Source organism: Crinia signifera, chromosome 5 (assembly GCF_055691185.1).
Source record: "Crinia signifera chromosome 5, ASM5569118v1, whole genome shotgun sequence".
NCBI classification, from domain to species: domain Eukaryota; kingdom Metazoa; phylum Chordata; class Amphibia; order Anura; family Myobatrachidae; genus Crinia; species Crinia signifera.
This window is the reverse complement of record NC_139221.1, coordinates 284,058,150-284,130,238: the sequence shown is the minus strand read 5'-3', so window position 1 is coordinate 284,130,238 and position 72,089 is coordinate 284,058,150. Positions and strand designations below refer to the sequence as shown.

Here is a 72,089-nt window from a genome sequence, read left to right as displayed (position 1 = left end):
TTTCATACCCCTACTATTCACTAGGGCGTGGAGTGAGAATAGAATAGTGTGGCGAGCGCAGCGAGCCACCGAGTCCGAAGCGTGGCGAGCGCAGCGAGCCCCGAGAGGGGACGCGGATACCTGTGAAGGTATTTTTTTGTTACTGTGCAGGATAAATACTGGCTGCTTTATTTTTACACTGCAATTTAGATTTCAGTTTCAACACACCCCACCCAAATCTAACTCTCTCTGCACATTACATCAGCCCCATCTACAGTGCAGCATGGTTTTGTCCATTTTGAGAACAAAATTGCGGTGTGATCAAGTCTGAATTAGACCCATAGTATTCACAAGGTGCAGCATATTATCAATCACAAACTCTATCTTTATACAGTATACTATAGAAATTTTTCATCTGGAAAAAAAAAAACCTTCCAAACTCGCACTGTACAGCTTTCCTGAATCATGGCCATCGGTAGAATATTTCTATATTATAGTACTAGGAATGAGCCTTTGATAAATGACCTCTATTGAAAGCTTTAGAAATAATAGCCAGGCATTATGTTCCTTTATAACAGGTACGTTATGCTGTGAATTTATTGACTGCTCTGTAAACTAACAAAGACGGACTTTACTCCTTTACAAAGCTCAGATGATGTGTTAGAAATGTGAAACAAATGTGTATATCGCATGGAACGCTCGCTCACTGCGTTTGTGGCACAAATCTTTCACTTCTCTTTAGTTTGAGTTTGTAAAAAGCGGGTAAAAAAATAAAAAAAACCTGAATAATAATAGAAACATCCATTAATTAATAACAGCAAGTTGAATAGAAAGGTGTCCCATTTCCAAAGTGCTTACAGCCAAAGGTGCCTGTGACATGGTCAAGATGGGGGGAATGTTCTAATGCAGATTAAAACGGAGGTGCAGCCTCTATTGTATGTGCCAGAGCTTGGGTGGTGGTTGTGCTTAGTAAATCTCCTCTATGTTTTTCCAAACAGCTGCCGAGACGGCCGCTTACTGAGAAATGCTCAATTAATGCCACGCAGTTCTGTCCGTGCTAAGCCCTTCGCACCACTTGGGTAGAACTTCTTTTATGAGAGATTTCTTAATACTTAAACATTTTGTAACTAACTGGGGCTTTAAGGGGATTCTGGAGGGAAAACGCTGCAGCCAAAGATTTTTTAAAGAGAGTTATGGGCTTTTTATATTAAGAGAAAAACTTTGTCAGGGCAAAAAAAAGTTAAGACAAATGAGGAGATTAATTAGTTAGACAACGTATACATTAGTCCTGGTGACGTAACCTAGACTTTTGGCATCAGATGCAGGAACTACAGCACATCAGTAGAGTGCTGAATGTGCCAGAGGGAACTCCTCAGAAAAGACTGGGGATATATGAAGAGCAGAGGTCTCTGAGAATGGGACACATTACAGACTCGAAATAACAAAATCACAGTTTGTGTGCACAGCTGATCTATAGGATTGAGTGAAGAGACCATCAACGGGGTGACATTTCATGACAGCATACCTAGATGGGTATAGGTCATTGGGGTGACAACTGAAGGTCGACATGCTTTAGCTTGATACAGGCAAAAGGTCGACAGGGTCAAAAGGTCAACACCAGCATTAGGTCAACATAGAGAAGGTCGACAGACAAAAGTTCGACATGGGTTCTTCATTTTTTTGTCCCAGATGTCGAAATGGACACTGTATCATGCTTCGGCAACTATTCTATTCTCCCTTCATACCCTAATGGATGGTAGGGCATGTAATACCACCTGTCGACAAATGTCGGCTAAAAAAAATTGGGGAAAAATATGTCGACATTTTGACTGTCGACTTTCCCAATGTCGACCTAATGATTGTGCCAACGGTTTGACCCTAATGACCTTAGGCATGTCGACATTTTGTCTGTGTTGACCTAAGGCCTGTCGTCCTTCAGTGGTGGACACAATGTATGTCAACAGTAATAGTGTCACCCTAATGACCGTGTACACATACTACTGCATGGTGGTTTTTCACCTAGAAAGTCTTTGATCACAAAGTCATGCTGCATATTTTACTACATACTGTACATGCATTTATTAATATAGTGTGAGGTGTCACAGTGTCATAGGGCGGTATTCAATGTGAATACCGGCGACGTGCAGCGAATCCTGTTTAGGATTCGCTGCACATTCGCCACTGGTCGCCGCGTTCCGGAGCCTCGCCGGCTCCGGTATTCAACGACCGGCGCCCCTGACCGGCGAATATGAGCTCCTGCGGCGAACACCGCAGGGAGCCTGAGGACGGTGGCAGGCAGGGAGATGGAAGTCTCCCTGCCTGCCCCAGAACGTTTGTGGGGGGGAAGTGGGCTCCCCGGGTGCCAGGCAGCACAGGCTGCCCCCCGGGGGTGCCAGCAGGGGACCGCGTATATTCACTACACCCGATCATGAATATGTAATGATCGGGTGAAGTGAATATACGAATATCTAATGAGCGGCTCGGCTTGCTCCGGCCCCCTGCTGGCTGCTCTGTGTAAAAAAAAATATATATATTTTTTTTAAATTAAATATATATTCATGTGCAAATAAAAATAGCATGCCCCTCCTCAGAATAAAATTACAGATTTTTTGACACCATTTGTAAAAAATAAAACACTTTATTTTAAAAGTTCACATTCCACTTCACCATAAAAAGATAGCGATTGCTACTTGGTGAATCATGGCGAAAAAAACCTTGAAATGTATTCGCCATCTGGTCATTGAATGGGGTGATTCACCGTTTTAGTCAGAAATTTGCCTTACAGCACAAAATCGCCATAAAAACCTGGCGAATCAGCCTCATTGAATACCGCCCATAGTGTGAGGTGTCACAGTGACTTTCATAGCTCCTGGGCAAATAGGATTAGTAGAAATAAGGCTCTATAGCAGTTCCCACTGGAAAAAAACACATTGGCTCCCACAGGAAAAACAAAAAAACACCAACCAGTTGGCTCCTATATGAAAAAGAATTACACTGGTCCCCACAGGTACCAAAAATAAAATACATTGACCCTCTCATGTAAACAAATATATTTTGTCATCACATAAAAAAATGGCATTGTCCCCCATAGAATTTATTTATTTAGTAATAGTTTCTTGTACAGTGCAGAAAATTCTGAAACAGTAATACAGCAAACTGGTTAACACACAGTCAAAAACAGTAGGAGGGCCCTGCTTGCAAGCTTACAATCTATACAACACATAAAGAAAACAAAACAAACTCACCCCAAATGAATAGAGTAGTAGTTTGTTTATTTATAAGGCGCCACAAAGTGTCCGCAGCGCTGTACATAGCAAAAAAAAAAAAAAGACAAGGGCCCTTATTCCGATCTAAGCGGTAACGGCCGCTTGCGGGCGTTCCGCCGATGTTTTCGCTCTGCGCATGTGCAGAGGGCACTCTGCGCATGTGCAGGCGAAATCGCCGCACAATTTTTTTTACCGCCGCAAAGGGGGTGGATAGGGGCGTGAGGGGCTACTTAGCCTCATTTCCCTATGCATACGCCCCGCGTTTCATGGGCGTTCCCATGCAAACGCGGGGCGTACGCATGGTAATGAGGCTGTGACGCATGTGTTGGGGGCGGGCATCTGACATCGCCGGATGTCAGCTGCCCGCCCCCATACATGCTTTCACACGGACAAGTGTCCGTGAGGTCTATGGTTGCAGGAGCTGGTGGAGCGTGCGGCCCTGCCTTCGATGGTCGGCGACCATCGAATGCAGGGGGCTGCTCCAAGATGGTGGAGGCGTATCCCCCGCCATTTTCATGCGGACCGCCACATGTCCGCGTACGGACGGCCGTGGCGATCCGTATGGAAGGCGGGGATTCGCCTGCACGGTCGGAGCCGCATATGCGGCTCCGGCCGCACCAAGCAGAATAAGGGCCAAGGTAACGTACAGGGTGTGTTGATAAAATACAGCATAAATAGGGGTATAGCTGGTAGAACTAAAATCAGCATCAGTTCTGAAGTAAGTGTCGAAAGAGACTGAAGATGAAGTAGAGGAAGGGAAGAACAGGGCAGGAGCACTGGTGAGGTAAAGAGGTAAGGTGAGTACGTGAGAAAGGAGGGTCCTACTCATAAGAGTTAACATACTAAAAGGAGGTGGGTGAACGAAAAACAATCGGATAAGTAGGAACGGATGGAGGGGTAGGGTAGGCAGGCTAGGAGGAGCAAAGAGGTTAGGAGGAGGAGGGATAGGCTAAACGGAAGTGGTGGGTTTTGAGGGAGCGCTTGAAGGAGTACAGTCTGTGCCAGGCTCATCTGCTTGTAGGACACAGGAGAGACCTTATGTCAATGCCAATTGTATTAAGGGGTGATTTTGATTGGTTTGCAAAAGCAAACTCCTTCTCTAATGCTGCACTGCAGGTGGGGCAGATGTAACATGTGCAGGGAGAGTTACATTTGGGTGAGTTATTTTGTTTCTGTGCAGAGTAAACACTGACTGCTTTATTTTTACACTGCAATTTAGATGTCAGTTGGAACACACTCCACCGAAATGTAACTTTCTCTGCCCCACCTGCAGTGCACATGATTTTGCCCATTAGAGAGAGATTACGCTTTTGTGAGCCAACCTGAATTAGGCCCTTAGTGTGAGGTATTAAATGTCAGTATTTTGACCATGTTGGTCAACATGTCGATATAATGAATGCTGGTATTTTGACTGTTGGTCAATGGGTGTCGGTATAATGACCGTTGTTCAAACGTCTGTCGGTAAATCATACCGAACCCTGTATGTATTTTAGTATCCTGCAATAATAAAAGGTTTGGCTTACTATATCTAATTTAAAACAAATATTACTCACCAATTATATCATTAACGGGAAAACTAAACAAAACAGCTAGCAAAATAATTAATCTTGGTAGAATTTGGGGTTTTCAATAAAATGTATTTTTCTATTAAATAATGAATCACTCAGTATATATATTGATAGCCCAACAGCGCCATCATGTGGTTATAGTACAATTGAAACGTAACAGATGAATTATGCTACGATTAGGAAACAGGGAATAAAAACAATCTATGCCATTCATATAATGTCATATAAACCTATAAAATATACTGATTGGTTCTATAATTATAGTCCTTGACCTGCTATGTATAGCACAAAGCTGGGCATTACACTAACTTATGGACAGTGTTCTAGGATTCCATCTTTTGTATTTTAAACATTTTAAGCCCCATACACACTAGAGGTGATTGCAAAAGACATCGCTCAGCAGGCTCTTTCTGAGCGATAGCTTTTAAAATCCGCTACGGTGTACACTCAATAACCTTACCGATGCGTGCTCCCGATATATCGCCAACAACCCGCATGTTCAGCAGGTCCTAGTGATCACAGAACAATATTGTTTACTGATATTGTTCATTGTGTACACTCAATACCGGCCACCTGTGACTATATAGAATCGCCTAGTGTGTATGGGCCTTAGTCATCTTGTAACTAAATCAGTACTTGTGTATTAGCACGGCACCCACTAAGCAATTTGCTTAGTGGGCTATTCTGCATAGGAATATCGCATCGCATCAGTGCCATGCGATGTGCGGTGCGATGCAATGCGATTTTTCTATGTAATTTATTCACTCCTCTCTTAGCCCCAGGCCATCGCATCTCCCACAAAATCGCATGTGATTTTAAATTGCATGCGATTGTATAGGGTGTGCGATGCCATGACATGAGGTATACTATCATATGATTGTATGTCCCAAAAATAGGTTTAATGCACCCCCCCACTATCCATGCCACCCCGAAGCGTGGCGAGCGCAGCGGAATGCGCCCCTCCGACGTTTTCATTACCCCCCTATCCACGTCGGCGTGGAGTTGATATTATATAGTGTTGCGAGGGCGCAGCGAGCCACTGAGCCCGAAGCATTGCAAGCGCAGAGAGCCCTGCGAGGGGATGCGGAATACATGTGAAGTAATCCGCTTCCGCTCGCCATGCTTCGGGCTCGGTGGCTCGCCACACTATATAAAATCAATTCCACGCCAACGTGGATAGTGGGGGTATGAAAAGGTCAGAGGACGCTTTCCGCCACCCCTCGCCACGCTTCGGGGTGGGGTGGATAGTGGGTGGGTGCGTTAAAGCTATTTTTGGGACATGCAATCATATGATTGTATAGCTCATGTAATGGCATCGCACACCCTATAAAATCGCATGCGATGCGATGGCCCGGGGCTGACAGAACAGTGAATAAATTACACTTAAAAATCGCATCGCTTGACCCTTAAATGACCCATGCGATGCGATTTCCCTACGTTGCCGTATGCATGCAAATATGGCGCCGTGATAAAACACAAGTACCAATAAATCATATCATTATGATCTTGTTAACATTGTACCAACTCAATTACATTACATAAAATATATTGTGGAATTGATAAAAAAAAAAAAAAAAAAGTCTGCTACTGTACGTTGTATTACAGCAGTGACATTTTGGTAGCTTTTTCACTGACAAAAAGTGTCATAGTGTAGGTCAGGCTTTCCCAAACACAGTCCTCAAGGCACACCAACAGTGCAGGTTTTGTAGACATCCAGGCTTGAGCACAGGTGACTTAATTAGTATCTGAGGGATTCTGATTAAACCATCTGTGCTGAAGCCTGGATATCACTAAAACCTGCACTGTTGGTGTGCCGTGAGGACCGTGGTTGGGAAAGCCTGCTGTAGGTGCTAACTTTTCAGAATCATTACAAATATCCCCTTATAATACCCAACCTGTTTAGCATAAGAAGTTTTGAACATTACAAGTAGGAGATGGATCAAGCATTGGAAAGAGATATAGGACCTTATTCAGGTCCGTCCGTCCGTTCGGACCATTCGTTCGCAAGGGGTCTGATTAGATGCATTTCTGCGCATGTGCAGACGCAGGGTGCGGGCAGCGACAGCAAACAGGTTCACCGGGTACACGCACCACACATTGCGGGAGGTGGTGGCGTGGGGTGACAGGCTGGGGTACTCGCCCCTGGGAACACCCAGCGTTTCATGAGCATTCCCATAGAAGACATCGGGTGACTTGGGCACCAGGGACAGCCAGCTGACATCACCGGACGCCAGCTGGCCGCCCAGTTCCTCCCAAATGTGAACACACATTGAGAGTGAACTGAGAGTCACTTTATATATGTGTGCACGCACACCACATCTTTCGATGGTCGGCAACCATCAAAAGATGTGGGAGGTTCCCCCTGGCCTGTGAATGGATGTTTATGTAAAACCCCATTTGCATGCTTTGCGTGCGGGCCCGAGGTGAGAGGTGGCAGGCGGCCCTGCATTTGCAGGGCGGGCTCTGGTGGACTTGCAAGGCTGTGAATATAAAAGCCTTGCGAAGCAACCAGAATAACCCCCACAGTGGAGAAGTTGCCCATAGCAACCAAAAAAAGCTTGAACTGTATATAGCAGTCTACAAGGCTTGATACAACTCCATCAAATGTATTCGGTCTTCGAATAATATATTGGCATTAGCATCTTTTGACATAAGGGGGAGCAAGGTTGAAAAAATAAGAACCGAGCCCACGGTTTTAAAATTAAATTATCATCAATTAAATACTCCCAAGTTGGCTGCCTCACCAGTACGCTCTTCTGTAGAATACAACATGGTTTTCATGATTTCGTAGTGATCTCATGTTGAGGGAGATTTATTAGATCTTGGAGATAAAGTACCAACCAATCAGTTTGAACTTGTTATTTTACAGGTTGTGTTGTCCTTCTCTGACATGTGACATTTTCAAGATATATTCAGCAGGGAGATCTGCTGCCAGGTAAACTCCATTATTAACATTTTGGGGGGTATTCAATACTTGCCAAATTTAGAATTGGTTGGAATTTTTTTTTAAAACTGTTAAAAAGATCTGCAATTTTCTCCCGGTTTTAGGGCCACCAATCCACATTTTTGGTAAATTTATTGGGGCCGTCGTCGCTCATGCAGATTCGACATAAAAAAAAAAGAAGGGAAATGGCATGGGCGAAAACTAACTAAAAAATGTGCGTAAAAGCCCCATGATTGAATGTCGATAGGCGGATCATTGCTATCTTTTTCACCTGGCGAAAAGATAGCAATCATTTAATACTCCCTTAATATTTGTAATATGAAGAAAACAAGTTCTCCTTGCAAAACACAGGTATAGATAAGTATAAAACAGACAATTTGGTTAAATCCATTTGAATTAACGGATTTGTCAAATCATTTTTGTTCATTTTCCAGCATTTGAGAGGAAGTGGTTAATTTTCATATACTTTCATTTATTACCAGATTTTTGTTCCCACCAGACAGATACATCTGTAGCTGTATATAAAGCGGTATACACACTCTTCGATTTTGACAGGTTTTCAATTCGATTTTGCGAAATCGAATGGTTTCTAAGATGCTTTCGATTTGCATTCGATTTGATGTGCGATCCCATTTTCTCTATATCGAAAAGAATAATAGACTATGCAGGCAAGTAAATATCAAATTTGATCCAGTAAATCAAATGTGTACACTGTACCTTGAATCCAAATCGAATTCTATATCAAAATCGATATCTAATGCAAAAGTACAGATCTAATGCCAAATTGAATGCAATGATCTGATGCCAAATCTAATGGAAAATCGAATCAGACATCGAATCTAAAGTGAAGCGTGTGTACACACCTTTTTTTTCTCCCAGAATTCGATTAGATTGTGCTTATAGAAGCGAAATCAAATCGAATCCTAAACAAAATCTAATGGTTTGTAGTACACTTTCGACTGGCATTCGATTCGATGCGCGCTCCCGCTTTCTCTAGATCGAAAAGAAAAATAGACTGTGCAGTCAAGGAAATATCAAATTAGATCCAGTAAAATCGAATGAGTACTTTGTGCCTACACTGTGAAATCGAATCGAATGCAAAAGTACAGATCTAATGCCAAATTGAATGGGAAGCTCTAATGCCAAATCTAATGGAAAATCTAATCTAATCGAGCATTGAATCTAAAGCAAATCGAAGCGTGTATACACACCGTTACACATATAATAATTTTCCTGTTGCCATCTGGCATCAGTGCACATGAATGGAGTTTGATAATTAACACCTATTTCCTATTCACTATAATCAGACTTTTATGGAGTTGCCACTGTAAATGATCATCAATTGGAGCTTATGTATTAGCACATTAGAGATTGCTGAACTGAGCAGAGTACAGGGTTAAAGTGTGATAGTTGCAATGGGACAGAGATGGGAAATTAAATTGACATAGCAGCCAAATGCTAGTATTGCACTGGTACAGTCCCGATTCATGGACCTTGCAATATATAAAGTATATGCACATATATAATAGCCAGCCCATCTTAAATGCAGTAATGTCCCTGTGTTCAGGTGTGGTTCATCCACATCAGAGCACAGGGTCACCACTAATTCCTTCAGTACATGAGCTTGTTGCTGAAGTCTGTCTATGGACGTGGTCGGATTTTGACTGCTTTATAAAAGTATCGGTACTTGTTTCCTAGCACGGCACCCGTCGGGTCCATCGCATACCATTAAGTTAAGGTATGCGATGGGACCCGATCAGAGCAGATATGAGGGTTTTTAAAGGTTTCTGTACAATTTTAACATCGCAATGCATGCCATTACAATGGCATGCGATGCGACAAGACCCGATTTTTAATTGTAAAGGCATCCTAATGGGTGATTAATATGTGAAATGCACCCCCATTGTTAACGCCACCCCCACTATGAACGCCAACCCGAAGCGTGACGAGCGCAGCGAGCCCACGAGGGGCGGCGGTACACGTCCTCCTACCTTTTCATACCCCCACTATCCACGTCGGCGTGGAGCTGATTTTATATGGTGTGGCGAGCACAATATTAAATAAATTCCACGACGACGTGGATAGTGGGGGTATGAAAAGGTCGGAGGACGCGTACCGCTGCGCTCGCCACGCTTCGGGTTGGCGTTGATAGTGGGTGTGGCGTTAACAATGGGGGGTATTTCACAGACTAATCACCCATCAGGGTGGGTGTACAATTTAAAATCGGGTATGATCGCATTGCATGCGATGCGTCCTGATCAGATAGACCCGATGCCATAAGATAATTATTGTGAGCGCCGTGCTAGGAAACAAGTACCAAAATATCTTATTAGGTTTAGATAAGTTTTGAAACAAAATAATTTTGACTACTTTGCTACGAGTAGAGGGTAGCATCTACTGGAAGGCCAGAGGAAGCTTGGGGGAGTAGCAGTCTATACATTGTAAGCATGCGAGCAGGGCCTTCCTACCTCTATGATTGTCTGTTATTACTATTTTGTTTTGCAACTATAGCTTCTAATTGTAAACTGCAATGGAATTTGCTGCGCTATATAAAAATAGTTAATAAACTGGAGCAGTAAAACCATCTAGGGCAGGCATGTCCAACCTGCGGCCCTCCAGCTGTTGTGAAACTACACATCCGAGAATGCCTTGCCACACTTTTGATATTAGGGAATGCTAAAACTATGGCAAGGCATGCTGGGATGTGTAGTTTCACAACAGCTGGAGGGCTGCAGGTTGGACATGCCTGATCTAGAGCATGTTACTCTTTGTGTGGCACATAAATGGTAGTTAGGCAGTATCTGCACATGTGTCACTCCATAGGGGTGTACAGAAAAATTGCAAAATTTTGTCTACTGTAATAGATAGTAATATGTGCGTCCAGACATTGAGTTATCTTCTGATGGAACATCACATTTAATTGAGTTTCCTATTAACACAATTATCTACATAACTTTAATTGAAGGATGGGTGTATGTTTGTGTGTGTGTATATGGATGTTCCACGATAACTATCGAACACTTTAACTAATCACCTTCAAACTTTGCACACTACCTTATCATCTGTCATAAGGGTCCATGGTATTTCTGTTTTCATGGAAACACGAACATCTCAGTGCGGCTGAGCCCCCCCGAGTGGCCTCGATCCTCCAAGAGTGCCGACGGGCAGGATCGGCAATGGGAGGGGGGTTGGGTCAGCAATAGGGGGATGGTGGTGTGCTGGTGTTTCACCACTGGCACACCACTTTCTTTAACATGGCATGCACAGAAATTTCTCAGGAGATCCTGCTCCTGCAGCGCAGCTCAACTCAAGAATGTTCCGGCCATACCACCAAAGGGTTTAAATGCCTATAAGAGTCCATTAAAGGAAAACATTTTTACTTTACAAAACTTTTGAGAATTGCATAAGCATAAACTAAAGGTGCATACACACGGGGCAATATGATCGCTGGCAATATATTGCTCAGCAATCATATTGCCCCGTGTCCCGTTTTCATCTGCGACCAGAGATGGTCGCAGATGAAAATTTAAACACTGCTGGGTGAAGAGGCAGGGGATGTCACTGGTCGGAGGAGCATGCTCCTCCGACCAGCGACCATTCAGGGGCTGAAAACGGGAGCGCGCAACCAGCGATTTATCGCTGGTGCACACTCCAATCACTGGCAATATGGTTGCTCAGCGACCATATTCCAGGCGACTTCAGCCCCTATCGCCCCCGTGTGTACACAGCACTAGTCTAGTTAAATAACAAATCAAAATGATTGCTTTAACTCATGTTATTGATCACCAAGAAAGGATTTGTGTATATTGTCTATGGGTAATGCTAACTACAATATAACGTGTACCTTTTCAGAGGAGTCTGATCAGATGATGACAGCTGTGGAGGGGCTACGATCTGAAATTAAAAGTCCGGCTATAGAAGGGAGGAGGCTCAGGACTCGGAGGAGAGACACTCGGAGCAGCGGTCTAACACTGTGGAGTTACCAAGACCACATTTCATCAGGGGTCCAACTCCGCCTCTCCCTCAGCAACCAGCTGTGAATAGGCAGCAAGTAATGGCACATCTGGAGACAAATGAGATCGACAGACTGCAGTGTCAGAAACACCAGACTCCTGTCCTGTGCCATATGCATTGTGGAATACAATATGGGGATCTAGTCTCTGTGCTGCCCTGCACCCACATATTCCATGAATCGTGCAGAGTGGATAGAAATGCTCAGCAATATATTGCCCAGTGTCTCCTTTTCATCAGCGACCAGAGATAGTCGCTGATGAAAGGGAACCTCTGCCGGGGGAGCCGCAGAGGGAATCAGCTGGTAGCAGGAGCAGCGATCATAAAGGGGCTAAAAACAGGAGCACGCATCCGGTCGCACACTCCAATTGCTGGCAATATGGTCGCTCAGCGACCATATTGCCAGCGATAAATGCTTGTGTGTACGCACCTTAACTCTTACACTGGTTTCATAAAATCACATACACATTTATAACCAGTTTGACATAAACAATATCAAAATGTAATTTTATTGAAGCAGGGGTAAATGCAGCATGAACAGAATGGTTACATGTGCTCATAGCCCAACTGTATATGGTCGTTACGCTGACAGCTGTAAGGTAGACATGCATTGTGTCAACCACTCAAGGTCGACATGAGTCAAGGTTGACACATGTGCTTAGGTCGACATGGGTTTTTCACTTTTTTTGCTGGCGGTATTTCCTGCCCTACCATTAGGGATGCCAATCGGGGCATTTTTTTCAATCCCAGAATTTGGGATTGAACAATGGCCAATCCTAACATTCCCAGGAATTGGCTTCCCTAATAACAACATTTACTTACAAGTGTGGTGAGGACGGGAGAGTGGGCGGTGGAGCCAGGAGATGGAGCCGGGTAAGCCCAGGATGATGCGGGCTGTGCAGCCTGCGCAGCGTGACCTCTAACCTAGTCACGCTGTGCAGCGCCCCACTGCCGGGGAAGGGAAAAGCGGCTGAACACCCACTCGGACACTGCCCGGCATTAGACTGCCTAATCCCGGCGTTTTGGGGGCCAAATCCCAGGATCACGTCAATCCCGGGATTGGCCACCCTACCTACTATCCACTAGGGGATGGTGGGAGAATAAAATAGTGTGCCGAGCGTAGTTTGGCACCGTGCCCAAAGCAAGGCGGGCACAGCGAGCCATGCGGTACACTTTTTTTAGTATCCATGTCAACTGTGTCTACATTCAGGATAAAAAAGTGTCGACCTTTTGACTGTAGACCTAATTCATGTGTCGACCTAATGACATGTCAACCTAAGCCCGTGTCAACCTTGCCATGTGTCAACCTTGGCTCGCCTTCAGTGGTCAACCAAATGCATGCAGTGGTCAACCACTGGTACACTTAGATGGTGTCCATGTCAACTGTGTGAACATTCGGGACAAAACCATGAAAAACTCATGTTGACCTTCCCAGGGTCGACCTAATACTTGTGTCGACCTTCCAAACCCTATTGACTTTATCTATGTCGACATTCAGTGGTAGACCCAATGCATGTCAACATACATTGAGTAAAGCCAATGACCCATACATGGTCACACAGAACAATGCATAGGTGGGACCAAGCCTCATACTAGGAATCTCTGACCTCACTTTGAAAAAACACCTACCGTAGACTCCTAATATCCCCCTATAGATCAATCCTCAGTGTCAATCCTCACCTTTGCCTGCCCACCGCTTTCTCCATCTTCATTCACTGTTAATGACATTACTACTTATTTCATAGTCAAAATGGAAACAGTAACATGCGTCCTGCCTAATCCTTCATTCTTACACTCACCTACCCACACTCACAAGGAGGAAGTGGAACTACTTTTATTTTTGGTAATTGCACACGGCTTGTTAGGTTAACAGTCCAAAGGTCAACCACTATTGTCAACAGTCAAAAAGTTGGCATATCAAAAAGTCTACACAAGCAAAAGGTAGACATGAATTTTCACTCTGGTCTATGCTTAAATGGACACTGTATAAGTGTACCGGAGCGCACGCCATGATTCGGGCACTTGGCACACTTATTCTCCCTCTATGCCCAAAGGGATAATAAAGTTTGAAAAAGTCAGTTTTGAAAGAGAAACATGAAAAACCATTTTCCATGTCGACCTTTTGACTATCAACCTATTAACCACATCCTATTGCACATATCATGTGCTGCCATTACAACGGTAAGCGGTCATCTATTAGAATGAACTTAGGTCTACAGTCATTAGGTCGACCCCACTAGGTCGACTGTCAGGAAGGTCGACCAGACTTAAGGTCGACATGGGCCAAGGTCGACATGACTTAAGGTCGAATTTGCATAAAGGTCGACATGAGGAAGGTCGACTGGACATAAGGTCGACATGGGTTTTTCACTGTTTTTTGAGCCGACATGTGCCGACAGGCGGTATTTCATGCCCTACCATCCACTAGGGCGTGGTGGGAGAATAAAATAGTGTGCCGAGCGCAGCGAGGCACCGTGCCCGAAGCATTGCGAGCGAAGCGAGCGATGCGAGGGTCCGATTCTCATTGCCAACTGTGTCCATGTCGACTGTGTCGACATTCGGATAAAAAAACTGTGAAAAACCCATGTCGACCTTATGACCAGTCGACCTTCCTCATGTCGACCTTTATGCGAATTCAACCTTAAGTCATGTCGACCTTAAGTCAGGTCGACCTTCCTGCCAGTCGACCTAGTGGGGTCGACCTAATGACTGTAGACCTAAGTTCATTCTGACAGATGTACCGATTCCATTATAACTCCCTGCATGTAATAATGCTAGGAAATGATCAGAATTACAGAGGAGCCATGCAGCCTTGTAATTACAGGCACCACTATACCGATATAGAGATCCCAAATGATGTGGAAAGTTATGAACTGCAGCCATCAATTTAGATTCTACACTCACACCACAATGCCCTTTGCTGTGTGTCTGTTCAGATCTCTAAACATGCCCTCACCTCAAATCTCTTAATCCTACTGTATCTCTCTAGAAAGTTGCTAGAGATACAGCACAATACAGTTTATTTTCCGTCTTCGCATCAAAACAAATTAAGCTGCTCTTGTACGACTTTCTCCCTGTTACTCTCCATGGAGATTACAATACAGTGAACAATGATCTACTGATACTAAATACTACTCCTCATTCCTCATTTCAATAGTCTGTAGCCTACTCAACAGAATTAATTCCTGAATGATAAATGAATAAGGGACACTACCATGCTGTGGAATGTGAATAAGGTGCACTACAGCGTGGTGCAAGCCCACATCCATTTTTGGGTTGTGCACCGAAGGCACACATAAATAGAGGAGGTGAGGTGCAGAAGTGGGTATCAATAAATGTCTAGTTATGGCTCTGGCTTAAACTAATGAAGAAAAAGAATTCTGGGGAAATTTGAGGTCTTGGTTCTTTTTACTACAATAATAACATGCAATTACTGGCCCAATTAAGCAAATGCCTACTTAGTCAGTGGGGGGAGGCGGATGTGGTTTATTTCACAAGGCCAATCTGAACCACATCTATTTCCAAGCACGTTCTACTGCCATGGCTAACTTGTGTGGAACTGAAATCAGGGCCAGTATGGTATCCTCATTTGCACTGCCAGCATGAAAAGGTGCTGCTAAAGTAAAGTGTTACTTTTTGTTGGCCAAAAAGAGTTTTTTTTTCTGGAATAGAGACAGATGTAGCAGCAAGTGACTGGGATGCAATGCAGCACGCTAATTATGATACATTCTCATCCACTGACTTTAGTAACATTAAGTCGTTAGGGTCACATTTTGACAGTTATAATAAGTATAATGTATTTGTTCACATCTATTACAGTCCCACAGTAAGATACCTAAATAACTTATGTGTAACAATAAAGCCGTAGTGTTATGTACCAACCAGTTGTGATAACATTGCAGATATTTCCAGATAAATCAAGAGTACGGCATTAACATTTAAAATGCAGAACAAGAAAAAAAAAACAATAATACAGGAACATTTTACCAATTATAATAGCACTACGCATTTAATAACAATGGGAGCATTAAGCAGGCCGGACATCGGCACCAAGATTTCCCTTTCTGCAGACATTTAGTGTACCGTCGAGCAAAGGCAAAAGTGGTCAATCCAATTATGCGCAAGTTGAGAGTTGTTTAACGAAACTCGAGAATTCTAAGCTCGCAGCAGGGCTGTGCATATTTTCAACCATATGCAGTGTGGGACACATACAAGAAGAAGTGAATAGTAGGAAGAACACCCTGCCCAATCCATCCGTAGATATATCTGCAGATCAATTGATCTGCAGATATAAGGAGAGTTATGGTAGACCTACCTTTGTTAACTCCCTTTCCTTGAAGTCCATGGGAACCACAGGGGACATCGGGGTTGTAGGCGGATCCAGGGGGTCCGAGGCACCAATCAGCGAAGCTCTTAAAGGTTTTACCCAGCATGCCCGGGCCCTCTCCCCTACAGCCCCGCCTCCAGGCTACTGCCGCCAGTTTTTGGTAACAAGCCGAGAGCAGGAAGCGGAGAAGAGAAGAGGACAGAGAACACATATGCCCAGAACTCATACATACTTCTGGACTGGTCAGAACAGGTCACAGTATCAGAACATCACATAAAGGTGAACCTCAGTGGCAAATTTAAAGGGTGGGCGCCCTGTGGTTCCCATGGACTTCAAGGAAAGGGAGTTAACAAAGGTAGGTCTACCATAACTCTCCTTTTCCTTGTCAGGGTCCATGGGTCCCACAGGGGACATCGGGGATGTCACAAGCCGTAATTAAGGGAGGGAATTTGTCTGAGGTGTCAGCAGAACCCGCCGACCGAAGGAGGCATCCTGGGAGGCGAACGTGTCAAAGGCGTAGAACTTAATAAATGTCTGGACGGATGACCACGTTGCAGCCTTGCACAGCTGTTCGGCAGAAGCACCCCTGCTCGCTGCCCATGAAGGCCCAACCGCTCTAGTAGAGTGTGCTCTGATAGCAACCGGAATGGGCCTGTTAGACAGAAGATATGCCTGTTGTATAGCCATGCGGATCCAGCGGGCAATAGTTTGTTTACCCGCTGGCCAACCCTTCTTGTGAAAGCCATATAACACAAAGAGGGAATCTGATTTCCTGACCGATTTAGTGCGGTCGATATAGACGGTCAGAGCTCTGACCACATCCAGCAATTTTTCATCAGATGAAAGGTCATCTGAGGTGAATGCAGGTACCACGATTTCCTGGTTGACATGGAATTTTGTCACCACCTTGGGCAGATGAGAAGACCTTGTCCGTAACACTGCCCTGTCACTGTGGAACACCAGGAAGGGTGATTTACACGACAGTGCGGAAAGATCCGACACCCTGCGTGCGGAGGCAATGGCCAGGAGGAAGACAGTTTTGACTGTCAGCCATTTAAGCTCCACTGATGATAGTGGTTGAAACGGTGGTTTGGTTAAAGCTTGAAGCACTAAAGATAAGTCCCAAGGATTCGTGGGATGGACAAAGGGAGGCTGTATGTGTACTACTCCCTGTAGAAATGTGCGAATGTCAGGTAAGAATGCAATCTTTCTCTGAAACTATACTGAAAGGGCTGAGATTTGGACCTTCAGAGAAGCCAATCTTAGTCCTAAATCCAATCCATTTTGAAGGAAGGCCAATAGCCTGGCTGTTTTGAAAATCTTGGGATCATATTTATTAGAATTGCACCAAGAAAAATAGGAATGCCAAGTCCGGTAGTATATCTTTGAAGATGCTGGCTTGCGAGCCTGGATCATCGTCCTAGCCACCTTGTCAGAAAAACCCTTGCCCTTTAATAAGGCAATTTCAAGAGCCACGCCGTCAAAGACAGGCGCTGAGGGTCTGGATGAAGACACGGCCCCTGGCTCAACAGATCTTGACGAAGAGGCAATGGCCAGGGGGGCTGGTGTGACAATTGTTGTAGGTCCACGTACCAGTGTCGGCGTGGCCAGTCTGGCGCGATGAGAAGAAGGGTTCCTCCTTCCTGCCTGAACTTTCTGATCACCCTGGGGATCATGTTTATTGGAGGGAACGCGTATGGGAGATGAAACTTCCACGGTACGGACAGGGCATCCGTGAAGTAGGCCCGCGGATCCCTGGTCCTTGCTCCGAAGCATGGGACTTTGAAGTTGTGTCTGGACGCCATGAGGTCTACATCTGGGGTGCCCCAGACTTGCGTCAGACTGACAAACACTTCCGGGTGTAGAGACCACTCCCCCGGGTGGATATCCTGTCGGCTCAGAAAGTCCGCCTCCCAGTTCAGGACTCCTGGGATGAAGACTGCCGACAGGGCTAGGAGATGTTCTTCCCCCCAGGTGAGAATCCTGGAGACCTCCCGGAGGGCGGCAACACTTCGTGTTCCTCCCTGGCGGTTTATGTATGCCACCGCCGTGGCGTTGTCCGACCTGATCTGAACAGGTTTTCCCTGCAACAGATCCTGAGACTGAAGAAGGGCATTGTAGGCTGCTCGAATCTCTAAGACATTGATGGATAATCGAGATTCTGGTTCGGTCCAGACGCCTTGCAAGGACCGGGATCCTACTACTGCCCCCCAGCCTCGCAGGCTGGCGTCTGAGGTTAGTACTATCCATTCTCTGAACCAGAATAGTCTCCCCTGGTTTAGGTGGTCCATCTGTTCCCACCACAGGAGTGAGTCTTTGACCTCCTGTGTTAGAGTGAGAAACGTCGACTTGACGTGTTGTGGTAGGCCATCCCATTTCGCCAGGACCAGGCCCTGGAGCGGACGGGAGTGGAACTGGGCCCACTCGACCATATCGAATGTGGACACCATCCTCCCCAATATTTTCATGGCCCAGTGAACCGAGACTCTTGGTTTCTGAGCAAAGATCTGGATTCTCTGTATTAAGTCCCTGGCCTTGTCGTTTGGGAGAAACAGACGCAGGGCTCTGGTGTCCAGTAAAGCTCCCAGATGCAACATTCTCTGGGAGGGGATCGTGGAAGATTTCTCCCAGTTGAGGAGCCACCCGTGATCCTGTAATGTGGAGACTGTTATCTGCAAGTGGGATGTTAGGACCTCTGGTGACTTGGCTACAATCAACAGGTCGTCCAAGTAGGGGAAGACCCTGATCCCCTGCTTGTGCAGGATTTCTGCCATTATAGCCATCACTTTTGTAAAAATCCTTGGCGCTGTTGCAAGGCCGAATGGGAGGGCCTGAAACTGGTAGTGACTCTTCAGAATAGCGAAGCGCAAATACTTCTGGTGGGCCGGTAGGATGGGGATGTGGAGGTATGCGTCTCTGATATCTAGAGAGACCATGAAGTCCCCCTCCTCTAGGGCCAGGATAATGGTTCTCAAGGTCTCCATCCTGAACTTTGTGACTTTTACCACCTTGTTCAGAGCTTTGAGGTTTAAAATGGGACGGAATGTTCCATTTGGTTTTGGCACCAGAAACAGGGTTGAGTAGAAGCCGAGGCCTCTCTGGTGCCCTGGCACTGGAACAATGACCCGCGACCGAAGTAAGGTCTGTAGGATGATCCTCAAGTGTTCTGCCTTGCATGGGTCTCTTGGGAGACCTGTGCAAAAGAACCTTCTTGGGGGAGGCTTTGAGAAAGATATGGCGTACCCCTGCGACACTACCTCCCTCACCCAGGCATCCTTTGTGGTGGACAGCCACTGGTGAGCGAAGTACAGGAGTCTGCCTCCCACTTGGGGGTCCGTCTGTGGGAGGCTGGCCCCGTCATGCTGAAGGCTTGTCGGCCTTGGGGGGAGCCTGTCTGGCGGCCCAAGGCTGCTTGGGTTTGGGTTTGCCAGTTTTATGAGCGGGCGAGGGTCTGGTATAGGACTGGCCTCTGGCCTTGCCTTGAGGGCGAAAGGGCCGAAAGGACTGGGTTCTAGGCCTTTGAGGTAGAGCCGTAGGGAGGCAGGCTGTCTTAGCTGACGCCAAGGAGGCCACAATTTTATTTAACTCCTCCCCAAACAGGTTTTCCCCTTTAAAGGGTAAGAGTTCCAGAGTCCTTTTGGATTCTAGGTCCGCTTTCCATGACCGAAGCCAGATAATCCGGCGTGCCAGCACTGAACTGGCGGAGGCTCTGGCAGCTAGAGTGCCGGCGTCCGACATAGCATCCATAATATATGTTGCTGCATGTTTGATGTGTTGCATACACAGCCTTGCATCCTCAGATGCGACTGGGGCCAACTCATCCTCTATCACTTGCAACCAAGGAGAAATGGCCTTTGCCGCCCAAGTAGCTGCAATTGTAGGCCTCTGCACTGCCCCTGCATAAGAAAAGGCTGCCTTGAGAGCGTTTTCCAGACGCCTGTCTGTCTGGTCCTTCAGGGCTGACCCTGAGGCTACCGGGAGCACGGATGGTTTAACCAGCCTGGACACGTGCGCGTCCACTGTGGGAGGGATTTCCCAAGGGGTACAATCCTCTGGAGGTAGCGGGTATCTAGCCAACATCTTTTTAGATATGTTGGCTCTCTTCCCTAAGGCCTCCCATTGATCTCTCCTGATTTCTGATAAATGATCAGAATGAGGGAACTGGGCTTTGACTACCTTCTGCTTTTTGAAGACGTCCCTGGTCTTAGCAGTGGGTTCAGGTTCGTCTGCATCTGACAGAAGAACCTCCCGGATAGCATAAATAAGGCCTGCTATGTCAGGGGTTTCAGCCTGAGAAGCGGAAGGGTCCGTAGGCATAGGGTCATCCTGATCGTCATCAGGTATGATGTCCTCCCCATTATCAGGGTCTGCATTATCGGGGTCATCCCCGCCATCGTCTGTGTCATCAGACCCATCCCTGGTTACCGGTAGCAACGGATTTATCAATGATCTACTGGGTTGTGCAGCGAGTGGCAGTAGCTTCTGCATAGCTGCCGTAGTCTGCTGCAAGGTCTGCACCGTGGTCGACAAGGCATCCACCCATGGAGGGGGGGGCTGTACTACAGGGGGTGCTATAGCATTAGGGAGACGATCCACCAGGGTGCCCAACAGCTGTTGAAAGGCTGCCCATGGTGGCTGGGGTGCCCCTGAGGGCTGGGGATGGTCAGGAGGAGTAAAGCAATTGACACATAGCCCATCCTGGATGACATCCATGTCAGACAGACCTGCAGCGCAGCTCTTGCAAGACAAGAGCAAGGGAGATTCTGTCTGGCTGCGCCCCCGTTTGGACATAGTGAACACACTCCCAATAGGGGGGATACAGTGCACAGTAGGTAACTCAGTGGAAGAGGACCTAGAGTGATCCACTGACAGTATGTGACCTCTGAGGTAAAAACCTCACTTAGAATAAAGTGGACAGTTTGAGAAAAAAACTGACAGAGGAAAAGAAAGTACTAGCACAAAGTCACATACACACTATATTAGGCAATATAGATGAGCTAACACACCCTAGATCAACCACAGTACTCTATAGAGCAAAGGGGTAATGAGGGTGGCTGTGAAAAGCACTACTTAGCCTGTAGCCGGTTTCACAGGGGAGAGAGATGTGCCCGACCTCTGGAGACCTGCGTGCTGCTGTAATGGCGCTGGTCCAAGAGAGGGGGGGCGGGCACAAACAGTTTCAGCTAATGGACGGCAGACCTCGAGGAGATTGGCGCCAAAGCTGGGGGAGGGGCTGCAGGCCAAACGCCACCTCCCCTTGCTGGACTTCCCCCACCGGAGCATAAGAGCTACTTAAAAATGGGTCCCCCCCAGGCCCAGCCTGCTGCTCTGTCCCCGGTGGTCTAGTGGGATCCCTGGCCGAAGCGAGTGCCCACGCCAGCCACCGCGGGCGTCTCCCAGCGCGCCGCGGCAGGACAGCGATTAGTGCTTCCTTAGGAAGCCTTACCTGCTCCTGGTCCGGCCACGCTGTCAGGAGAGCGACGTCCGGCGGTGCTAGGCGCTGACGTCGCCTCCGCCGTCTGCCTCAAGCTGTTCTGAGGAGGTCGGCGCCGGGAGGAGTGAAGGAGACGCTCACTCCGCTGTCAATCACTGACGGCGGGGAGCGACTCTGCCGCAAGGCGGCTTCTGCCGCCGTAGCAGCTGTTTTAAAAATAAAAATAGAAAAGCTTCTTTTGGAATCACCTCAAAGAGGTGATTCCTGCTGATTACAGGTGCGTCTGCTTCCTGCAGGCACCAACTAAAAACTGGCGGCAGTAGCCTGGAGGCGGGGCTGTAGGGGAGAGGGCCCGGGCATGCTGGGTAAAACCTTTAAGAGCTTCGCTGATTGGTGCCTCGGACCCCCTGGATCCGCCTACAACCCCGATGTCCCCTGTGGGACCCATGGACCCTGACAAGGAAATCTACTAGTGCACAGGTTCTCAAAGTTGGTCCTCAGGACAACAAACAGTGCATGTTTTCAAGGTCTCCTCACAGAAGAAAGCAAAATTAGCTCCACCTGTGGACCTTTTAAAATGTGTCAGTCAGTAATGAGTGCACCTGTTGGGTGACCTGGAAAACATGAACTGTGTGGGGTCCTGAGGACCTTGTTTGAGAAGCACTGTACTAGTGTGTACCCAGCTTTAGTGTTAAAATGTCTGAACTTACTAATTCCAACCATTTTCAGATCAGAATTGTGGAATTGATATTGTCCATCATGTTGGGTTTCTTCGATCTCCTGACCCCAGTAGAACAGTAAATTTCCCTAGTACAGGCTAGATTAGGGGTAGCCAACTCCAGTCCTCGAGAGCTACCAACAGTTCACGTTTTCCAGCTCACCTCACCTCACAGGTGCACTCATTACTGACTGACACATTTTGAAAGATCCACAGGTAGAGATAATTACTTCACTTGTGAGGAGACCTGGAAAACGTTAAACTGTTGGCAGCTCTCGAGGACTGGAGTTGGCTACCCCTGGGCTAGATGTATGGAACCACTTTAATATACAGTCACATGACTTCAGGAACCAAAAAACAGAAAACGAATGTTGTTACTACCAAGAGCCTTTATTGTAATAGCAAATTTATTAGTAGGCTCCATCTCACCCATACTTCAACTCCGTGCGTTGTACAATTAGGATGATCTTTAATCTAGAATGCAGCACAGGAGTCAGACAAGCATACTTGCACACAAAGAGCAATACATACACTCCATTACACACGTGTGGCTCCTCCATATATTAAAATATATTTTTTTAAGTCACAGCACAACTAAATAGAGGGGGGGGGGGGGGGGTAGAAATGGTCACCAACACCAGTGGTTTCCAGCTTCTGTCCTCCAGGGGTATGGGTCATCCAAATTAAGATCGACATACATAGAGTCGACAAGCTTTAGGTAGACAGGATCAAAAGTTGTACACAAGCACTAGGTTGACATTGGGAAGGTCGACATGTGTTTTTCAAATTTTTTGTCCTGAATGTTGACACAATGGACAGGGGCACCAAAAAAGTGTGCCGCGTCCCCTCGGCCCACTATTATATTCTCCCTCCACACCCTAGTGGATGGTAATGAGGGCATGAGATACCGCCTGTCGCCTCGAAAACAAACACCATGTCAACCTTCCCAATGTCGACCTAATGCTTGTGTCAACCTTTTGACCCGGTCAACCTTTTCATTTGTCGACCCAATGTATGTCGACGCAATGTATGTCGACCTAACGACTAACTCCTTCGGAACCCTAACAAGCCAAGTTTTATTATAATCCCACTGGAACGGAGATGGCTGTGACAGAGCCGCTAGTTATTTAATTTGTACTCGAGGCAATTGGATGTCCTTACAACATGCGCTGTAAGGACTGGACATGATTGCACACAATTATGCATAAAATAATTTCAGGACCTAAATCACCCATTTAAAATAAGATTTATTTAATCCTTAGGAATTTTTTTTTTTTTTTATTTGGCTTGATTACTCAAATGCTTCTCTAACACCCCTTTTTACACAGAAAATGCAATTCCCGGGAGAAGCAGTTCCACCTGGGAATTTCATTAAATACTTTTTTCTGTGTGAAAGGGTCGATCCGGATCTTAAACTTCGGGTCTCTGACCCTGCAAATGACCAGAGTTTAAGATCCGGATTGACCCTGTCACACAGGCGAAAAACCCAGTGTAATAGAGGAAATCTCCGGGTCTAAATTTTAGACCCGGGGATTTCCTCTCCTGGGTGAAGGGGGCCTGACAGTGGCAACCGAATGACCCGGTGCTTAAAAAGCCGGGTTATTCGGCCACCACTGTGTGGAAGCGGTGTTATAATCCCTTGCCATTAAGTCTACTTATTTCATAGAGAACTAATAAAAGAATATTAATACTTAAGGGTAAATTAAGGAGTCAATCAAAAGGCTCTAAAACAATTTTTAAACTGTTAAGCTGCTGTTAGCGATGTGTATACAGCCCAACATCGTTACCAATAGGAACTGCATGTAGCAAATGCCTATACACTTGCCAAAACCAGGTCTGATGCAAGGCAACCATGTGACATAATGAATTCTGCAGCATGTAATCGTTAGCAACAATCCCTATCGGACCTGCTGCAGAGCAGACGGGAGATGTTGCTAGTGACGAGCAGGCATGTCATAGGTACACACTAGAAGATGCACACGATGTGTCACTCTGATGTGTTGGAATTGTAAACTTGTGGGCACCATTTTGGCTAGTGCAGGCCCAAGCAACCTATGGCTCTCCAGCTGTTGTGAAACTACAAGTCCCAGCATGCTTTGCCACAGTTTTGCTATTAGAAAATGCTAAAACTGTGGCAATGCATGCTGGGATGTGTAGTTTTACAACAGCTGGAGCCAAAGGATGACTAGGCCTGGCCCAGTGTCTAGCTAGCTTTAGACTGGATAGCTGAAGTAATATTTGCAGCCATTATGAGGGGAATTTGCAAGAATTAGTTAGACTTTAGAAATGTATGAACTGAATGCATTATTTAAGTATCCCTAAACAGAACCGATAGTGTACATACCACAGACACCAAGAAAACACGTAGTTGAGCATGACATCACATCTAATTCATATTTGTTCCATCATTTGTCCTCCTCTCAAATGCCTGTATGCCATTATCTTCTACCCAATACAAGTATAAATAAACAAAGGTTCCAGCACTACCAGTCCCCTGCCCACTGTATAACTGAACACCACAGCCCACAGGATTATCAAATGCAGTGCAAACAAGGCATTTTTTTCTTTTATAAAAAGAAAACCATCCTTATTTTTGTTTGATGTTCAACATGTACATAATGCATAAGATTTGGAACAAGGCCATCAAAATAGATTACTTTTAAAACTTTCTGACAGAAAGTATAAGTATGAAAAATAAAATCTAAAAAAAAAAAAAAAAAAAATTTGCTATAGGAAAATAAGAAATTTTCAAAAACTCTGAATAAAGATTTGGACGTTCAGTGTTTTCGTTTCTTTTTGACTTTTGGCTCTGAAAACTCTTGGCTGTCTCCAACCAACACATTGTCCTCACTTCGGTTTTCAGCCTGGTCACATTCCAGTAATGTATTATCAATTCGCTTCTTTTTGTGCTTCTTTGACTTTGGCGTCTCTTGATGTATTACAAAGCCTTCAGCGAGAGGCTGTTCATACACGGCATCATTATTAGCAGGTTCTAGATCAGGATCTGGAACTGGAGACGAGTGCCTGTGTTTTTTCTTGTGTTTCTTCGGATTGGTTTCAAGAACCGTTCCAGTCTCTGTGCCCAATTCCTCTAGTGTACTATTTCCAGCAACATCGGAATCAGCCGTTCCGTTCTGAAAGCTAATGTCTGGGTCAGAAAGGTGTCTATGCTTTTTCTTGGATTTTTTCATTTTTTTATGTTCATTTAAAGGGACCAATGGTTCCCCGTCGAGTCCAAGTATGCTACTGTCTGATATTTCATTAGAACGCTCACTATTTTGCAATGGATCCTTGGATTTCTTCTTTTTCCGTTCCTTTTTAAAAGATTCATCCACTGACTGGGATGAGCTCTCCAGCGTAGTTTCCTCCATGGTAGATTGATCTCCATCGACCTCAGCATATTTATTCTCAGCAGCCATTTCCTGGTGTCTGCGTTTCTTTCGCTTCTTGGGGATTTCCTCTAAACTTACTGAAGCCTCTCCTTGGCTCTCTGCTCCGGTTACAGGTTCTTCCTGATATTTACGTTTTTTTCTTTTTCTTTGGTCATCCTTAGAACTCACTGCTGCCTCCAAAGCCACTTCTTCCTCAGTCTTTTCTTGGATAGTCTCTGATTCATTAGCATTTTGATCCTCAGTATTTTCATTCAGTCTTTCAAGGGCTTCAGCTTCCATTCTGCATTCACAAGAGAGAAAAAAAAAAAGTTAGTGTCCGCATCAAAAAGGACTTGCTAATATTTACAAGTAGTAGTACTTAATTTATAAGGCGCCACAAAGTGTCCGCAGCGCCGTACGAAGCAAACAAAACAAAATTACAAGGTAACGTACAGGGTGTGTTTGATCAAATACAGCATAAATAGGGGTATAGCTGGTAGAACTAAAATCAGTATCAGTTCTGAAGTAGGTGTCGAAATTGTCGAGGAGACTGAAGATGAAGTAGAGGAAGGGAAGAACGGGACAGGAGCACAGGTGAGGTAAAGAGGTAGGGTGAGTACGTGAGGAAGGAGGGCCCTACTCATAAGAGTTAACATACTAAAAGGAGGTGGGTGGACAAACGAAAAACAATAGGATAAGTAGGAAGGGATGGGACGGTGGCAGGATAGGAGGATCAAAAGAGGTTAGGAGGAGGGATAGGCTAGTCGAAAAAAGTGGGTTTTGAGGGAGCACTTGAAGGAGGTAAGGGAATCAGAAAGCCTGGTGGGTGGCGGGAGGTTTTTCCAGTGCGGGGGGGGGCAGCACGAGTGAAGTCTTGGATGCGGAAGTGGGAGGAGGTGATTAGGTGAGAGGTCACTCGGCGGTCAGCGGCGGAGCGAAGAGGACGGGGAGAAGTGTGAATAGAGATCAGTGAAGAGAGGTAAGGAGCGTTGGAGGAGGAGAGAGCCTTGTAGGTGGTGGTGAGGAGTTTGAAGAGAACTCGGAAAGGAATGGGAAGCCAGTGAAGAGATACACAGAGGGGGGAGGTGGAGGTAGAGCGGCGGGAGAGGAAGATGAGCCTAGCAGCAGCGTTAAGAATGGATTGGAGAGGTGTGAGGCGGGTGAGATCCCTGAGCTCATAGCTTTCTTTTTGGTGGGTATTCAATGTGTGCTGATATATCCAACAGTCGGAAAGATCATCAAACATCTATTCAATGTGGCCGCTTTGGACCGCATTGAAGCCCATTCAGACTCAACTTTTTAAAAAGTCGAATCTCGACCGCTGGATTGTCAAATCTGCGTCCGTTTTCGCCGATCCACGGCCTTTTCAATTCCGACAGTCAAAATTGACTTGGAGTTTGTTGATATGACTTTCGGAACCACACTGAATACCCCCCTTAAAGTCTACTCAATTATATGTAATGCTAGCAAAAGCAGTGCGCATCCATGCGGTACATGGGGGAAGACCCTAAATTGTGCATTTTAATACACAACTGTATGGAGTTGCAAAGTAGCATGCATGACAATAGCGATCTAGGGATGAAGGTTTACGTTGCCATCTTAGAATTGCATTAAAATAGAGCATCGCTAGCTCCGCCCCTAATTGAATCAGCAAATTGCAGTGTGTGATTGCTTTGGTTTATTGATTCCTGCAATGCCAGATTCAACATTTGTGGCTTGTTTATATGAGGCAGTGTGGATTTAAATGACCACACTACACAGATCACTGAAATAACTCCAATAATATTCCATGTTTTATTTGAAAGATGTAATGTATGTGGGTAAAAGGGAGTCCAATAAGATTACACGTAGACAGCCGCACAGATCAATGCAAACATTTAAATCCATATAGGAATAGATCAGGAGCCAAATAAATACTGTATAATGCAATCTAAAGTATATTAAGAGTAGAATAATCCACAACCTGTACAACACTTCAGTAGCCAAAAAAATCTCACAGATAAAAACTGTAGTGAGTTTGTGTGTAGTGTTCCCACTAGGCTTATTTCACAGGGCGCTGTGCCCTGCCCCTTTCAAAGCCGCCGATTTCCGCCCTGCCCGTTATTGCCCGCCCTGCACAAGTTAATAGCTGCTGCCGCGCTAGAAGTCTCCTCCTGCTGACAGTGTAAGCTTCTAGCACAGCAGCGTGTGGAGTGGACACTCCCCCCTCAGCCCTGCAGTCTGACATGCCGCTCACCTCCTATGGTGAGAGGCTGTCAGCTATTCCACCAAGCATCCCTCCTCCCCCTGCCACGCTGACATGCAGCTCACCTCCTCTTATGTGAGTGGCTGTCAGCTCTTTCAGGAAGCATCTCTCCTCCCCCTGCCACACTGCTCACACCACTACTGAGCGCACTGGCGGACTAGGCCAGGGAGGCAGGATGCCAGGTGCTTCCTGGGCCACACTGTTGCTGAATATCCAGGGCCAACTCCTCTGACTGCAGGAACCATGGCAGCCGCAGTCACGTGATCACATGGTGCCCCTCTCCTTTACTTTGACCTGCAGAGCTGTGAGCTCCGCATGGACCAGCCACTAGCAGTGCTTCCATGCTGCCAGTGGCCATCCACAACAAGATGGGAGAGAGGAGCCAGAGCTAGCCAGCCCAGCAGGGTCGGACCTCCCTACTGTGCCTGACTGCCTGTCAGAAGAAGAAGAGACAGCAGGAGGATAGCCGCGCTCGGGCACAGCACATCAGCGCAACCTGTAAGTACAGTACAGGTGCAATGAAGAGATGGATGTGAGCGTATATTGTAGACCCATCCCTGTCATTAGGTAAAAAAACCTGTCATTAGGTAAAAAAAGAGGCGCTTTACATTTCATCCAAGAGGAGCTCTTTATATTTAAATTACATTTATGCTATATAAACCACCCTGTGACACCGGAGTGTCACACCATCGGCACATTTATGCTATATAACCCATCTTGTGACACCTGAGCGTCACACCATCGGCACATTTATGCTATATAACCCATCTTGTGACACCTGAGCGTCACACCATCGGCACATTTATGCTATATAACCATCTTGTGACACCTGAGCGTCACGCCATCAGCACATTTATGCTATATAACCATCTTGTGACACCTGAGCGTCACGCCTTCAGCACATTTATGCTATAAAATCCATCTTGTGACACCTGAGTGTCACACCATCGGCTCATTTATGCTATATAACCATCTTGTGACACCTGAGCGTCACGCCATCGGCACATTTATGCTATATAACCATTTATGGTCTAAATGTGCTGATGGTTTGAAGCTCAGGTGTGAAAAGATGGTTTAAAAGTGGGATGGGGAACCGTTGGCCCTCCAGCTGTTGTTGAACTACACATCCCAGCTTGCCTTGCTACAGTGGCATCATTTATGGGGGTGTCTCACATACAAGTCCCTCAAAGTCACATCAGAACTGAACTGGTCCCTAAAAAAATCAGTGTTTGAAATTTTCTTGAAAATTTGAGAATTTGCTATTCCTATTTTAAGCCTCCTAGTGTCCAAAAAAATTAAAAGGAGGTTGAAATAATGATGGAAACATAAAGTATACATATGGTCTATGTTAGTTATTAACTATTTTGAGTGGTATGATTATTTGTCTCACAAGCAGAAAATTTAACATTTAGCAAATTGCAAAATTTTCAATTTTTTTACGATATTTTGGTATTTTTCACAAAAAAACACAGACTGTATCGACCAAAATTTACCACTAACTTGAAGTACAATGTGTCACGAGAAAACAATCTCAAAATCACTGGGATAAGTAAAAGCAAAAAAAAGTTATCCCCACTTAAGTGATACATGTCAGATTTGAAAAAAAGGGCTCTGTCAGGAAGGCAAAAACAGGCTGCGGCGGTAAGGGGTTAAAGTGCAAAAAGGACCAAGGTGTGAACCCCTTTGTCAAGGTGCTAGTGACCCCGAAACGTTGGTCCTTTTTGCACTTTAAATACAGCACGTTGTTACAGACTTCTAGAAATTTTTTAGGGCAGGGTGCTGACCACGGGAAGGGCACATTTTTCAATTGCGAGGGCACATTTTAATTTAAAAGGTCAAAATGGTGACACCATCAGCACATTTATGCTATATAATCTATCTTGCCGATGGTGTGACGCTCAGGCGTCACAAGATGGATTTTATAGCATAAATGTGCCGATAGTGTGACGCTCAGGTGTCACAAGATGGGTTATATAGCATAAATGTGCCGATGGTGTGACGCTCAGGTGTCACAGGATGGATTATATAGCATACATGTGCCGATGGTGTGACGCTCCGGTGTCACAGGGTGGTTTATATAGCATAAATGTGCCGATGGTGTGACGCTCAGGCGTCACAAGATGGATTTTATAGCATAAATGTGCCGATGGTGTGACGCTCAGGCGTCACAAGATGGATTTTATAGCATAAATGTGCCGATGGTGTGACGCTCAGGCGTCACAAGATGGATTTTATAGCATAAATGTGCCGATGGTGTGACGCTCAGGCGTCACAAGATGGATTTTATAGCATAAATGTGCCGATGGTGTGACGCTCAGGCGTCACAAGATGGATTTTATAGCATAAATGTGCCGATGGTGTGACGCTCAGGCGTCACAAGATGGATTTTATAGCATAAATGTGCCGATGGCGTGACGCTCAGGCATCACAAGATGGATTTTATAGCATAAATGTGCCGATGGTGTGACGCTCAGGCGTCACAAGATGGATTTTATAGCATAAATGTGCCGATGGTGTGACGCTCAGGTGTCACAAGATAGATTATATAGCATAAATGTGCCGATGGTGTGACGCTCAGGTGTCACAAGATAAATTGAAAAATGTGCCCTTCCCGTGGTCAGCACCCTGCCCTAAAAAATTTCTAGAAGTCTGTAACAACGTGCTGTATTTAAAGTGCAAAAAGGACCAACGTTTCGGGGTCACTAGCACCTTGACAAAGGGGTTCACACCTTGGTCCTTTTTGCACTTTAACCCCTTACCGCCGCAGCCTGTTTTTGCCTTCCTGACAGAGCCCTTTTTTTCAAATCTGACATGTATCACTTAAGTGGGGATAACTTTTTTTTGCTTTTACTTATCCCAGTGATTTTGAGATTGTTTTCTCGTGACACATTGTACTTCAAGTTAGTGGTAAATTTTGGTCGATACAGTCTGTGTTTTTTTGTGAAAAATACCAAAATATCGTAAAAAAATTGAAAATTTTGCAATTTGCTAAATGTTAAATTTTCTGCTTGTGAGACAAATAATCATACCACTCAAAATAGTTAATAACTAACATAGACCATATGTATACTTTATGTTTCCATCATTATTTCAACCTCCTTTTAATTTTTTTGGACACTAGGAGGCTTAAAATAGGAATAGCAAATTCTCAAATTTTCAAGAAAATTTCAAACACTGATTTTTTTAGGGACCAGTTCAGTTCTGATGTGACTTTGAGGGACTTGTATGTGAGACACCCCCATAAATGATGCCATTTCAAAAACTGCACCCCTCACAGTATTTAAAACAGCATTTTGGAAGTTTGTTAACCCTTTAGGTGTTTCACAGGAATTAAAACAAAGTGTAGGTGAAATTTCAAAATTTCATTTTTTTTGCAGATTTTCAATTTTAATACATTTTTCTAAGGAACACAGTCGACTTTACTAGAGAAATGTGACTAAAAATTTATTCCACCAATTCTTTTGTTTTCATAAATATCCTATATGTGGCCCTAGTGTGCACGTTGACCAAACCACAGGCTTCATAATAGAAGGAGCACCTACTTGATTTTGGAGCCTCCTTTTTATGAGATAATTTTTTAGGCACCATGTAGGTTTCTAGGCACCATAAGATGCTAAAAGTTAGGAACCCCCCCACAAGTGACCCCATTTTGCAAACTACACCCCTCAGGGAATTCATCTAGGGGTATAGTGTACATTTCAAACCCCCAGGGGTTTCAGCAATTTTGGTACAACTGGGCTGTGAAAATGAAAAATTACATTTTTTACACAAAAATGCAGTTCTGGCTCAAAATTTTTCATTTTCACAAGGAATGAAGGAGACAAAGCACCCCAAAATCTGTGCCCCAATTTCTCCCGAGTATGGCAATGCCTCATGTGACCAAAAAATACCATTTGGGTGCATGGCAGGACTCAGAAGGGAAGGAGTGATATTTGGATTTTGCAGCACACATTCTGGTGGAATGAATGGTGGGTGCTATGTCGCATTAGCAAGACCCCCGAAGCACCAATACAGTGGAACCACCCCACAAGTGACCCCATTTTGCAAACTACACCCCTCAGGGAATTCATCTAGGGGTATAGTGTACATTTCAAACCCCCAGGGGTTTCACCAATTGTGGTACAACTGGGCTGTGAAAATGAAAAATTACATTTTTTTACACAAAAATGCAGTTCTGGCTCAAAAATTTTCATTTTCACAAGGAATGAAGGAGACAAAGCACCCCAAAATCTGTGCCCCAATTTCTCCAGAGTACGACAATGCCTCATATGTGACCAAAAAATACCATTTGGGTGCATGGCAGGACTCAGAAGGGAAGGAGTGATATTTGGATTTTGCCGCACAGATTCTGGTGGAATGAATGGTGGGTGCTATGTCGCATTAGCAAGACCCCAGAAGCACGGTGAAATGATGAACCTAATAATCCATAGATGTGTGGTATATTTTAAAGCACTCCTTCATACATAGGCCGGGTTTGTCGGGGCAAGTTTCACAGTGGAAAATAGTTTGCTTTCGTATTCCCTTTTTATAGCAAACTTTGCACCTTTTTTGTGTCCTGCCCTTTTTTCCAGTGGAGGGGATTTCGTTAGGAAAATGCTGCCCTGATACAATACGGGGGCCAGTACTAGAAGTACTGGGGCCAGTACTAGAAGTACTGGGGCCCTCTGCCTGCTGGTTCCCAAATATTAGGCCCTTTATGACTTCCTCTTGAAAGTGCATAAATGTCCCCGTCTGGCTGGTAGAACGGAATAGTACGTAAGCGTTATACAGTGCCATCTGGATGATATACACGGCCAGCTTCTTATACCATATTTTTGTTTTCCGCAGGGCACTGTACGGCTTCAGTACCTGATCTGAAAGATCCACTCCGCCCATGTACTTATTGTAATCTAGGATACAAATAGGTTTTGAGGTTTGGGTACTGGTACCTCGTACAGGGACGGAGGTGGTACTGTCTCCGTGAATTGTTGTCAGTATAAGGACATCCCTCTTGTCTTTATATTTGACCAACAACATATTTTCGGTGCATATTCCCCTGCTTTCACCCTTTCTCAGTAATTGGGCAACGTGCGTTTTTGGAGGCCTCTTTGGTTTTTGCGCACAGTACCGCAAGCTGCTGTACCTCTTGAACCAAGGGCCTTAAACAGGGGGATGCTGGTGTAAAAGTTATCCACATAGAAGTGATAACCCTTATCCAGGAAGGGGTGCACTAAATCCCAGACAATCTTTCCACTAACACCTACGAGGGAGGGGGGGCATTCTGGCGGTTCAATTCTTGTGTCCTTCCCTTCATATACCCTAAACCTGTGGGTGTACCCTGAGGTACTTTCGCACAGCTTATACATTTTTATGCCATACCTTGCCCTCTTATTGGGAAGGTACTGGCGGAATTTAACCCTTCCTTTAAAATGTATAAGTGACTCGTCTACACAAATTAATTTTTGGGGGATGTACATCTCAGCAAATTTGGCGCTGAAATGATCAATGACCGGCCTGACTTTGAATAGCCGGTCAAAGGTGGGATCATCTCTGGGTGGGCACTGTGCATTATCGTTGTAATGCAAAAATTTAAGGATCGTCTCAAAACGAGTCCGGGTCATGGCCATACGATGAAGTGGGGTGCTGTACAGAACATCTGTACTCCAATATTGCCTAATTTCTGGCTTTTTAACTATGCCCATATGTAACACCAGACCCCAAAACGTCATCATCTCTACTGCATCTACAGGGGTCCACCTAGCAAATGATGACGTGGGGTTTTGGGCAATAAACTGCTGGGCATATAAATTACTTTGGTCCACCATTAAATTTATAAAATCATCAGAGAAAAAGACTTTGAAAAAGTCAATCTCTTTGAGGCCTGTACTATCAAATTGGATTCCTGGGTTGGCCAAAAACTCAGGAACCTGGGGCTCAAAATTGTCTGGTGGTGGGGTCCATACGAGATCAATCATTGGGGGGGGGTCTCAGCTGCTCTACGGGGGCGTCTTTGAGGGGGTCCCTCATCACTAGAGGAGGAAGAGGAGCTTAAGACAAATGCCAATTCATCGCTTACTTCACTGGCTGTGTCAGTGTCAGAGGCAAGAAGGGCATATGCCTCCTCCGCTGAAAACAGTCTTTGTGATGATTGGGACATTTTTATTATTTTTAAGTGTAGTGTTTTAACACGTGTATAGTGTAGGGGGGGGTACAAACTTTATTTCAACACGGGGGGTATGTAGTGTGTATGTAGTGCTTTAACACGTGTAAGTTAAAAGAAAAAAAAAACTCCTGCGCCAAAAATTGAGCACAGATGTTGGTCAGTAACGTCCGTCACTGATCAGCGCGCACAGGACAACCACAAAAGCACCGTGGGTGTAAAAAATTTTTTAAAAAAAGGACTCCACAGCACCGTCCAAAAAAAATAAATAATAAAAAAACGCTGATGAGTCAAAGGCAACAGTAATTTGATCCAAAAAAAAAAAAATAGATCAACCCTGTGCCAAAAATGCTGATCAGTGATGTACGTCACTGATCAGCGCTCTGCGGCCACAGGACACCCACAAAATCACAGTGGGTGTAAAAAAATTAAAAAAAAAAAACCCACAACACCCCCCAAAAAAAAAAAACCTGCTGATCAGTGATGCAACTGATTAGCAGTGAGGGGCAGCAGGCACACAACTGTGGGTGCAACCTGACAGGGTATATATATAAAAAAAAAAAAAAAAAAAAAAAAAACCCTGCACCCCAAAAAAGGTGCTGATCAGTTAGTTTATACTGATCAGCACAAAAGGGGGGCAGCAGGGGGCAGCAGATACAAAATTATATCACACAATTTCTGACACAATGACGCTGCTGCAGCAGCAGCAACACAAGCACCAGGAAGTCACAGGAGCTGGCAGCACGGATGCCACCAACGCTGATCAGGTCAGTATAGGCACAGATGGGCACGGAGACCGCTCTGCACGCTGTTCCTGACCGGAATGGCGGCTGCAGGGCTGTCTCCATTACCTCATTTGAGGTGTAATGGCTGCGATTGGTCCGTCGGTCCGACGGACCAATCACAGCCTTTGGGGGCAGGTGGGGTGACCACCAGCGTCACCCTTACACCCGGTGGTGATTGGTGCTGTACTTAACAGGACCAATCACCACCGATCCCTGTGTCACCGGCGAACGTTATTCGCCGGTACACAGAAAACGCTGTAATTGGCTGTTCACATTGAACAGCCAATGTGAACAGCCAATCACAGCGATCGCCGATGGCGGGGGGCATCGCTGCCCCCCCTGGGCAATGAGGGAAGATGTCTGCTGTCAGGGACAGCAGACATCGTCCCTCTGTCACCGCGTCTATAGACGCGGTGACAGTTTGAACTCATGACGTACATTTATGCCATGTGTCGGGAAGTACATCCTGACCATGACGTAAATGTACGTCAAATGTCGGGAAGGGGTTAAATACAGCACGTTTTTACAGACATACATACAAATGTCCGTTCCTGCACCACATGTGAATATGTGGAAGCAGGTACAACGTTTGAGCATCTGCAGACGGGACGAAGATACCAAATCAGACACGTGGTAACCTGCAAAACCCCTTTTCTTATTTATATAATAAAATGCCCATGTGAATAATGTTATGTGGGGCAAACTATAGTCAACTTAAGAATCCGAATGGCGCTCCATCGATCGGCCATAGTAGCAAGCTTACAGGGGAAAAGTATCAACCAACCCGTCGCCCGTCACTTCAAGAACAGTGGACACAAACTGTCAGATTTGAAATGTTAAATAATTGATCACATTCCAGTCCCTAACAGAGGTGGGGACAGGCAGAAATTATTGACTCAACGTGAATCCCAGTGGATCTTTAGGCTCAACACCCTGGCTCCGAATGGATTGAACGAGATGATCGCCTGGAACTCGTTTATTTAAAGCAGTAAGGATAGATTGGAATTGAGGCGTCCCATAGCCAAAAAAATACAATCTATCTGAACAGAGACAATAGTGTAGAGATTGATATAACATCCACGATAGAGTGTGTATATAAAAAGATGCACTAGAAAAATACACCACTCCAGAGAAGCACCTGAGTGCGACGTCCATTGATTGAACTGTTCTAATATATAAATGAACGTGGTTAACATGTATAGCTATTTAAATATATCTCTGTGTTTTTTGTATATCTTTCTCTTTTTTCTCCACACATTTTCCTTCCCTTACTTTCTCTAAAAACCTCTCTACATCTGTAATAGGGGATACATAGAGAAGTAGCACATTCTTTACATATATTGTTTTCACAACGTGTGATGGCACAAATAACTCCAACTAATTTGCGTATGTTGGACTTCTTACACAGCACTGTTACGACGCGCCCCCCGGCCAACACGGAGAGACAGCGTCCAGGGTTGCTAGGACAACAGCCGCACGTCACAGTGGGCAGAACCCAGGCACCCGGAAGCAGGAGACGCAGACACCGGGGGAGCGCGGCAGCCCTACACTGACACGCTACTTAAAGGCAAGAGAGCTGTATGCTCAGGTTCTTCTATTTCTGCACAGGCACTTTGCACACATTGGGCACATCCTGATGAAAAGGCTACCTAGCCTTGAAACGTTGATGGAACCCGCATGATGTCATTTGTATTTGTTAATGGGGATGCAGCAGCAGAGGTGCCTTCCACAATGTTGATATATAAACGAATATCCAAGTAGTTTCATAAAACTAAATGAAGGCAGGAGGCGGCACTCTCCAAGATAGGTGAAAAAACTGTATTTCAAATCATCAAAGTGAAAAACTTGTCAGCAAAAAGAGATGTTTACTAGTTTCAGAGCATAAAGCTCATAACTCTGCACATTGTTTGGATTGCCATCACGTCAGTTGTCCTGATGAAGGGGCTTTATGCTCCGAAACTAGTCGACATCTCTTTTTGCTGACATGTTTTTCACTTTGAGGATTTGAAATACAGTTTTTTCACCTATCTTGGAGTGCCGCCTCCTGTCTTCATTTAGTTTTATGAAACTACTTGGATATTCCCAGGGTGTAATTGTCACTAGAGCTGCTACAGTACATGCTGCTGTATTTAGATCACATGTTATATTAGTTTAGCTTAGCAGTTGTGTTTTAGAAAATCATTGAAATTAATAGGATATAATAGATAGTGTTCTCTCTAAGTTTCTTTTCTTCAGGGTGCTGCACCCTGCCCGGGTTCAAAACCTGCAAATGCATCCTGCCCTTTTTGTGTGTGGCACAGTGTGCCCTTACGCTGCCCCCCACCGAACTGACATTCCGCTGTGAACTTTCGGTGTGTTTCATCATGTGTAATGTGCATTATGGTGTGTGGTATAATGTATAAGAGGCATTAAAGTGTGTGCCATAATGGGTAATTGTCATTATGACAGAATATGTAATGGGCATAGCAGAGTATGACGATGTTTAATGGGCGTAAGCCTAGTGCAGTGTGCAATCTTTTCTATATGTTTTTTTTTTCCTTCTAAAAAAGTGCCCTGTCTGGTGGTCAGCACCGTGCCCTAAAAAAATCCTAGAGTAAACACTGTGTGTGTGTGTGATGCATTTCCCATTGCAGTCAGCAACCTAAACAAAACTCCATATATTAGAGTATTATCTATTAACAGAAAAGAGACAATTTGGACGCTGAAAAACGTAATTGGGTACTTGTGTATTATCACGGCGCCACCGATATTAAGTCGCACGACTTTTAATCGCATCGCATGCCATACACCCGATGCGATTTAAAATTGTATAAGGCCCCTATACGATTTTAAATTGTATAAGCACCCTAATGGGTGCTTGCAATGTTAAATGCACCCCCACGCCACCCCCAGTAGGAACGCCAACCCGAAGCATTGCGAGCGCAGCGAGCCCGTGAGGGGCAGCGGTACGCGTCCTCCGACCTTTTCATACCCCCACTATCCACATCGGTGTGGAGTTGATTTTATATAGTGTGGCGAGCGCAGCGAGCCACCGAGCCCGAAGCGTGGCAAGCGCAGCGAGCCCCGCGAGGGGACGCGTATTACTTTACATGTATTCCGCGTGCGCTTGCCACGCTTCGGGCTCGGTGGCTCAATGCGCTCGCCACACTATATAAAATCAACTCCATGCCGACGTGGATAGTGGGGGTATGAAAAGGTCGGAGGACACGTTCACGTTCATAGTGGGGGTGGCGTGGGGGTGCATTTAACATTGTAAGCCCCCATTAGGGTGCTTATACAATTTAAAATCACATCGCATTGTATTGCATTGTATGCCATTTACAATGCTATACAATTTTAACATTGTATGACATCGGGGGAAATCTCGTCGCATCGCATGCCTTATGGTCTGCGATGCGATGGGCGCCGTGATAATACACAAGTACCCGTAATCGAAATCATAAGAAGAGCACAGAAGAAACGAAAAGAAAAAAAGCTAGGAAAAAAAAAATTAAAAATCACTTGTATACTTAAAGTAAATCATTTTACAGAGGGAAACCACATCTCATCACTGGTCACTGCAACCACCGCACAGGAAAGACAATTATAAGTTGCAAAATTCTAGAGGTTTAGGGGGGTATTCAATACCGGGTCCCGACAGTTGTGATCCTGTCGTGTTCTGAGCCCACTCGAATAAGATTCAGCAGGCGGGATACAGTGTCCCGCCGAGTGCCGAAAAGGGGGCGTGGCCACGAGACACTGCTGTGGATCGTCGATATATGGAAGGGAGTTTAACAATTCAAGGCCGTCCTCGGTAGAACGGGCCCGACTGCGTTTAAAGTCAGGTCCGTTCCGCCGAGATGCCTGTTCAAAGGATTGAATATCCCCCATAATGTGCATAACTCAAATCTGCACCAAAATAGAAAGGCAAGATTACAATGCAAAGCACTATGTAAGCTTCACTAGGGAAAAAAACAGAGGGATTGATTGTAAAGCACTGCTTCATATACATATAGATAATACATATCACAATGACATTTCACATATTGATAATCATACATCCTATTATATAAACTCCTATTAACCCCTTGAGTGGCAACATCTGTGAGATGTGCAAAATATCTGCTAAAAATGCCAGAGACGCTATTTCTATTAACAGATACCCCTTTCACATCGCACCTAATTAACGGGCACTTGCGATCTGAAAGTGGCATGAAAGAGAAAAATAAGGTAGAACACAAAAAATTGGTAATCAGCGGAAAGAGCAATAAAAATCATGATTAAATGATAGCAATTCTAAAAATAAACTTATAAAGGAAAAAAATGAATGTGTCAGCAGCCTTACAGAATTTAAAGCACAGGAACAATGTAGGAAATGAATGGAACGCCGAGCATAAACAACACAAGTGAGGATTTTATGAACACGCCACGGAACAGGATAAACGCTCAGCAGCGGAGCAAGGTGCAGCCAGGCTTATCTTCCTCTCCCGCCGCTCTAATTCTGCTACTCCCCTTCAACAAAATCTGCACTGGCTTCCATTCCCCTACAGAATCCTCTTCAAACACCTCACACTCACATACAGGGCCATCTCTAATTCCATTGCTCCATATATCTCTAACCTCATCTCCATTCATACACCCTCCCGCCCTCTACGGTCAGCTGACGACTGTCGTCTCTCCTCCACCCTGATCACTGCTTCCCATGCTAGAGTACAGGACTTTGCCCGTGCTGCACCCCTTCAGTGGAACGCACTCCCTCGCTCCATTAGACTCTCCCCGACCTTGCAAAGCTTCAAACGGGCACTGAAAACTCACCTTTTCATCAAAGCGTACCCTTCCACTGCATAAACCAGCTGGTTCTCCGACCCCTTGCCTGTTTACATCCTGCTATATAACCACCACCCCCTCGCTTGCACCTCTTGTAATCTGTCTGTCTCCCCTTCCTACTAGATTGTAAGCTCCTCCGAGTAGGGCCCTCTTCCCTCCTGTTGTCAAAGCCCACTTCTCTTCACATTTCACTCACTGCTCTCCTTTACTCCAACACCCAGTGACCATCTTCATACTCATCTCCATCATTGGCCTCAAGCCTCTAGTTGTATGTTGATTGGGTCCTCACTACTTACATTTAAGCTGTAATGTGTATTGAACTGTGGTGCTCTTTTATTTGTACTGTATTTTTGTTATTTATTCAATGTTATGCCAAGTTTTGTCTCCCTGTATTGTTCCTTTGTACGGCGCTGCGAAACACTTGTGGCGCCTTATAAATAAAATTATAATAATTATAATAAGGTGAGCACTGTAAGGCTGCTCTGCATGGGACTCAGTCACCATTGAAATACAGTCTGTTTTTCTTTCCTATTCATGGCACTTTGAAGTCCTAACAGAAGCACACTGCTTTGTGAAACAAAGAGGTTATTGAGAAAGTGTCTGAGGCCTCCTTTTTGAGAATGAACATGGGACAGACAAAATCCAGACATTAGAGGAATTACTACAGAACTAGGGACTATTTTTATTGCAGTATAAAAGTCATTAAATGAACCTTTTCTTTAAAAAATAAATAATATCCATAAACTTGCCACTATATATTGGGGTTTATCAGGATGTATTGTTAGGGATTTTTACATTTCAATATCAACAATGACATCTGTGGGCTATTGGAAGTAGGGTGGCCAATCCCGGGATCGGTGGTAAACAAATTTCTAGAAACAATGCGCTATTATGGGATACCTGGAACCAAAACCCAATCCATAACCAACCAACTGTGAGGAGATTTAATAGACTATATTATGACCATCATCATAGGTCTTACAACAGAAGAATTCATGGTGTAGGTTAATCATTCTATAAACATAGGTGGTTGCTTATTTAAAACATTTTGTTTACTTCACCAATTATACAAATCCTTTAAAAGCTTAAGGGGCCTACACATGGGAAGATCTTGCCTGACAGCATTGAAGAGGCAGATCGGCAGAACAGACCCAACTTCATAAAAGCTGTCGGGCCCGTTTTGCTGAGAACGGCCGTGAATTGTTGTGATCACGGCAGGCTCGAACTCGACCATCCACGGCCGTTTACGTGGACAAGACCCCTTTTTGCCGATCGGCAGGTGGGACATTAAACCCCGCCTGTCGATTTGTGGTCGAGCAAAATTAAAACGGGCCAGTGTCGCGGCTGTCAGGACGAACCGACAGTCATGACCCGGAATTGAATACCCCCTAAGAATGAGATAAACACAATTTACTTAATATTTTTTTTCTGATTTTAGCAATGATTACTTTTACCCTAGGGGTGCCTTGAAAAAAAAAATCTAATACTCAGGGGTGCTTTGAGTCAAAAATGTTGGTGAACCACTGGGATATACATTTATACAGAGAACGATTTTACGTGGATTCAATTGTATTTATGTTGCGTTAAATACTTACTTCTTATCTAATCTGCCCCGGATGCAAAACACACCCACAGCATCCGTATCTAATCGGAAGACTTCAAATTCTATTTGATCACCAATCTTCACCCCTATATGCTGCCACGCCTCAGCGTCCATCCTCATGGGTTTCGGTATGGAAGCATTGAAGCACCCATGAACCAAACATCCAATATGGCTGGGGGCCACTTTGTTGACAACTCCCTAGAAAGAAAAGAACATATCTAGATTTCAGGTGTCATTCAGGTAATTCAGTACATACAAAGTAAAAGGTGACCTAACAAGGAAAATTTCCCACCTAGAATATCATCTGTAAGCCCAACAACCACCACTTGCTGATTTACCACAGCTATGACTGGGGGCATTTGCTGGACAGCTGCAGTAGCCATGTGAGAAGGCTGCTGGAGGACAGAATCCAACAGAAAACCCTTTAGGTAAATGCCATTTAGTCAGGATCCATGTGACTTTGACAGTTTTTCTCTCCTGAAGGTTGACTGACATTGTCCAACAGAGATAACCAGTCACATTGGGCCTTATTTTGGTTCATTCTTTCTGACAAAATCATTCTTAGATGGGCAAAACCATGTGCACTGCAGGGGGGGCAGGTGTTACTTGTGCAGAGAGAATTAGATTTGGGTGGGGTTTTACTTCAAAGTGAGATCTATATTGTAAAAATAGTGTAAAAATAAAGCAGCCAGTATTTTCCCTGCACAGAAACAAAATTACTCACCCAAATCTAATTCTCTCTGCACATGTTACATCTGCCCCACCTGCAGTACACATGGTTTTGTCCATCTAAGAAGGATTTTGTCAGAAAGAATGAACCAAAATAAGGCCCAATAAGAGACAGAAATGTTCAAACTAAAATACTTCAAATACTCTTAAGGGTGCACCTCCACACTGCATACTGTATAGACCTGATCCTTGAGTAAGATATATTGCCTATTAATAGTTGATTTACCTACCCGGTTATGCATTTGTGAGATTTATCACCGGTGCTCCAGTGTTCCAATCCCCTTTCCTTTCTACAGTCACAACAAGTATCAGGACTCTGCTGCAATGGCAGAGAAGGACCCCCCACACCATACATGTGCATGTGTTAGGGGCTAGGGCGACACCAACACAAACTCAATAGCTAAACTATATTTCATAGATACAGCTCACTGGAAAGTCATAATCTCACATTCAATAAATGTATTCAAGCTTCACTCCTTATTAAATAGGCATCAGAGGATTTGTTTAAATAAAATGGTCACCCAAAAAGATGTAAATAAACTGTAAAATTATTGTCATTTGCAATTTGGACTAGATAGCATTGCATTTGTTTTGCAATGCAACGCAATTCGATGCAATGTAGTCCAAATTGCATATAATGATTGTACTGTGTATGGGCACCTTACTACCACATAAAAAAAAAAAAAAAAAATCAAATGATTTGGTTTTTGGTCATCACTGGATAGGTCTGGCATTAGATACCATCCTATCCTGAAATGTAATGTTTGGTTTAGTAAAGAGTGTGCCGGTCTGTTGATTAGACAATTACAGTACAGGTTGAGTATCCCGTATCCAAAATGCTCGGGACCAGGCGAATTTTGGATAACGGATTATTCCGTATTTCGGAATATTTTAATATTTCAATGATGTATTTTGAAGTATCTTGCATGTATGCTGTATAAACACATTAAATACACACAAATATATTTTATTACCACATAAAATACACACAAATATATTTTATTTGTTCAAAAAACTAGGTTTCAAAACATGAAACAAAATGTGTGTACTATCTCAGATATTGAATTTGAATGCCAAGCAATCATTTTCTTGCACATATAGGGCTGTATTCAGGGTCCGTCGTTAGGACGTCCAGTTCTGCCTGTTCTAGCTTTTACATCAGCTAGACAGGCGGATTGGATTTCCCCTTTTCACCAATTACTGTATTCAGTGTGAATACAGGGCGGAACGCCTCCTGGCGTTAAAATACCTAGGAGGCGAAAGGGGGCATGTCCAATTCGCCTGTAGTCCAGTAACTCCCCTGCTTCTATCCACTGCAGGGGAGTTAGCTGGACACCCCCGCACTCACTTCATAAAGGCTGGCCAGCCCGGCGCCTGTGTCCCCCGTCCTTCCCTCTCTCCTAGCAAGGCTGTCCCCTGTGTGCCTCTAGCTCCCACTCCGCCTCCTGCACCATCCGCCCGCTGCCCGGCCGTCGGGGGATTGTTACAGCCAGCCTTGAAGGAGTCTCCTGGGAGCCGTGCTGCCCTGGAATGTCACTGCGCTGTCCCCATGCCTGCCAGCCGCCCGCTCTCTGCCAGCCCCCCCCCCCGCCCTGCATACCTGCGCGTACTGCCGGTCCCCGCTCCAGAGCTGCCGGGATAGCTGTCCTGCCAGCCGCCCGCTCTCCGCCAGCCCCCCCACGCCCTGCATACCTGCGTGTGCTCGCCGGTCCCCGTTTCAGAGCTGCCAGGATAGCGGCACTGACAGCTGCATAAGTAATGAGCGCTCATTGTGCGCACACTGACAGCCCGCTGCCCGGCCGCCAGAGGATTGTTACAGCCAGCTTTGAAGGAGTCCACCGGGGCTGTCAGTGTGCGCACAATCAGCGCTCATTACTTATGCAGCTGTCAGTGCCGCTATCCTGGCAGCTCTGGAGCGGGGACCGGCAAGCACACGACGCAGGTATGCAGGGCGGGGGGCTGGCGGCTGGCAGGACAGCGCTGTGACATTCCAGGGCAGTACGCAGGGGGACGGCTACCAGTGGACTCCTTCAAAGCTGGCTGTGACAATCCTCCGGCGGCCGGGCAGCGGGCTGTCAGTGTGCGCACAATGAGCGCTCATTACTTATACAGCTGTCAGTGCCGCTATCCCGGCAGCTCTGGAGCGGGGACCGGCAAGCACACGCTGGTATGCAGGGGGGGGGGGGGTTTGACTGGGTTGACTTTAAGCTGCCCCACCTGATGCCCACCTGCATCCCACTGCTGCCCCCCCTGCATCATCCCCCCCACTGCTGCCCACCTGTAACCCCCCCCCCCGCTGCCCACCTACACCCCCTGCTGCTACCTGTTCGCACCTGCACCCCCTGCTAGCCACCTACACCCCCTGCTGCCACCTGTGCCCACCTGCACCCCCTGCTGACCACCTTCTGCACTCCTGCCCCCTCCTTCACCCCCACCTGCTGTCTTGCTGCACCCCCCTGCAACCCCCCCTGCTGCCCACCTGCACCCTCTGCTGCCACCTGTGCCCACCTGCACCCACTGCTACCCACCTACACCTCCTGTGCTTACCTGGACCCCCTGATGCCCACCTTCTGCCCTCCTGCACCCTCCTTCAATCCCCATGCTGCCTTGCTGCACCCCCCTGCTGTCCACCTGCACTCACCCCTGCTGGCCACCTGCACCCACATTTGGTCGACATTGGGGAAGGTCGACCTGGGGGAAGGTCGACATCGGGGAAGGTCGACATCGGGGAAGGTCGACATCGGGGAAGGTTGACATCGGGGAAGGTCGACAGGGTAATTAGGACGACAAGGGGATCGCCGACATGACTGAAGGTCGACAGGGTTATTAGGTCGACATGGGGATGGTCAACGTGGTCATTAGGACGACATGGGGAAGGTCGACATGACTGAAGGTCCACAGGGTTATTAGGTCGACAAGGGGAAGATCGACAGTCTCAAAATGGAAGTTAGGGATAACAGAACCATGGGTAAAAACTGTATCATATGGGTACAACACTGCATGCTGGGAAAGACTGCATGCTGGGAAAGACAATGCAACATGGGTAGAGTAAAAAATAATAATGATAAAAATCAAAATATATTCATATGGGCAATAATAAACATACAAAATATATTTAAAAACCAAATGAAAATAAATTACATCGATTCATGTCAAAAACTACATAAATAAAATAATATTTAAGGTTTTGCACAGCAGTCCCGACAGAAGAAATTGTCTAGTTCACTTTGTCTAAAGCCTGCCTGAAAACTGTAGAATCCATTTAGACAATCACACACTGAATAGGCTAAATCAGATTAACATGACAGAGTTTAGACAAAGTGAAAAAAAAAGTCTAAATGACTCATTTAGACAGGCGAGGCAAACGAAAAGAGTTGACAGGTGAAATGCTTTAGACTGTCTAGAAAAAATGATAGTGAATACTACAATTCATCTAGACTTTTTTTCCAGGCGTAAAATATGCTGTTTTAGACAGAATGGACCTAACGACCAACAGTGAATACACCCCATATAGTGCCAGTTACATATCATGTCACCAGTAGTGCTGTTACAAATGTCCCCAGTGAGTTTTTAGCAATAAAAATATTTTTTTTTCACTTTCTGGAATGTATGGTTTTCGGAATAATTCGGATAACGGATACTCGGATACGGGATACTCAACCTGTATTGTATAGTTTAAGAAAGAGGATGTCCCAGATATAAAGGGTGATTGCCGTGAAGTGTAAAGGTCCCATACCGCCATACACTTCTTGTCAAACCCCCCTCAAACCCCCATAGAAAAAGCAATATTTTCTGTAGTCCAAGTGCAGTAATCATATAAACAGACAATACTACTGTAATAATCACGATGGACGTTACATTAGAGAACTGCAATTACCTCCTACTGTAGGTGCCAGATTGAAATGTTATTGCGCAGGCAGCCAACAGAACAATTCAAATGTACAGATGGGGCAGGCTACATCCTGGCTGGCGGATCGCCAGAACGTCCCCGCTGGCGATCCGCCAGCAGCCTCGCCATCCATCAGACTGAGACGCACGCGCGTCTCAGTCGGCGGGGCGACGGAAACCCGGTCCGTCTCAGGGAGACGGACAGGGTTAGGGGGGGGGTACGGGCAGGCGGCGGGGACCCCGGGTTACCGCCGACAAGGACCCGGCGGAGCGGATGGAAGCGCCGTCGGAAGGGGACGCGCGCGCCTCTCGTCCCAGGATGGGACTAGCTCCATCTGTAGCTCAGCTCGGGTGCGCATAGCTGCCGGCGCAGTCATTTCAGCTCGCGTCCCCTGGGGGTGGCAAGCTGAAATGCGCAAAAAGATAACCGTTTGAGTGTGCAAAAAGGAAATTTCAAGTGGCACCTATTAGTTTGGTTGGGTTTAGCCGCTACATATACATTATTGCTTACCACAAGTTTTTGTCCAGACCTCGGCTGAAATACAACAAAGTCTGCTTGAATATTTATATGTATGTATCCAAGATCATCATATATATCACCCAATTCACCAATCAGTTTTAGGTTATCATAAGCAACTGGAACGCCTTCCAACCTTTCAAAAGAAAAGAAAAAACATAATTTTGAGAACAAACATTAAAAGGTAAAATGTAATGAATATATTTATTCCAATTAAATAAAAATATTGTCCCACGACTGATAATACCACAGCTCCCAAAAGAAAGTTCCCAATATTAAGAAATGCTTTTGGGTGCTCAAACTGACCACTTAGCTTGCCAACACCATGGGTGTGAGCAGAAATTTTGGTTAAATAGTTCGGGTGGGCGCCATCTTCTGACTGCCAGCGCGCAAGCCAATCAATTGCCCCAAAGAGCCTGTATTTCTGTTTTTATACAATTCACATTCCATACCATAGCCTGGATAACGAAAGTCAGGTAACTGAATAGAACCGGTGAGATCCAAAAGGATGTGTACCTATCTATTTGCAAGACAACGGGATTGATTTTATTACCCCCAGTCGAGCAATTGTCGCAGATCTACACATGCTTCTAATGGTGCCCACACACGCACCGATCCCGGCGGTGCGATGCTATGCGATGGGGTGCGCGCTCCCGCGGCACCTCATCGCACAGTACAAAAAGTATGTGCTGCACATACTTTCTGTACTAGCTTTTTATAGCATCGCATCGCATGCACAAGGCATACAATGCAATGCTATGTGTGCTAGTTAAGCACAGAACGCACGCCGGGATCGATACGTCTATGGGCACCTTAAGTCAGACTACATCACATCATTCTGTCTACTGTGGATTCAGATAGGACTTATTCAAAAAGTAATTCAGTCATAGGCAGGGAGTTGGTGGAGGGAACGGGGAGAGTTGAAGCAAATAAGTAGGCAAGTTGCGGGTAGTCATGGTTACAACGAAATAAACATCTGCATGGTCTCCGGAATCTTACTACCAGCAATAGGGCTACTAATTGTCTAATCTGCAAAGATGCCACATCTTTGTACAAATCCACAACGATTTGCAGAGCTACTGTTAGAAGCCTAAATCTCCACAGGCTCTGTGGCTGGCTCGATTCAAGCCTGCATTTTACATGGTTTAAATCAGCCACAGAACCTGTGTAAATTATAGAGATCCCAGATTAAAGGCATATTATGACAAGCCTATTTATAACGCAGTGGCGGTAGCCAGCAGGGGGGATGAAGAGTGGCAAGCGGTGGACTCACAGAAGCGGTGAACGGACGCAGGCGAGCTGGGCGGTGGTGTTCTCAAAAAGCCAGACAGCGGAGCTGGGAGATGAGCTGCAGGAAAAAAAAATTTAAAAAAAAACATACAAAGAATGTTAGCCAATCAGTGGCCTCCCATTCATTTGTATAGGTGTTTTTTTTCTGCAGCTCATCTCCCAACTCCCCTGCCTGGCTTTCGGCACCCTCACCCTCCCGCTCACTGCTTCTGTGAGTAGCCCGCCTGCCACTCTTCATCTCCCCCTGCCAGCTCCCGGAACACCAAGATGTCTTGAGGGGTTATGGTATAAAAGGGTCTTCAATAAGTCAACATGTGTTTTGCTTTCTTTTTTGTCAGGTTATCAATTTGTAGATTTCGGCATATGGACTGCAAGTGTCAGTGTCTAAGGGTGTACACACGCTTATAGACACGCTTTGCTTATAGAAGCAAAATCGCATTGAAATCGAAGTTTTTAAACTTTTGATCTGCATTCGATACGATGTGCTCTCCCATTTTCTCTATATAGAAAAGAAAAATAGACTGTGCAGGCAAGGAAATATCAAATTTAATCCAGTAAATAGAATGTGTACACTGCATTGATTGCAAATCGAAATTGATATTGAATGCAAAAGTGTAGATCGAATGTGAAATCGAATGTAAAGCCAAGGCCAAATTGTAAGGGGTGAAATAGGGGGAAATCGAAAGTAAAATCGATGCATGTATACACACCATCTCTCTTCGTTCAGTGTTTCGGGCAGGGTGCCCTGCTGCGCAAGGAAATTTACATTACCAGAGTTCACATAGATGGTAAAGTACTGTATTAAAAAGTTTAAAAATAGCAAAAGGGGAAAAAACCTTATGTCGACCTTTTGTGTATGTTGACTGTCATTGTTGACCTTATCATATGGGTGCCGGATGACTCCTTGACAGTCGGGATTCCAACAGTGGTTTCTCCAACATCGGAATCCCGACTCTCAAGAGCCCAACAGTCGGAATCCCAAATTGCGCAGGCTATTTTCCCTCATGGGGGTCCACAACCCTCATATAGGCAGAATAGAATCTCGCCACAGAGCCCGCAAGGGGCTTGAATGTGCTTGCCCGCCCCCCCCCTGTCGGACTCCTGACAGTTGGGCTTCCGACGTTGGAGAAACGACCATCGGAATCCCGACTGTCGGTAAGTTATTCCATACCCGATGATATACCATCAATCATGAGGACAGAGTTTGGGACCCACCGGTCTAGGATAGAACACTGCAGATGGGCACAGATGTGATGACCTATGTCACAGTCTCATATGTGGTTCTCTATCCATATGAGAAACATCACATTATGACACGGCTCCCCCAGGTTAATGTTATAGACCTTTACATGGAATATGAGCAATGTGCCACCACTGTGTAATTCACACTACAAGTCCCAGCATTCCCTGCGCCAAGTTAAGTAGTGACAGCCTCCTGCAGCAGCATTACATACCCCCTCCCCGTGCTGCCACTTACCCCTGGCTGTACCGCAGCAGATCGGCATCCAGTTGCTCCTTGATGCCGCTCCGCTTCCTCTGCAGGAACCGGGGAGACAGCGCCAGGTGCCGGCTATGTGTCCGGACCTTCAGGCAGGAATAGCGGCTGCCGACCAGGACACAGGCATCCTGGAAGGACGGCCGCTCCAAGCAGGACAGAGCCCCGGGCGTCTCTGCGGCCTCTGTGGCAGCGGGTTCGGCTGGGGTGTCCTGCTCAGCCATGCTGCAGATTGTGGCACATGGATCTCAGGCGGCGGCTCCTGCTGACGTACTCTGTCACTAGAGGGGATACTAGAGGGAAAATAATAATATCATATTACTCAGTCGCACAGATACTGTACGTGGAGGAGACGGCGGCCATTTTTTAGAAGCCCAAACTGTGTTCATCATGTTCACTACTTGTTTTGCATGGTGCTGCTGTGGCTGGCTCTTGTAACTTGTTTATTTTTCCCCATACCCCATCTTATATATTATATTTTATATATAAAAATGAAGTCGATGACTGCCAGCCTCATGCCATGTAAGAGACAACCCGTTCTTCGATAGCCAGTTTTTATATTTTGTAATGTGTTTTTAGAGTGTATTTTTTAACTTGTCCTAATATTTCCCCCCACTTTTTAACCATTTATACCCCATGGTCTATAATTTTATCTGCGTATATAGAAATATCTTTCCTTGATTGCTGCCAGGGGCGTAACTGGAACTGTGTGGGTCCCTTAGCAACATTTTGAATCGGGCCCCCTACTTGTTACTACAATGCCCCTTAATTAGGCAGGAGAAAGAGTGTGGGTAGTGAGAGACAAAGTGTGTTGGGAAAGAGAGTGAAAAAGAGAGAAAGAGAGAGGGATGGTCATGAAGGCCTGACAGGGTTTATTGGAAAAAAAAGAGGGAATGAGAAACAGGGAGGAGTATGGACACGGAGAGAGAACGCTGAGAGAGAACAAAAAATGAGGATTGAAAAGGGGATGGGGATAGAGCAAAAAAGAGGAAAGACGGGGGGGGGGGGGGGACAGGCAGGAGAGTGAGAGAGATTAAAGGGCCCATTTACTATAGCTTGCATATTCTATGTGATCTGGGTGGGATATTACCCCCAGGATCTCATTGCAATATGCAATCTTATTAGCAGCATGGATCATGGAGCACATCCCTGCGAACTGCTCAGCCAGGTGATGGGGTGTCTGCTCAAGCGCAGACCTAAGATCTAACTGCACAGATCAGCCCAAATCTAACTGCACCTCACAGCGGCCATTCCAGCTGGCAGTGCAGTGCGTAGCCCATAGTCTACAATAAGCTACCTCCATTCTGAGATGGTGGTAGCTGCAGGACCCAATATCCAAAATGAGATATTTAAAAATCTGCCAGCATTGCATACTCCATAGAAACATATGGGGAATACAGCTGCAAACAGGACAGGATGGATAGCAGCGGGGATCAAAGATACATGCCTGTGGTACTTAATATTTGCAACAAACTGTATTTGGGCAATTAGCTTCAAATATTAAATGACAAACGGGCCCCCAAGAGAGAGATAGTGCAAAGGATGCGAGGAGAGGGGTGATCGGAGGGGGTAGAAAGAGAGATAGGGTGAGGGAGAGAAGCTAAAAGCACTGCAAGAAGGGCTAGTAGCCACTATGAAAAGCCTCTGACAAAGACTATATTCCTCTCACTAGGTGACATAAAAGTCATCATGCAGAACATGTTGTTTGAGCTGAAAATGTAGATAAGCATGTTTCTTGTAGCTTGCTCAGCCCAGTGCAACGGGTGTACCAAGTGCACTCACCAGCAATCCCCCACAGTGACCTTGCACTGGGGGACAGCACCAACAACCCACCCCGGAGCAAACGGAGCTGTGCAGAGGAGGAGTCTAATGATGATGATCCACTAGGAACACCAAAAGTAGGAGCGGTCATAATGTGCACTTCACATACTGTATGAAAAGAATATAGCCCTAGTAAGAGAAAAAGTGTTGTGGGAGGTTAATCGCACAATACCAGATGGTTTTCAAAATTGTATCTCATCAATAGCATAGTCGCCCAGTGTGTATGGACCTTTAGGTTAGAGTCTAGTGAAATACAGTATGGGTCATTTAGATACAAGTAACAATTTTTGTCCTGGTCTAACACTATAACTCTTCATGTGACAAAAATCAGGGCCGGCCTTAGGCATAGGCACACTAGGCAATTGCCTAGGGCATTTGGAATTCCTAGGGGCATCAGCAGCTTCTGCTGATTAAAATGATATGCAGCATGCCTATATTCTGTGTGAGTGAGGCTGTATCTGCATATGAAATAGTGTATTCATGGAAATCACTGTAACATAGCATTCCGTATGCAGGTACAGCCACAGTCGCACACAAAATATAGGCATGCCGCATATCATTTTAATCATCGGAAGCTCCTTGTGTGTGCTGGTCATAACAATGCAAATAAGACGAATTTTCAGCAAAAAAGGCACCCAACGTTAGCAGAACTGGCAAGGAGCTGCATGGCCTATTGAGACAAGATGTATGAGGAAACATCTGAATCCAAGCAGAGGCAGAGGTCACAGTATTAGCGGCTGTGCGAGTGCGGTCTGCGGGTGGGTTGGTTGTGCAATAGTGTTCGGCATATGTGTAAGGGGCATTATGTGTGTCATGTATAAATGCATTAATAATGTGCGACATATGTGTAACAAGCATTATGTGTGTCATGTGTATAAGGGCATTAATAATGTGCGACATGTGTAATGGGCATTTTGTGTGTCATGTGTATAAGGGCATTAATAATGTGAAACATATGTGTAAGGGGCATTATATGTGTCATGTGTATGAAGGGCATTAATAAAGGTTGGCATAATGTGTAAGGGGCATTACGGTTATAAGGACATAAATAATGTGTGTCATGTGTAAGGGGCATTACTGTGTGGTATTATCAGGGGTGCCGAGAGAAAGGGGTAGGGGGTACAAATTACCCAGGCCAAAGCCTGATGGGAGGGCCCAGTGGGGCCCTGGGCCCCCTCCCCTTAAGTGACAGCAGCAGCTGCAGCTCTTCTCCTCTGCCCAGCACACACTGCTTTGTGCTGGGTTGCAGTGTGGCCATGGAGGTGGTTAAAATACAATATTTTCTCAGGATTTTTTTCTAAGGGTATAATTTGATGAGTAATGTATATAAGGTAAAGTGGTACTACAATGTGATGTAACATGAATAAGGGACACTCTCACATGATATAATGTGAATAAAGTTGCACTACTGTGTGGCATAATTTGAATTTGGGGTAAAATTGTGTGGCCATGCCCCTTCCCAGCAAGAACGCACCCCTATTTGGGCTGCGCACCAAATGTGTGCACTGTTTCTATTTAAAATATTGCAGGTAGGAGCACCAAAATGATGACTGCTATGATGAGGGTTGATGGTGCTGGGAAAGGGGAGCAGTGTCAGAGGCGGAACTAGTGGCGGTGCTAGGGGGCACCAGCCAAAATCTTGCCTAGGGCATCATTTAGGCTAGGGCCGGCTCTGACAAAAATGGTAATATACGTTGCAAATTGGGTACAGGCTCCACCAAACCTATTGCATATACAGGATAAAGGCCTCAATTTGTATAGCCAAAGAAAACATCTCTACTATACTGGTCACACCTGGCCCCTCCAGTACTGACAAATCTTCCACAGTAGCCTTGTCCAGCCTGGTGTATCTACTGGTGTTTGTTTAGTCAGCTCTGGCCTGCCTCTTCCTCCCCCTACTACCCCTTCTGACTGTAACCCAGCTAGTTGGCTCTTCCACTTCGCTCTAACACCCCCTGTTTCTCTAGAAAGCTCTGTTCCAATTTGGCGATGTCCCTCAGTGTTACAATGGTGTGTCTTAGATCAAATACCAACCATCTGCTCACATACCTCCCAACTTCAGCCGCGCGCGTTCCCGAAAAGGGGGTGCGCTCCCGAGAAAAGGGGGCATGGCCTCGCTGGATGACGCGTCCTTCGGCCACGCCCCCGTTTTCGCCGCTCGTCGGCGCTGAATAAGACGCTGTGTGCATGCTCACAGCGTCTTTTCAAGGCAGGCTGGGGGGCTCCCAACTGTCCCCCCCACCGCGGGACAATGGCGGCCCCGGGCGGGGCGCGGGAACGTCCCCGAATATCCGGACGTTCCCGCGGTAAGCGGGACAGTTGGGAGGTATGTGCTCACATTTCGCACAGATGTCTTCACCCTTGATCTTCTGATCCAGGTGTACATACATCAGGCAAAATGCACACTGAGTGTATACCAAACGATAGAGGTAAAGATACAGAACCTACTGTATACAATCGTTTCTAACAATCCCCAGAAAATACCAATATTAATACCAATATTTCTATACAATATCAGGCAAGACAGACAAGAGAAGCCTATACCTGTGACGATACAATAATGCTAACAATACCAATGCCGTAAATGCACAGTTTCGGTGTTGTACTTGTGTCTCTGTATGAACCGTCCGCTTTCAGCGTCCTCTCCGCTCTGCCCACTGCCTCTAGGCTACTCTCCTCTGCACCTTCACCTCTCTCCTTGCATCTCCTGCTTTTTGAAAGGTATCGTTAAGCAGGCGGCAAGCACTCTATCATCTAAAAGGTAGTTTGTTTTCAAATAAAGCATTTACACCCAGCACTGAAACTAAATAACACCCAAATCTAACTCACTTGTATTACATTACTTGCAGTGAACATAGCTTTGTCCATTAAAGACTACAAATGGATGTTTGGCATAAATATCCATTCGCAGCCTATGGGGAAACACCCACATCATTCGATGGTCGCCAACCATCGAATGATGTGGAAGGAACACACTAAACGAAGACACTCTGCGGTGTCTTAGCTTTGCATTTGCATACAGTGATGTCAGCTGCCGCCCCCAGCACCCACATCACTAGGTGATTATCATGGGAACGCCAACCGTTTTCATGGGAGCGCCCATGAAACGCTGGGCATTCCCATGGGCTCGACTACCCACCGCCCCACTCCCCCCGCCCGCTGTGACCACTCGCATTCGGTGCATGCACATGCGCAGAAATACGCAGATAAAAAACATTGCGAATTCGTATGCGAGTGTACAGACCAGAATAACCCCCTAAGTGTAACATTTATTGGATGCAGCACCAGCCCCAATCTTGACACATTGCACTCCCACTGCATAGCAAACCCTGTGGAACACACCAGCATGTAAGTGTATCCCAGATGTTTCACCTTCTAGTATGTATCGAGTGCTGCTTGGGTTTCATAAACCTGATGTTATGGCAGTAATTCAGTAATTTAGTTTCCCTAGCAATTGGTGTTGATGTACAAACCCGTCCTGGTTGTGTCTTGGGGTATCAGTCTCATTAGGGACCAGCAGCTATTCATGATGATATGACTATTGATTATCAAATGTGCCCTACTGTGTTTTTTTTTAATTAAGTGAAAGAAGTGTTTTTGGTACTTGTGTAATATCTGGGCGCCCGATGTGTTTGATTGTATGCCTTAACTTAAGGCATACAATCAGATGTGATGCGACGCGATTTTCGGGAAAATCGCATCGCATGCAACCAAATCGCATGCGATGCGATCGACGCGATTTTCCATAGGATTCAATGTTAAATGGTCCTGTTCATACCCCCACTATCTAAGTGGGCATGGCGTTGATTTTATATAGCGTGGCCGAAGCGCGGCGAGCGCATGCGGATTACTTAAAATGTATTCCGCGTCCCCTCACGGGGCTCGCTGCGCTCACCACGCTTCGGGCTCGGTGGCTCGCTGCGCTCGCCACGCTATATAAAGTCAACTCCATGCCCACTTGGATAGTGGGGGTATGAACAGGACCATTTAACATTGAATCCTATGGAAAAATTGCGTCGATCGCATCGCATGCGATTTGGTTGCATGCGATGCGATTTTCCCGACCCGATCAAAAAATCGGGCGCCCAGATATTACACAAGTACCGTGTTTTTCTCTGGTACAGTTGGTTTTATTCAGACCTGGTCGCTGCTCTGCTTAATTAATTAATTTATTTGTAGTTCCTTATATAGCGCAGCATATACCATTGAAATAAACAGTGATATGATAAACTGGGTAATCACAGACAGACATAGAGGTAGGAAGGTCACATGTAAATGTTACTGGTCTAACTGTGCTCTCAGTTCTGCCACCCAGTGTTTATCCAAGGAGCACCACTACGCACATGAACAAGAAATGGGATAATGACCAGGTGCTGATCTCAGAAATAAATGCAAATATCTGTGTATAGATTGTTCTTTTGTTCCCAATGATGGGAAATAGTCCCTATATGCACATAAGGGTATCTTTGTAATAGCTATATCCAGTGGCGTAAGTTCGTCCCAGTTGCCCGGAGGCAAGATGAATATTGGTGCCCCCCCCCCCCCCCCCCACACACACACACACACACAACGTTATTCAAAATATATATAGTCTTTTATGAAATATATATTATATACTGTATGTATACACAAAAAAAGAGGGAGAACACATCTATTTCAGAACTCAGCCACGGAAGCAATTTTGATGGCTTTCAATTAATGGATTTAAACTGGCAGTGGTGGAGAGGTGACCCCTTGAGAGCAGGAGCCCGGCGGCAGATGACTCCATTGCCTCCCAGAGTTCTGCCTCTGGCTATATCTTCACACATCATACAGTATGCTCATTGGAAATGAACTGACCTGGGAAACAATCCCTATGTTCATGTGACAGTATTGTTGAGTGTGAGTCCTCCACGGATAGGATACCTAAGGTTCACTTTCTCCTAAAAAGTTTTATTCTATGTAGAAACATAAAATCCCAAATATTCAAAAAAGTTAAAAATGGGAGGTATTGCAGGTGGGCCAATATGCAATCAAATCTTATCCTTCTCACCCGGAATGAGCTGGAATAGAAAAATGTACCCCAATGTTGTAGGTGGATACTAGTCCCCCCTGGGAGGGTGTTTGACCCAGGATGGACCAATAACCCCATGTCGACCTTTTGACTGTCTACCTTCCCCATGTCGACCTAATGTTTGTGTCGACCTAATGACCCTGTCGACATAACCCCATGTCAACCTTCATGCACGTCGCCCTCTCAGTCATGTCAACCTTCATGCATGTCGACCTTTCCCCTGTCGACCTAGTGACCGTATCCCTGCCTGAAGAGGTGAGTTTGGAGGCTGGAAGAGAGTCTCATTGTGCTTAGCATTTCATAGGGTGGGAGCAGTCCAATGAAATTCCTGCAATTGTGAATGAGATCTAGGGCCTTATTCTGGTCGGTGCGGAAGGAGCCGAATATGCGGGCAGGACCGTGCGTCCTAAACCCCGCCTTTCGTACGGATCGCTCACTCCGTCCGAATGCGGTAAGCCGCTGACCGCACGGAGCACGAGTGGATTTCTCACGGATACGCCTCCTCCATCTCTTGGAACCTCCCCCATCATTCGATGGTCGCAGACCATCGAATGCACGACCGAGCGGTCCGCCAGCTCCCGCAACCTCAGACCACACGGGCATTTCTCCGTGCAAAAGCAGGGATCTGGGCGGGTAGCTGACATCCGGCGATGCCATATGTCCGCCCCCTACACGTGCGTCACGACTGCATTACCATACGTACGCCCAGCGTTTTCATGGGAACGCCCATGGGTGTAAACATATGGTAATGAGCCCAAACAGCCCTTCACTGCCCTCTCCACCCCCTGTTCGTAGTGTACACATTTCATGCGGAATTTGGACGTGCGTTCCATTCACACATGCGCAGAGACGCCTCTGCACATGCGCAGACACAAAACATCGGCGGCACGAACGCACGCGGACATTACCGCACCAACCAGAATAAGGGCCCTAGTAATTAGTGTGGAGAAGAAACACAGATCTTGTGCAGAGCGGAGAGGTCGAGTTGGGAGATATTTTGAGATAAGGGAAGAAATATATGTTGGTGTAGCTTGATTCATAGCTTTGTATGTGAGTAGAAGTATTTTATATTGAATGCGGTAGAATATGGGCAACCAATGGAGGGGCAGACAGAGTGGATCAGCAGATGTTGAACGCCTTGCTAGGAAGAGAAGCCTCGCAGCTGCATTCATGATGGTATGTATTGGTGACAGTCTTTTCTTGGAAAGACCGATTTGGGAGAGTATTGTAATGTTCAATGCCGGATATAATGAGTGCCTGGATTAGAGTTTTTGCAGTGTCTTGTTTCAGTAATGGCCATATTTTGGATATGTTTTTTAGATGCATGTAACATGATTTAGAGACAGATTGAATATGTGGAACAAAGGACAGTTCAGCATCAAGGATGACACCTAGGAAGCAAGCTTGTGGGGTATGGTGGATAGTGTAATTGTCAACAGTTATGGAGATATCAGGTTGGTAGCTAATCTTGGCTGGCAGGAAAATAAGTAATTCTGCTTTGAAAATGATAAGTTTGAGGTGGCGAGATGACATCCAAGATGAAAAGGGAGAAAGGGGTTCGGTGACACGGATCAATACAGACATAGGTGCCGATTCTGTGGGTGCTTGAGTGCCCGAGCACCCACAGAAATTGATGAGCACCCACCCGCTCAGCAGAGGCCCACACGTCCGTGTCCCACTGCACTCCCCCTACCTCGTCGCTGACACAGGTACTGTGTGGCATTTATGTACCTGCACTGTGGGGGCATTTATGTATTTGGCACTGTGGGGGCATTTATGTATTTGGCACTGTGGGGGGATTTATGTACCTGCACTGTGGGGGCATTTATGTATTTGGCACTGTTGGGGCATTTATGTACCTGCACTGTGGGGGCATTTATGTATTTGGCACTGTGGGGGCATTTATGTATTTGGCACTGTGGGGGGATTTTTGTACCTGCACTGTGGGGGCATTTATGTATTTGGCACTGTGGGGGGATTTTTGTACCTGCACTGTGTGGGCATTTATGTATTTGGCATAGTTGCCATAATTTGAATATTGGAGACAACTGTGCTCCGTAATATAAATCAGAATTATTTTGTGGCCACGCCTCTTCCCCATGAAGCCACTCTATATTTTTGGTTTGAGCACCCACCAGCAAAAACATAAATTGGCACCTATGAATACAGATGGTGACAAATCTGGTAGATTTGAGTATCATCCGCGTACAAATGATACTGAGCTGATTATCTTACCAAGCGATGAGGTATAGATTAAGAAATGCAGAGGACCTAAGACTCAGCCTTGAAGTAACAGAGACCTGCGATCAGAATGCCAGAATGATCTCGCCCTGTGCAAGCCTGCAAATTTCTTAGCACAGCTGGTGAAAATTAGCTGGATTGGCGATTCGCTGCCTATCGGGAAGCCCCTCATCATGGAATAATTTTTCCACTGTGTGAAATCTGTGCGTAGCCCAGGACTTACTCGGTGGCTGCGATAGAAGCAGTTGGATCGGGCTGGAACTGACATCATACGACATCATACCTCCTAACATGACCCATTCCAGGAGGGACAAAATGCTCTGTTCCTGGACCCCCATGAGGGAGAATAGCCCCTGTTATTCAGGATCCCAACTGTTGGGCATTTGCACAGTCAGGATTCTGATGTCGGTATACTGAACGTTGGAATCCTGACTATTGGGATGTCATCCGGCACCCATTGCAGCCCCACCTCTGCAACTGCTACTTCCAAGGAAGTCCAGGAACAGAGCATTTATGGGCAGACTTATTAAGCACAGTAAAGTTATAATGTGGCTGGTTCTTTAACACTGGCTAACTCGCTTCTAGCTGTCATTTTTCAAACCCAGTCTGTAACTCGACAGTTAGGAGCTGGTTGGCCGGTGATAAAGGTCCAGCTAATTCACCAAGCTTAATAATCTGCCTCTTTGTCCCTCCTGGAATGGGTTATGTTGGGAGGTAAGCGACTTTCCCTCAAACTCCTGGGCATGTATGCATTTCCCTTGACACTCCCATAAAATGACCAATCACCACCCCCAAACTCCCTTTCTGTCAATTAACTTGCATAAGGCCAGTGATTAAAAAAAGTAGCAGGATTTTATCGCAGAATGACCTTGTGTATGCATACTATGCACAGTCTGTCGATTATCACCCCAAACTGTAAAATCGTAGCCGTGTGATCAGTTCTGAATAATCCCGTTTCTATAAACTCTTTTTTTCCCCCTCAAACACATTTTGTAGAATTCAAACAGAGAGCAGTAAAACTGTTATTAGTTGTGTTTATACAGCTCTAAACTGGGAAAGTTTATAAGAATATATTTAGATTATTTTTTTTTTCTATGCAGTATTTTTTCCAAGCACATGTAAATATATAACAATATCACATATTGCAATTTCCACTTCAAGATTTATGTTTTCTCTGGAGTAAACATGATGGAATTACTGTGCAGTATGATTGAATGTGCATTATAAACTTTGTACTGCAGGTGGCGCAACAGGGTAATGGTAATATGCGCATTTTACTGAGGGAAAAGTACATAAAAAGAAAGATGAAACCAAAGCAAAGGTTCCCACGATGCAATCCCAATCCAACGGATGTGGACAATTTTTCAATCTGTTAGTGGTTCTTCTGGTTTTTCTGACGTTTATATGATTTTTGAAGAGTTGTTAATTTTCATGTCTTGTTTTTGTTGACTCTGCAACAAACACTTCTGTATTGCCAAAATATTTGAAATGTAAGTGCACAGCCCAGTATTTCTGCCACTATTTAGTATTTAACAGTTGGATTTAGTTCTAAAAATGTTATGTTCATCTGAGGATAACGCTTACATTAATCACATAGTCAGGAGATTTCTGTTTGTTGTGGGGGTTTTTTTTATAGGAGTTTATAATAGTTTGTGGTTAGATTACATATACATTCTTTCCTAAATCCATGTATTTGTGTATACATAAAAAGTTTTAGTGGTTTAAAGTTATGCACTATTCCCATTATTTCATTTTAGATTAGTTCCGGCACAGAGAACAAATATGTGACCTTAAAAATACAAAACTTAAATGATATATATATATTTAAGATTTTTTTTTAATTATGTGCAATACATAAAATCTATGGGTAAACCTTTGGGGATGTTTTGCAATTTGTGCTGATTGCATTCACAGCGTATTGACCTGACTCATTGGAATCAATGATCCAGATGTCATTGTCTCTCCTTGGAGTGCTAACATCTTTGTAAGAGATGTGCAAAATATCCGCTAAAAATGCCAGTGTCGCTCACATTTGTTATATACATTCAAATAAAAAATGTTGTGAAAAAAAGTTTCTATTTCCTATATAAGGTAAACATTACAGGTCATATGAAGAATAAAAAATGTTTTCTTTCCAATTTTCACACCAATTTTAAAAAATTCTCTGGGCATTTAAGGGTAAATGAAGTGTTATACTAGCACACACTCTGCCACAACAAGGCACTTAGGATATTATATGTTCTCATTTGTTATCTTTTGTTGTCATAAATCACAAAATAACATTACTGTTTAACCCTTTTGTATGTAAGCAAACATGATTGCATATTAATTAGAAGATGAACTGAATGCATTTGATGTTTGTGAACTCTATATCGGAGGGGTGTGGTATATGGTCCCGACAATCGGGATCCCGACAGTCATTTGCCCGAAGTCGGGATCCCGACTGGCCGGACTCAGACAGCGGGGCAAGCGCAACAAAGCCCCTTGCGGGATCACTGCGCTCGCCATGCTGTGGGCACGTTGGCTCGCTACGCTCGCCTTTTATTCTCCATCTATGGGGGTCATGGACCCCCACAAGGGAGAATTGCCGGTGGCCGTCGGGACCCCGAGTGTCGGGATCCCGTCGTCGGAGTAATGACTGTCGGGATCCCGACTGTCAGGAAACTGTCCGCCACCCATATCGGAGGTGCAAAGAGGGTGAATGGAATTGAATGCATAGTATAGCGACTCACAGTAGCCAGTGCAGCATACATATTTAGATTAACTAGCACCTAACTAAGGGTTCTGTCCACCCTAAGCTAATGCATTCATATCCCTCCTCCCCCCAGTTGCCAATGTCTAGGAGCAGGTTTCCATGCCCTGCCATCATCCATGATTGGCTATCATTTTACACAGCACTCATCATCTTAGAGACCACCATATAATACATGCTTAAAATGCAGAGAGCATCTCACAGACCACCATACAGTACAGAGAGTATACTAGTAACTGCCCTATTCCTCACGCCTTATCTCTCTGCTTCAACTCCTGTGCCATGTCCTGCTTTGTATCAATTAACAATGGATCATTCATGGCAATGGGTCATGGGAGCAGGGATGAGGTTGCACTCTTTCTCCTTCCTCCTTCTTTTTTATCATCCGTCCATTCACTACACGTCTGCTACATCTTCCTCCATCCTTCTCTACCTTCCTGCCTTATCCTCCTCCTCCATCTTATCCCTATAGATCCTCAGAAATGCCTGGATTCTTTGTACCAGTCCCTCTTTCAGTGTCTCTGCATGTAGTTGATCAGGTAATCATAATTATCAATGCTACATTATCAGGCATAGAATGACTATCAACCATCAACGATTCAATATAATCAATGTATCGCCGACATAGGTGCCGATTCTGTGGGTGCTCAAGCGCCCGAGCACCCACGGAAATTGATGAGCACCCACGAGCCCGAGTCCCGCTGCTGGGCCGCCATATTAACTTGCTAATTTGTGGCTATAGCACCCACATCGCCGAGTACCTGCACTGTGGGGGCATTTATGTACCTGCACTGTGGGGGCATTTATGTACCTGCACTGTGGGGGCATTTATGTACCTGCACTGTGGGGGCATTTATGTACCTGCACTGTGGGGGCATTTATGTACCTGCACTGTGGGGGCATTTATGTATCTGCACTGTGGGGGCATTTATGTACCTGAACTGTGGGGGCAATTATGTATGTGGAACTCTGTTGCTGTAATTTGAATATTGGAGACAACTGTGCTCCATAATAATATATATGTATTACTTTGTGGCCACACCCCTTCCCCATGAAGCCACTCCTATATATTTTTGGCTTGAACACCCACCAGCAAAAACATAAATCGGCACCTATGATCGCCGATGTATGATACTTTAACATTGATGGGGGAAACCCACATGGTCTCTCACCATCAATGATAAAGAAGAAACAGAATAGATATATATATATTTTTTTCTTTTTCTTTAAAGAACAGGGCACAGAGCTTGGCACCCGACACATTTTATGGATTGGCCAGGAGCCTCTCCAGGTAGCATGGTAATCCTCTAAGAACAGCATAAACAGAGATACAGTAGATGCCACAAGGGAAGTGGTTCCATATTTTGTCCTGGCACCGGTCACACATCCCTAATGCCTGGTGTTCCTCTTATAACTTAAATAGTATTATATGAAGTCATTATATTGATTGAGGAAAACACTGGGCTCCACATGGTCTAATTCTGACCTGCTTGCACTGACCAGATAGTGGATGCAGGCTGCAGCAGAACTCCTGCTCTTGCATAGACGGCAGTGGCTCAACTGTAGACCCAGTAGCTGCTACTCTGGCGGTAGCTCCACCGCTGGCCTGAACGATGATACACATTCCCGAACAGATAAGGATGGCTTATTTGTTTGCCAGCAGAAATCATTTCAGTAAAAAAAAAAGACTCATCTAGCAGACGGGAAAAAAAATATCATTCTTTTTTTCTATTGTTTACTATTTTGGGGGGTTGGGGGTATATGTTCCCTGATGTGTCACCACTAAGCTTATTTTTTACAACTGTTTTTAGCGGTGTTTAAAGCATGTGATTTCCAGCTTCTCTTCGCGGCTGGCAAGCTACAAAAATGAGGCTTATAAATGTTGCCAAACATGCAAAATATTCCAGTTGCAATCCAAATAATAAGAAGCTGATAGAAAAGTAATTTCCCATACATTTGTTTCAAATGTCTTTAAAAAAAGGATTTTTCCATTGTTAGGAATAAAGTACTGAAAATACAATCTCAGTATAGTGGGTATTTCAGATTTTACACTATTAGTCATGAAAAAATCAGAACAGGAATGTATTTTGGCTACAGATAAGACTCCTGAGCCTGATTCTTAGTTGGAGCTAGGGTGGCCAATCCCGGGATCGCAGCGTGACAAGATCAGAGGTCACGCTGCGAAGGCAGAGGTCGCGCCCGGCAGTGTGATGCCACGCCGCCCACCCGCCCAGCCAGCAAGCCCAACACCGCCCAGCCAGCAAGCCCGCCCACCAGCCAGAGTGATGCCAGCGCGCCAGCCCACCCACCCAGCCAGCACGCCAGCCCGCACCCAGCCAGCAGCATGGACGACCCGTCCCCCCACCCAGCAACCGGGCTCCTGGCAACCCTGCTGCACCCTCAAATGTAAGTAAATGTGGGGCAGCCAGGGTGTCTTTTTATTAGGAAAGCCAATCCCGGGATCCCGGGAATCCCGGCATTGAGCATTTTTCAATCCCGAGTCCCGGGATTGAAAAAATGCCCCGGGATTGGCTTCCCTAGTTGGAGCCATCCTCGGCCACTGTCTGTGGTAGCCTGCTTATTTACTTATGCTGATGTGAGTACCCAGGGGCATTATAAGAGAGGACGAAGCCCATGTGCATCCTCCACCAGCTGGCCCCCTCCTCTCTGCCGAGAGTAAGTGCAGCCCAGTAGGGTCTGAGCAATAGGGCGCTCAGACCCTACTGCTTAATTATGGGCGGCCCAGCTTACCGAGCCAATTAAAATCAGGCCCCATGTTCATTTTGAATTTCTGTGGGCCTTAACCAATCAAAAAGTGTACCAGATTAAAATAAAAGTATCACCAAATCATATTAAAATTAACATTTTAATCCAAGTCACACAACTCTGCACTTTGACCTTGGATGCCAAAACTTCCAAATATTAGCCCTACAATAAAGATGAGCTTTAAAAACTCACAACAACAAGGATTTGCTGAGATTGTATTACAGAAGAAAGTGTTGACAAGCAATAGTTTTTTTTATATTATTATTTTAAAGCTTGTCTTATTCATGCTTATTACAGGAACATTTATTTACATAGTAGTTGCATAGGATGGACAGTTTTTGACATGCTACAATAACACGCTAGGATGACTCTGCTCTGGACCTCGTGTTGTACTTTCATAATCAACAGCTGTTCTCTTTGTGGGATTATGAGTCAGGCTGACTTCTTGAAAGTCCACTAACATCATTTTCAGAAAAGAAAGAAGATAATTCATGTGGAAGTTATCCCCTGATCCAATACAGGAAATGTACTGAATAAAAACGACTTCATAACTACAATGATTGCTGACTTGCAGTATTTGATGAGAGCAGCTTAAGTGTTGATTATAATAGAGGCTTTGTTTAACATGTACAAATCCCACTGACCCCAGAATTCTTTGGAAGACAAGAAACTAAACAATAACTTTGTTTTTCATTCCTGTACAGTACTTTACTGGAAGGACAAATGTATGAAATCATTCATTCTTGTATGAAATCAGTATCTATCTATCTATCTATCTATCTATCTATCTATCTATCTATCTCAGGGTTGCCTACTTTCTGGCTGCCCCTCCAGGAGAGGGCAGTCAGTTCAGTGAGGCAGGGGGGGTGGGGCCGCTGATGGAGCGGGAAAGGGACAGCTGGCGGATCATCTGGAGCGGGGGCATGGTCAGCACGATCGTCTCCTCATGGCCTCGCCCCCGCCGTGCAATTCCGGTATTTCAGACATTGCACAGTCGGGGCTGGGCTATAAAGATGCGATTTGCGTCATTTTCTCCCATGGACCCCCCCACCAAGGGGTAGGGTCACGGGAGACTGGCAACATTCCGGGAGGCTTGCCTCCTTTTCCAGGGGCCCGTGAGGAGGACCCAATTTCCGGGACCCTCCCGGACATTCCGGGAAGGTAGTCAACCTAGAATATCTATCTATCTATCTATCTATCTATCATAATGCTAGCTGTAAGCTTTTATTCCTAAAAAAGAAAAGGAATGGAAGCCGATGGTATGTACATACATTTTCATGCAATTTTACTGACTTCTGATCTATGTTTGTTATATGAATTAGTATATGATACTATTCATATGGCTTCACAAATTTACTAGTGGGAGATGTATCAAGACTTGTAAACTGAAGCCTCTGCACAGGCCCCAAACCTCTATCAATCAGAATTACACCTGCAGCAGTGAATCACATTTTTGCAGGGGAAAATTTACTAAAGGGATTTCTATTGAAGATGGGATGATGCCCAAAGCAACCAATCAGATTCTAATTCTTTATTATTTATCTGGTGAATAATACATTGAATCTGGTTGGTTATCATGGGAAACTTCCCTTCTTAAATAGAACAAACATTTTAGTGGTGACCAAATCAATGATGCTGACAGAACCAGAATATGACATCATTAGCAGAGGGAGTAGGATGCCGGCATAATGTAGACTACACCAGGGTGCTATGGCCAGGGACTGATACTATGCAGACCTCATTGCCAAATTAAGTCTTTGGACCACTGCAAGAAACTCACCTGCAATGCTCCAATCAGTTATGACTGCTGCAGTCCATATACTTCAACAGTTGAAGTGATATGTGTTTAGAGATGTCTTGAGCTTATCATTGTTGTAAATAAAAAAGTATATACACAATGGGTGCAGCTTACCACGCTAGATGTTCATGACACATGGATGAACTTAGAAAAGTAACCATTCATTATTGGTAACAACAAAGAAAAAAATGAACATAAATATCATGCATAAGGCCAAAACACAGCATACATCTGATCCTTGATGTAGGTAAAGAAAGTTCTCTCACCATATATCGTGGCTGCTGTGTGCTTTGCTATTTAAGTTGGGTCCCGTTGTATAAACACTCGGTACCACTGCAGAAGGCTTATTTTTGGTGACGAGTCCAAGTATTCAGGTGCTGGTTGCTAGAAAGGGCCTGGTGCAGTCAAATAAAGTGCTGAATAAAAGTGCCAAGAGCTGAATAAAAAATTCTTTAGGTCCATAAATCAATGCGTTTAGGAGCATCTACCGCCATAATTGATGAAAATTGGTGGGAAAATGCTGCACTTCCACATTTTCACCGACCACCCGCCACTTCCAGTTTGGCGGCCATTTTGTTTCTGGAATTTATTTTTTCACTCCAGAAACTTTATTTATTCCTAAACATCATGCAGGGCTTTTACCATTGAATAAACGGTACTTATGTATTATCTGGGCTCCCATGTTAAATGCACCCCATTTTTTCATACCCCTACTATCCAATTACGCATGGAGTTGATTTTATATAGTGTGGCGAGCGCAGCGAGCCACCGTGCCCGAAGCGTGGCGAGCGCAGCGAGCCCCGCAAGGGGACGCGGTCTCATAAGAAAAACGGGAGCCCAGATATTACATAAGTACCGAATAAACGTTATTGTTCTGTGTTTCTTTGTTCCAGTGACCATCTTTGTCATGGACAAATTTCTGTGGGGTTTTTTATGGACATTCCCAATTCTTCCCAACCATTTTACTATGCCGTGTCCATCTCTATACCAGGGAGGGTGGGATTTCCATGAACCCATTGTGCTTTATACAAATTTTCAGCAGAATAAATACATGAAAAAAAGAAGAAACTAATTAAATATGGTGATAAAATTAATCATCGAAAAACAATTTCACTTCAAAGTTTACATTTCATTTCACTTTTTGCTAATTGTGACTCTAAATCCCTTCTTTCCTGTTGGTCTTAAACAATGGGAGACCAAAAAATCTCATTATTGCCCCTTCACATTTTTGATGCCTACTACAAAAAGGATCAGAGAGTGAATGAATAGTTATAGATTTTCAAATATTGTATACATGTTCAGGTAAACAGGTTTTTAAATTTCAGTGTAGACTTTGTTGCAGGTACTTTCTAAAAAATAGGTACTTGTTTCCTAGCACGGCCACAATCGGGATCGGTCGCGACCCTTATTTAGTGCACTATAAGGGCCGCGATTAACCCCGACGGACGCGATGCTGTTTAATTAATCAATCGCAGCAAAAGTGTACCATGCTTCAATTGCCGCGACGCGACCGACGCGATAATTGAAGTCTGGAACAAAATCGGTGGCATTAGAAGCCATCGGTACCATTGGGTGCACTGTTTAACTATATTCAATCCCCCCGACGCGAGCAACGCAATCGACACGATTTCTTCATTGAACAAGCACCCATTTCATGATGTGAGATGGGTGCTTACAATGAGATACCCCTATAACGTTGTTTGACACCCACACTTTGCACCCACACTTTACACAAACCACTTATCTTAACGAACTACACATTCTAAAAATTCTACTGTTCTTTCATTGTTCAAGCACCCATTTCATGATGTGAGATGGGTGCTTACAATGAAATACCCCCAAAACAACAATATGACACCCACACTTTGCACCCTTACGTTGCCCGTACCACTGTTCCTAACGAACTCCTAATGAACTGCACATTCTAAAAATTCTACAATTCTAAACTGTAAACATTACACATAATTACTGTACTACATTGCAATAAATCAGACGACACATGTAAATAAAGTTAACGGGTTTTATTGCAAAAATGATGATTTTTAGGCCTTCTCAGGCCATTTTTTTGGTGTTTTTTAAACTTTTTTACTTTTTTTTATTTTTTTATTTTTTTTAATAAAATAAATAGCAACAGAGGGAGGGGGGAGGGGGGGACCCAAACAGAGGATCATCACTGGCCTTCTATGGCCAAATTTTTTTTAAGGCAATTTTTGCCCAAACTTTTCTTTTTTTTTACTTTTTTCATTTTTTTTTTCTTTTTTAATTTTTTTTATAAAATACACAGCAAGGGGGGGCGGGGGGATCCAAACAGCGGATCATCACTTTCTGAGGAAGTTGATCAATCAATACAAGAAGAATAGATGCCTGACTATCACAACCAGGCAAATTGAAATGAGGCATGGGAAGATAACGGCACGCTAGAATACCGTGCCCACTAATGCAAACAATCACATGAGTATGGAAGAAAACACAAATATGCGGAACAGTGGTTAGTGAAGGAGCAAAACAAGAACGGTCATCTCAAACTTCAGGAAGACCGCACTGCAACGTTCACAAACCGAAATTGCAGTACATGACCGATACAGTTCATTATGGAGCAAAAAGAAAGGAACAGAAACAAGAACATTGCTGCCAGATAATAAATTAAACATCAAATCAGCCAAATTCAAACTAATACTGAAAATAACGCTCTTCATCTGGGGTGGGGGTCTGCACACTTCTCATAGCAGCTAACAGAGTCCCAGACAGAGACGAGGGATCAGTGGCAGGTGGCATAGGGGGTCCCGGCGCGTAATAAGGGGCAGGCGGAGGAACAACCGGCGCACTGAACATTGGGGGGTGATGTGGGTGCTGGGGTGGTGGCCCTAGTTGCACTGCGTGCATGCTACATGACGGTAGCTTGCACTCACCACACAACTGATCCTGTGATGCGTGCAACATACTGTCATATAGCAAACGCTTAAAGTGGTGGTATGTGGTTCGGTTCCACTTCCACATTTCTGTGCAAACATGGTTCGCTAACATTTGGTATTCATCGGGGGGATTTGTGAGTGTCATCGGTAGTATCACAAGTGTCGGGACCATCGGGACCATCGTTACCATACCAAAATGCGCACGATACGACGCGATGATAAAGATGGACCAGATGTATATCGTTGTGGCCGTGCTAGGAAACAAGTACCAAAAAATATTCAACATTACGTGGATGACAAGTAATGAACTCATGTATTTTGTATTATTTTACCATTATAATCAAATTCTGTCCAGTTTTCGTGCTTGATTTTTTGCAGTTGTGGTTCTGCACATCAAAGATGACCCACATGTAATCCTCTATTTCTCTCACTCGTTATTGATTTTTCAGGTAGATTTTTCAGGTAGAGTACTTCTAACAATTTTTTTAAAGAAGATGCTTTTTCATATATGATCCTAGGTTTAGGTGGCATATAGGCTAAAAAAACTGGGTCATCTACTAAGAACTCCATTTGTTTCTAAAAATGGCATCCCCTGTTTTATGATGTGAACCATATTTCAAAATAAAGCCTAATCAAATTCAGTTTTTCACTGGTTTATTTCAGTTTTTATTTCAAGAATTATATTTATGTTATTTACTTTTGACTTTGCATCATATAAAATTTCTTCAGAATACCCCTTAGGTTTTAAATCTGGTATCTATTTCTCCAAACTGTTCTGTTGAAGTGCTTTTAAAGGTACAGTTTGTCTTCAATCTTTTATATTGACCCAAAGGTATATTTTCGAGATATCTGTGATGATGGTCACTATTAATTTCAATATACAAATTGGAATCAGTGGTGTTCCTATGTGTTTTAATGCAAATTTTGCAAAAACTTCAAGATCAAGAAAAACTAGATATCAGCAATGTACCACCACCAACATCAACACAGGTGTGCCCCTTCCGCCAAACTCTACCAAATATTTATGATCTCCCAATAGGCCATGAAGAGTTTAGGGCAAACCTGGTGCCCATGGTGGTACCCTTCATCTGGAGGTAATAAAAGCCACTAAACTTAAATATTTGTATACTTTTTTCTTCACCTGTTATCCCCACTTACACACTAAGGCTGCAACATTCCCACATTTTATTGCACAGTTTATCTTTCACTCCTCTTGTATTCTCACATCATTGTTGCAACCATAGGTTTTGGAAAGGGGGTTGGAACGGGGCCTGCCCATCCCAAATATTTGATAGATGCCATGTTCTGAGCCACAGGGCAAAGTGCAGCAGCTGTCAAGGCTTACCACAGGCAGTGTCAGAATGGAGATTATCCCCTATTCGGCTGCTCTACTTCCTTCCTTCCACAGTCTTTCTCTGCCCACCACCAGGTCTCTCTTCTACTACACATCTATTTCCAGCTACTACAGTTTGTGGCTATGTACTGTGTGCTGGTCCCTCATTACGAAAGAGCCCTATGCTCTTCTTACCTCCCACTTCATATGTTCCACCCCTCTTTAACGACAGCTCCCCCATTGTCTCCCCCTTCCCACTTGAAGCACCCCCTCTTCCCCGAAGACAGAATGAGATAAAAAAAGGCATAAATCCACTGCACTCACCACTCCTAGGGCCTTATTCTCTTTGGTGCGTATATTCCCGAATACTTTCGGATGGCGTTTTTTAGCCGTCTGCACATGCGTGGGGAACGCTATGCGCATGTGCCACGCATGTTCTACGTACTTGTACTCACTAATACCGTACAGAAATGTGCACCGCAATCACTCGGGAAATATGGGCGTATTATGGGCGTCCTTCGGAACTACACAGGGGCGTACTTTTAAAGTGGGCTAAACTGGGCGGAAACATGGGCAGACACGGGGGAGTGCACTTATTTTGGTAGGCGTGCATTCGGACAGCACACCGAATGCACGCGAACAAAAAGGCAAGAAATATGCGGTGTCCATAAGCAAGTATTGCTTTGCGGACACCACTCGGTCATGCGCTAGGCAATCGGAACGCCTAATCAGGACGGCCGCACCTCAACCAATGTCAGCTGAACACAATACAATCACCTCCTTTACTCATTACTTGTTAATTACACGCTTGTCACTGCTTCAATTGGAACCATTGCAGCTTTAATGGAACATTACTAAGCACACACATATATGCTGCACTTTTCACACACTTTTACACTGCAACTAATGAACACAACTTAATATTAATAATACACATGTCACTTCTACATGTATCAATTAAACCACACATTTGGGGGGAAAAATAAACATTTATTACATCAACTTATAAAATAAAATAGAAACTGTCACAAATTAAAAGGTAGCATATCAGGAATAAAAGTAAATAATATATAATAAATCCATGTTTTGTAGACATACATAGCCACAGCAGAATCATTAGGAACACATCAGGTGGCTTCACAACAAAAGTATAGCACCAACACTTCAAGTACAGCAGACAGTAATGGTAGCCGAAACAGGGCAACAGGGGAACCAAACATGACATTCGAAACGAGGGCAAATGTGGGGACCCTCTGCACGGAATTGGACACAGGAAGCTGACACACACAGCTCAATGAAAGATTTGGGAAGACATAAGGGTGGAGATTAATGCGGACACAAGTTAATCTGCGGGCACGTTTGCCCCTGGCAGGCTCCTTGCCACGTGCAGCAGCTCTTCGGCCACGGCCACGGCCACGGTCAGATGGTGGGCCAGGTGGAGCAGATGGTGGGGAGGGGGGGATGGTCTTCCCCCTCTGGCAGCAGGGAGTGCTGATGGTGGGAATGCACCAGAAACGGATGACAATAGGACCCTATTGCTGGCAACTAGCTCCACCATAAGCTCGTTATGGTGGAGGAGGAGGTCATTTTGCCGCAGGGCTTGATCAGACAGCACCTGCAGCCTAGCAGCAATTGATTGCTGGGTGACAGCCATAGCCTGCAGGCTCCCAGCGATACTCTGGTGGCTGCTGACCAAACCCTGCAAGACCTCCTCGGTCCTACGCACCCGCTCTGATGCCGACTCTCCCTGCTGCTGAATATGGCCAAGCACCTGCTCCCAGCTGCTCAATTCAGCCGCGGTCAGTGGCTGCTGCTGCTGCACGGGCCTGGTACTGGTGGCAGGTGGCACAGACTCCTCAACCTCCTCAAGAGATTCTTGACCAAGCGGTGGGGATGCTGGTGAAAGAGAACATTACAATTACAACACATTCCATGCAAAATTAGAACCAGCTACTTATGGCATGGCAAATAATTACCTTCAAGCAAAGAAGCCATCTCTTCCAGGGGGGTGAGCTTCAGCTTTGATGGCATGGTGCCAGCCCCAGAGGTGTGGCTGTGTTCCCACCGCTGGGTCAATTTCTTCTTGAGGTTCGTTTTGAAGTCGTGCCACCTGCAATCAAAGTTTACATATTAATACATGTCACTCCTCATGTTTGCTGTAGCACCCATTGCAATCTGCAACAGATTACAACATGTGCCTCATGACACCAAACTTACATGATATTAAATTTGAAACCCAACCCTTAGAAGATACACTCACACTCACCCTACAATAACTATCAATTAAATGACATGGCA

The 72,089-nt window shown here is 45.1% G+C and overlaps 1 protein-coding gene across 1 annotated transcript; it reads right to left on the bottom strand.

Annotated features, from left to right (window-relative positions):
- Positions 1 to 22,505: 22,505 nt before the first annotated feature.
- POLR1F (RNA polymerase I subunit F) lies at positions 22,506 to 49,391 on the bottom strand. Its single transcript, XM_083189140.1, has 4 exons — positions 49,098 to 49,391; positions 46,325 to 46,466; positions 41,189 to 41,394; positions 22,506 to 25,919 (listed from the first exon to the last, which is right to left on the bottom strand). Exons 1-4 carry the CDS (start codon positions 49,337 to 49,339, stop codon positions 25,025 to 25,027), a joined length of 1,485 nt encoding a protein of 494 aa, XP_083045266.1. The 5' UTR covers positions 49,340 to 49,391; the 3' UTR covers positions 22,506 to 25,024.
- Positions 49,392 to 72,089: the final 22,698 nt, after the last annotated feature.

Excerpts from the sequence above, each read along its gene's own strand:
- POLR1F (XM_083189140.1), bottom strand. The coding sequence starts at position 49,339 with ATGGCTGAGCAGGACACCCCAGCCGAACCCGCTGCCACAGAGGCCGCA. Across the intron at positions 41,395-46,324 it reads GGTCTGGACAAAAACTTGTG|GGAGTTGTCAACAAAGTGGC; the intron begins GTAAGCAATAAT and ends TTTTCTTTCTAG. Across the intron at positions 25,920-41,188 it reads CGGGGCAGATTAGATAAGAA|AATGGAAGCTGAAGCCCTTG; the intron begins GTAAGTATTTAA and ends TTGTGAATGCAG.